General features: G+C 44.7%; 2 protein-coding genes across 2 annotated transcripts; both read right to left on the bottom strand.

The window, feature by feature from the left end:
* Window positions 1-17,522: 17,522 nt before the first annotated feature.
* On the bottom strand, window positions 17,523-25,257 carry LOC125457320 (lysozyme C, milk isozyme-like). The gene is made up of 4 exons (XM_048541407.1): window positions 25,051-25,257; window positions 23,975-24,151; window positions 21,275-21,356; window positions 17,523-17,745 (listed from the first exon to the last, which is right to left on the bottom strand). Exons 1-4 carry the CDS (start codon window positions 25,178-25,180, stop codon window positions 17,679-17,681), a joined length of 456 nt encoding a protein of 151 aa, XP_048397364.1. The 5' UTR covers window positions 25,181-25,257; the 3' UTR covers window positions 17,523-17,678.
* A 17,771-nt stretch (window positions 25,258-43,028) lies between these two features.
* Window positions 43,029-54,518, bottom strand: LOC125456793 (lysozyme C-1/C-2-like). The gene is made up of 4 exons (XM_048540201.2): window positions 54,358-54,518; window positions 46,899-47,072; window positions 45,584-45,659; window positions 43,029-43,252 (listed from the first exon to the last, which is right to left on the bottom strand). The coding sequence occupies exons 1-4, from the start codon at window positions 54,485-54,487 to the stop codon at window positions 43,189-43,191; spliced, it is 444 nt and encodes a 147-aa protein (XP_048396158.1). The 5' UTR covers window positions 54,488-54,518; the 3' UTR covers window positions 43,029-43,188.
* Between the last annotated feature and the right edge of the window lie 17,571 nt (window positions 54,519-72,089).

Genomic DNA, 72,089 nt, shown 5'->3' with positions numbered 1-72,089 from the left:
TTAGGATTAGGGTTAGGATTAGGATTAGGGTTAGCCTGAGGGTTCGGGTTCGGGTTCAGCTCAGGTTTAGGGTTAGGGTTAGGATTAGGGCTATAGTTAGGGTAACGGTTAGGGTTAGGGTTAGGATTAGGGTTCGAATTAGGGCTAGGGTTTGGCTTAGGGTTAGTCTTCGGGTTCGGGTTAGTTTTAGGGTTAGGCTTAGGGTTAGGGTTAGGATTAAAGTTTGGTTTAGGGTTAGGGTTAGGGTTAGGGTTGTGGTTGGTGTTCGGGTTAGGGTTAGGGTTAGGGTTAGGGTTAGGGTTAGGGTTAGGGTTGTGGTTGGGGTTCGGGTTAGTGTTAGGGTTTGGGTTAGGGTTAGGGTTAGGGTTAGGGTTAGGGTTAGTGTTAGGGTTAGGCTTAGGGTTAGGGTTAGGATTAAAGTTTGGTTTAGGGTTAGGGTTAGGGTTAGGGTTAGGGTTAGGGTTAGGGTTAGGGTTAGGGTTAGGATTAAAGTTTGGTTTAGGGTTAGGGTTAGGGTTAGGGTTAGGGTTAGGGTTAGGGTTTGGATTAGGGTTCGGGTTAGGGTTAGGGTTAGGGTTAGGGTTAGGGTTAGGGTTAGGGTTAGGGTTAGGGTTAAGGTTGTGGTTGGGGTTCGGGTTAGTGTTAGGGTTTGGGCGAGATTAGGGTTAGGGCTAGGGTGAGGTTTCGGGTTAGAATTAGAGTTAGTATTGGTGTTAGGGTTAGGTTTAATAAAAAGCCAGTCTAATATTGCCTGTGTGACATATTTGCAAAAGACCATCTCTTTCCCTAATGTCCTGCAGGGACAAATCTGCTGGCCTGCAGGTGACCCCATACCCACCGCAATGTGGCTGAATATTTACTGCCCTCTGGGAAATTAGAGGTGGACAATAAATTTTTGCATTGTCAGTCATGTCCATCCCCCACAATCATAAAGATTCAAGAGTTTCCATATGCACACAAAGGTAGGTACAGAGTGTGAGGTTTGTCTTTTTCCACAAAATATGTGTATGTAATGTTACATTGATAGCTTGGATGGTTTTAACATTTCGCATTTTTTTTCTGAATTCTGTGACAGGGAAATTTAGCAATGTTGATAAAAGATGCCTGTTTTGTCTCAGTCAGTCAGCAGCTGCGGAGTTGATAGTTTTAGACAGTGCCTGTGGTCTATTGCTGATCAGGCAATGGTAGGCTGAATGGAGAGAATGAAAGGCACAGAAAGGGAGATTGTGCATGTACAATCATTCTCCTTTTAGTTTCCACTGACCTGGAGAGATGCAGCCACTTGAAACACAAAAGCTCATCACATGCCCTCCTTGCACCAACTGACCAGTTACCCAAATATAGTGATAGCAAGTTGATTCCAGATCACTGGATTAGTCAGGTTAGATTGTCGAAAGTGATTTCGCACCCAGCTGGATACACAGGTGTAACAGCAAAAAGACTATCTGCCATCTCTCGTGCTGCAGGAAGCAGAATAGGAGCAGGAACTCTACCTGCCAGTGCTGTGCATTGCTAAGTGATGGAGACAACTACCTCCCAATTGGTGTGATGGTCTATTTCACCTGCCCTGACACACAGCCTCTTTTCTGCTCAAAGATCAGAAGAATTTGATCGACAATTAGAAAAGCAAATCTGCCAGTTGGGTCCTGAGTTGGCAGTGATTAATTTCCATGTCAAAGTTTAGCTGAAATTGCCTGGGTTTTGGGCACCAGACAATGATTGGCCAGGGCAGTTTGCCACAAGAGTTTAAAAAAGCAGGCACAGAGCAAGCTCCCTATTAACAGCCCAACAGGTAGAGAATACGGCAGCTGCCTCCTTTTCGGGTTTGCAGTTCTTCGTTTCTTTGCTCCATTCGCAGATACCCTGTGTTTCTAGGTGTCATTGGGAGCCAACTGTACATGAGACTGTGAATGCGGAGTCTCAAATTGTGCTTCTCATAAACAGCTGGTTACCAACACAGCCCAGAAAAACACAACAGCCATCAGCTGTGTAAAAACACTAAGAGTCACAAAATAGGCAAAGGAGGGAGGCATGACCTCTTGTACCTAAAAAATCTCAACAGTGTGATTCTACTGAAGCCTCAGAACGTTGCACAAAGTGTGCATTGTATACGTACAGAGTGTGACGATATAGCTTATGGAACACAGCGTGCCAACCATATTCTGAATTAGAGATGTTTGACACCAGTAATGGATGTTACCGGGCTCATATTCACATGTTCAGATGGTCATTTTGATGCCCACCTTTGTGTTGGAGCCCATTGTTCCAATAATAAAAGCAGAAACTCAGCAGGTCTGCCAGCTTCTGTGAAGACAGAAGCAGAATTAATGCATTGAACCTGATGTGACTCTTCAGTGTCCTTCGAGACTGATATTGTACTCAAAACATTAACTCTGTTTCTCACTTCACGTTGCTGCACGAGCTGATGAATTATTCTAACATTTCCTATTTTTGTCTCAGGCTTCCTGCATTTGTGGTATGTTGCTTTTGAAAACACATATATAAGCTAAAATAAGAAAAACAGATCAGTTTTGATGCTATGAAAGGTGCCAGGTAAATTGAAGCTATTTCTATTGTTTCTCCATTTCCTAAAACAGAAGATGGTGTTTAGTAACAGGGGTAATCTATTCATGCCCCCAATCCTGCTACACCCCATTCAACAAGAACAAATCCCCCCCATTACTAATTAAAAATCTGCCTATTTCCTCCTTATATGTACAAACTGTCCCAGCATCCACTATACTCTGGGATAGTGAATTCCACAGATTAATGATCCTTTGAGAGAAATAACCCCTGTTTTAAATCTCTTCCCCTTAGCCTAAATCTATCATCTCTCATCTTAGAATTGCCCCACATGAGGAAACATCCTCTCTACATGTACTTTGTCAAGCCCATTGAGCATCTTATACATGTCAATTCAATAAATACATTTGCATCGCAACATTTCTTTGAAAATATGTCAAGGGTTTTCAGCAGCAAGTTGATGCAAGGAGAAATGGCAGCAGGACAATCTCCAGCTTAGGTTGTCAATAGCTAGAACTTGACTCAAGGAGCTATACTCAAGAACCAGACAAGGACCAATGGAGTAAAGAAAGAGTCATTCAGGTCATCCTGAAAGCTACAAATACTGTGCATACTGGATGTGAGTTTGCAGCTGAGCTGGAAGGTTCGTTTTCAGACGTTTCATCACCATTCTAGGTAACATCATCAGTGAGCCTCCGACGAAGCGCTGGTGTTATGTCCCGCTTTCTGTTTATCTGGTTAGGTTTCCTTGGGTTGGTGATGTCATTTCCTGCATTGGTGATGTCATTTCCTGTTCTTTTTCTCAGGGGATGGTAGATTGGCTCCAAATCAATGTGTTTGTTGATGGAGTACCGGTTGGAATGCCATGCTTCTAGGAATTCTCGTGCATGTCTCTGTTTGGCTTGTCCTAGGATGGATGTGTTGTCCCAATCAAAGTGGTGTCCTTCCTCATCTGTATGTAAGGATACGAGTGATAGTGGGTCATGTCGTTTTGTGGCTAGTTGATGTTCATGTATCCTGGTGGCTAGCTTTCTGCCAGTTTGTTCAATGTAGTGTTTGTCACAGTTCTTGCAAGGTATTTTGTAGATGACATTTGTTTTGTTTGTTGTCTGTATAGGGCCTTTTAAGTTCATTAGCTGTGAACCCCAACACTCCAGCCCTCACCCACCTCACTTGCATAAATGCTGTCCCTCTCCACATTTCACTTCAGCTCTGATGAAGAGTCATCCAGACACAAAACGTTAGCTGGCTTCCTCTCCATGGATGCTGCCTGACATGCTGTGATCTCCAGTGGGTTTTGTTTTCAGTTCCGATTGCAGCATGTGTGGTAGTAGGCTCCTTTTGCACATTACTCCCTGTTTCAGAGAACTTTTCTCATGTTTTATGTTCACTGTGCTTGATTGGTTAAGCTGGAATGTAGTTGTAGAAAGAGCTGGAAGTCAGAGCTAGCAGCTTGGAGCAGACATTTAAAAGGCCTATGACAAAACCCTTTATATACATGGAGAAAGCAATAACCACAGATGCTGGAATCAGAGATAATATAATATGGAGCTGGAGGAACACAGCAGGCCAAGCAGCATCAGAGGAGTGGGAATGTTGATGTTTCGAGTCAAGACCCTTCCTCAGAAGAAGGCTCCTGACACAAAACGTCAACAACCCTGCTCCTCTGATGCTGTCTGGCCTGCTGAGTTCCTCCAGTTCCATACTGTATTCCCCCTTTACACACACAGACTTTTGCATTATCACTAAATAGATCTGACATCTATAAAGGCAATAAATCCATTATTTTTACCTGCTACCAAATAATGTAGAAATAAAGCATTTCTATAATTGAAGTTTCACTTGGTAGAAAAGCAATTATGTGGGCCAAGGGTGAAGCTGCTGATAAAATAATGAAGGAAATGATAGTGTGCCTGTTAACCCATAGAAAATATCTCATTAAGCAAAGAAAACTCATAATTCGGCCACCTGAATAGAATTTGACTTACAGGGTGTTGTATTTCACCTGCTAGATAATCAACTAATGCAGATATATGTACATTGTTAGACAAAGGAGGATTGAGAAATGTAAATAGTGGGAGTGGTGTGTAATGAGTATTTGGATTTGTAAACATCTTGGAATGTGTTACTAAATGGGAAAATGTTAAACTTTGGTAAACGTGTAGAACATGCAAACTATGGTAAACATCTAAGATTAACTCATAAGTGTAAGAATTCCGAAAATTTGAATTCGGAGCTAGCTAGCATGTGAATGGAAGCATTATGTTTTAAATAATATCAGTGTTAGTGATCTTCGTTGAAAGCCTCACTCAGATAGTTGCACATCAGAGTATGCTTTTGTATAGTTCTGAGGCTGATTTCTCGGGAAACCCTGTGATGGGTAGGGCCAGTGCTCAAAGAAATGCGTTAATTTTCATTACAACACAACAAACCACAGTAAATGCTGCCTAGCAAGTGATGCCCTCATCCCATGAATGAATAAAAAATGAGTTAAGTGGTGAGGATCCATGAGAGGTCTCAAAGACGATGTAACAGTATGGCAGTTAGATAGGAGATTTTACCTATAGGTTAGGGTGGAAAAGCTAGAGTGACCCTCTTGGTATGGAGATCATGGAATCATAGAATCCCTATGGTGTGGAAGCAGGCCATTCAGCCCATTGAACTCACACTGACCCTCCAAAGAGCATCCCACCCAGACCCACCCCTTACCCCATCCCTGTGTTTCCCACCTGGTAGAGGTATGCAAGATTGTGGCTTGAATAAAGCAGACAAGGAAAACTGTTCCCATTAGTTGACAGTGCAAGGGCTATAGGACAGTCATTTAAGATTTTAGGCAAGAATTATTGGAAGAAGTTTGACTGCTGTTTTGCAGCACGTGATGATGATCTGGAACTTGCTGCCCATCATTTCAAAAGGAAATTACATAAACACAGATAGCCCAATTGGAATGTACTATGAAGATTCAACATGAACAAATACTTTCCTTCTGTGTAGTGAATGACATAATATTGTTTTGTTGAATTTAGATAGTTGGATTTTTAGAAGGTATTGATTAAAAGTAATTCATCTTGTTCAGGTAATAGTCTCCTGACTGGGAACCTGAAACAATCTGGCTCTGAAGACTGATCAGCTGAAGACCCTTTTTCAATAGCTGCCAGAACTCAAATAGAAAATCTTTCCAAAAAATGAATGGATCACGTCTTTCAAGAAACTGTATCAAAGCAGAAGTAGCTAATGGTGAGTAACAGGAGAAGAAATCCTTATGGAGACAAGATAGAAGACAATGAGGAAGAATCACTTTGGGGTCTTTCTTCACCAGGAGATGATGATCCGTTTAATCTGAATAAAGCAGGTGCCCAATTTACAAACACCTAATTTACAAATACTTTGACTTATGAAAGTGATCACATCCAGGGGCGTATTAATATTAACGAACATTCTGTTGTATTTTGTATTGTCCTGTATTGTGTTCCAACCTGTATTGTGTTCCAACCTGTGCACAGATCAACTTGTGAGCGGAATCCAGAATGGAATCCATTTGTGTCCAGGGGACTGCCTATACCGAAATATTTGACACTTTGGAAAATGCTGGTTCTTATTGTTCACCGTTACTACAGCTGTGTGATTTGTAATATTTTTAATTTTTTTGGGAGAGCACAGCTTTAAATATTAAGATAAATGAAGAATTATGTAATCTGTTCAGAACCTGTCAGTAAACTAAGGTGGATTGAATGTTAGTAACAAAAAAAGGTTCCAATTGTTACATTCCTACTCCTGTTTCCTATGTTTCTATGCTTTGAAAGTCCTTCACACTCAGTTTTCTGGCCTCCTGGCAGCTGACAAAGATCAGAAAAGGGAAAAACAATTTCCTCCCTGCCTCACTGAACAATCTCACAATGATTTTACTCTAACCCCCCAATAGTTCCTGTTTGTGAAGTAGCACTCAAAAATAATCCACAACAAATTCTTTAGCGTTGAAGTGGACCAAAGTTAATGAATGAAAACCGGGAAAAAACCGCCTGCAGATGCTGTAAATCAGAAGCAGAAAGAGAAATTGCTGTAAAAGCTCAGCAGGTCTGGCAGCATCTGTGAAGAAAAATCAGAGTTCACATTTCAAGCCTGGTGACCCTTCCCTAGGACCCAAAGTATTAACTCTGATTTCTCTTTACAAATGCTGTCAGACCTGCTGAGCTTTTGTAACAATTTCTGATCTTTGTGTCAAGATTTCTTAATACATTGAAACCAAGGGGTGAGTGATGGACATAGTTATCATAACACATCCAAATACATCAGCATGCAAAGCAGAAAGATAAAGAAAAGGAAAGAAGTCCTGAAGAAGGATAATACTCAAAACCATGACTTCTCCTTTCCTCCAGATGCTGCCTGGCCTGCTGCGTTCTTCCAGCTTCCTGTTTATCTAGCTTGAGTTTATCTGACAAGTTTGAGATTCTTGTCGAGATTTTTGTTCCCTGTGTGGGTGAGCATGGGTGCTGTAACGAGGATGAGCAAATTGACCATAGCGCAGTGGTACAGGGAGCCAATCAGGTTGGGTGGGGGGGGGGAGTGGTGTTGGTGGTGGGTGGTTGGAGCTGAGGGTCAGGAAGGTTGGGAGGGGAAGTTGGAGTTAAAGAGAAACATCACTGTAATCGGAAATTGTACAATTGGAGGAATAGACATGTTCTCTGTGGCCAGGTCATACAGCATAAAACGGACCCTTCAGTTTAACCAGTCCATGCCGACCATAATCCCTAACTAAATTAGACTCACCTGCCTGCGCTTGGCCCATGTCTCTCCAAACATTTCCTATTCATGATCTGAACCAAATGTCTTTTAATTATAATTGTACCTGCATCCATCACTTTCTTTGGCTGTTCATTCTACACAATGAACAGCTCTCTGTATAAAAAAAAATGCCCGTCATGCCCTTTTTAAATCTTACTCTTCTCACCTTAAAAATATGCCCTCGAGCTTTGGACTCCCCCACCCTGGAGAAAAGGCCTTTGTCATACATGTTATCATCGGTGCTGCTTCCCTCTCTCGCCTGGAGTTGGAAAACTCCATCAATTTCACCACCAATTTCCACCCTGCCCTCACTTTCACCTGGTCTACCTCTGACTCCTCCCTCCCCTTCCTCAACATTTCTGTTTCCTTTCTGGGGATAGACTGGCCACTATAAACATACTGACTCCCACAGCTACCTGGACTATACATCATCACACCCCACTTCCTGTAAAGACTCCATCCCATTCTCTCAGTTCCTCCGTCTCCATTGCATATGTTCAGCTGAGGCCAACTTCAACAAGGGAGCCTCCGAAAAGTCCACCTTCTTCCTCAAATGAGGATTCACCAGCTCCATTGTCAACGGAACCCTCAACCAGGTCAGACCCATCTCCCACACTTCCACTTTCACCTCTTCTCTACCCTCCCACTACAACGACAGGGATCCCGTTATCCTCACCATCCCACCAGCATCCACAGGCAGAAGATCATCAGAAACCATTCCCACCACCTCAAGCAAGATGCCACTACCAGGCACACATTCCCCTCCCCTCCCTTGTCTGCTTTCTGCAGGGACTGTTCCCTCTTCGACACCCTGGTCCACACTTCCTTCACCCCAAACACCTCCCCACAGCCCTACGGCACCTTCCTCTGTAACCGGCGAAGTTGCAACACCCGCCCATTTACCTCCTCGCTCCCCACTATCCAAGGGCCCAAACATACCTTCCAGGTGAAGCGACACTCCATCTGCACTTCCCAGAATCTCATCTACTGCATTCGCTGCTCACAGTGTGGTGTCCTCTATACTGGGGAAACGAAGCGTAGTCTTGCTGACCGTTTCACAGAACATCTATGTTCTGCTCGCGAAAAAGACCCTGAACTACCTGTTGCCTGCCACTTCAACGCACCATCCTTCTCCCTGGCCAACATCTCTGTCTCTGACTTCCTGCAGTGTTCCAGTGAAGCCCAATGCAAGCTGGAGGAACAGCACCTCATTTTCTGCTTGGGGACTCTACAGCACTCCAGACTCAGTATTAAGTTCAATAATTTTAGAGCCTAAACTCTCCCATGTCCCTGCTCCCACGCCACACACCAGGCCTTGTTACCACTACACACCCCCTGTTGTTAGTCACTAACAGCCCCCATTAACAACTATTCACCCTCCCAGCCTGATTGTTGGCAATTCCCTTGTCTGTCCTACGGTCCTTCTCTCTCTTTGGGCTCTATCCTATTGTTTACTCCATAACCCACCCACCTCCCTATTTTCTGCATATAAACTGATGTTTTCCCAGCCAGCATCAGTTCTGAGGACTTGAAACAATAACTCTGTTTTTTTATTCCTTCACAGATGCTGCCAGATCTGCTGAGCTTTTGCAGCAACTTTGTTTTTGTTGGAGTTCCACCGGGGTCAGTGTGGGATCACAACTATTCATATTATACATTAACGAGCTCAATGAAGGGACTGAGGGCATTGTGGCTAAATTTGCAAGTGACACAAAGACAGGTGGAGGGACAGGCAATGTTCAGAAAGCAGAGAGGTTGCAGAAGGACTTGAACAGGCTGAGAGAGCAGCAACGAAGTAGGAGATAGAATACTGCCTGGGAAAATGTGAGAATAGGATGAATAGAGGTGTACACTTCTGAAATCTGAAGGACAAGGGGACTTGGGTGTCCTAGATCAGGATTTTCTTAAGGTTAATGTGCAGTTTCAGTTGGCAGTTATTTCAAGTAGACAAGAATACAAAAGCAGAGATATACTGCTGAGGCTGTAGTTTCTAGTAAGTGTGCGTTTGGAATATTTTGAACCATTTTGGGCCCCTTATCTAAGGAAGGGTGCATTGGCTATGGAGTGTGTCCAGAGGAGATTTACGAGAATGATTTCAAGAATGAAGGGCTCGTCATATGAGGAGCAGTTGAGGACTCTGGCTCAATATTCAATGGAGTTTAGAAGGATGAGGGGGTATCTAAACTTACTGAATACTGAGAGGCTTGCGTAGATGGGATGTGGAGAAGGTGTTTCCACTAGTAGGAGAGACTAGGACCCGAGAGCACAGCCTTCAGAGTGAACGGACAACCCTTTGGAACTGAGATGAGGGGGAATGCCTTCAGACGGAGGGTGATGATGCTGTGGAACTCATTGCCACAGTAGACTGTGGAGGCTAAATCATTGAGTGTCTTTCGGACAGAGATGGATCGGTTCTTGATTCATAAGGTGATCATAAATTGCAGGGAGTAGTCAGAAGAATGGAGCTGAGGGATATATCAGCCATGATTAAATCATATCAGCCAGGGCTGAATGCCCTAATTCTGCTCCTACATCTCATGGTCTTAAAGTTTAAGTTATGTTGGGGCTGTGTACCTTTAAGAGGTGAGTCACAGTGGTTAGTCCTCAGCTTGGTTGTAGGCTTGTTCAGGCATGGTTCAGGTTTTTACAGGCTACAGTAATGTCGCCCTGTTGATTGCAGCAATTATGAGTTTTATGATAACAAAGTGTGGAGCTGGATGAACACAGCAGGCCAAGCAGCATCTCAGGAGTACAAAAGCTGACGTTTCGGGCCTAGACCCTTCATCAGAGGGCTCCTGAGATGCTGCTTGGCCTGCTGTGTTCATCCAGCTCCACACTTTGTTATCTTGGATTCTACAGCATCTGCAGTTCCCATTATCAATGAGTTGTATGTTCTTTGGTTCTGACTGGAGCCGAGTTACTGCACAGAATAGAATAGTTACAATTGCCAAACACTTTCAAAACAAAGATATTAGTGTGAATTCATGAGATTTGGAATTCAGTAAGTCATTTGTCCAGTGAGTTCTTGCAATGGCGGGCCTGGCAGAATTCCTTTCCATTGAAGCTCAGATATAATATGTCACATTTGCCAGCTCGGCAATCCTTTTTGTAACTTCTATTCAATCACAGGCTGTGGACCTTGCTGGCTGGCCAATACTGTTACTTGTAGACTGGAAATTGGTTCATTTTTCAGCTGAAATGTAGGTCTCTACCTGAGTGCCAAATCTCAAGTGAGGCAGAGACGAGAAACTGACTTTTTGCTGAGACCCCAGGGTTGCTTGTGGCTTTCTGACCTCAAGTGAAGAGCAGTTTGAGGAAAGAATTTGAAACTGTGCCATTAAAGCCAGTCACAACCTGAAATTCCAGTCAATGGCCTGGAATTCCCGGATAAGACAGCTGATGGATGGGATTTGATATCTCCCATCAAAAACCATTGTGTATTGGAGCATATAATTGTCAGCCATCAGCTCTATCTCAGACATAATGAGTTTCAATTTCACAGAATTACAAAAGTGGTTCAGTGCAGAATGAGGCAATTTGAATGATTATGAATTACAACCGAGTCCCACCCTCCTGCCTTTTCCCCATAATTTGCAAGCTGTTTCTATTTAAGTACTCATTCCTCAATGCCCTTTTGAGGCTTCAGTAGAACTTTTCTCCACTAGACGTTCAGGAAACGCATTCCATACCCTAACTACTCACTGTGTGCAAAATAATATCCCTAAGTCTGCGATTACCATAAAGCAATAGTACGAACCCTGCACCAGTAGAGAGTGAAGGAGGGCATGCCAGGAGCAACATTAGGCAGACTTAGAAATGAGACCCCAAACTCGTGAAGCAATGACACGGGACTACTTGTGTGCCAGCATAAGTAGAAAGCTATTGACGGAGATAAGTGAAGCCACAACCAATGGATTGGATCTAAACTCGACAGCCCTGCCACGTCTGTGAATGGTGATGGACATTTAAGCAATGAATTGGAGGAGAAGGCTCCACAAGGGGGGTTATGCCTAACAAATTTAAGTAAATTTGAATTTTAAACAAATTCGAATGAGGTGATCAGGTGTGCAGATGAGGGTAGCACAGTTGATGCAGCTTATGTGGATTTCAGCACAGCCTTTGATAACTTCCCACATGGGAGGCTGTTAAAAAAAGTTAAAAGCCCATGGGACCCAGGGTAACTTGACAAGTTGGATCCAAATTTGGCTTCATGGTGGGAGATTAGAGTGTGGTTGCAAAAGGCTGTTTGCGTGACTGAAGGCGGTAAATGAGAACGTGAGAGGAATGATAAGTAAATTTATGGATTACTTGGAGATTAGCTGAGCGAGAAGGAATGTCTAAGGTTAAAGGAACAAAAACAGAAGCTGCTGGAAATGCTCAGCAGGTCTGGCAGCATCTGTGAGGGAAAATCATTAACATTTCGGGTCCAATGACCCTTCCTCGGAACTCATGGTGGTGAAGTAAAGGTCAGTTTAAATGCAGAAGATAGTGTGGGGGTGGGGGTAAGAAGTAAGCAATAGGTGAGGATAGAGCCCAAAGAGAGAGGAGAGCAGTTGGATAGACAAGGGAGTTGCTAACGATCAGGCTGGAAGGCCGAATAGCTGTTAATGGGACTGTTAGTGACTGAAAAAAGGTGGTGTGTAATGGCAGGCTATGTGGTAACAAGGCCTGATGGGTGGGGTGGAGGGGCTGGGACATGGGAGAAGTCAGTCCCTAAAACTATTGAACTCAATATTGAGTCCAGAGGGCTGTAAGGTCCTGAAGTGGAAAATGAGGTGTTGTTCTTCCAGCATGTGCTGAGCTTCGCTGGAACACTGCAGGAGCCTGAGGCAGAGATGTTGGCCACGGAACAGGGTGGTGTGTTAATGTGGCAAGAAACTGGAAGCTCAGGGTCTTTTATTGCCAAGCAGAATGTAGATGTTCTGTGAAGCGGTCACCCAGTCTACACTTTGTTTCTCCAATGTAGAAGAGGCCACATTGTGAGCAGCGAATGCAGTAGACTTCATTCTGGGAAGTGTAGGTAAGATGTGGCTTCACCTGGAAGGTATGTTTGGGCCCTTGGATGCTGGGGAGGGAGGAGGCAAATGGGCGGGTGTTGCACCTTTGCTGGTTACAGGGAAAGGACCGGTGGGGCTGTGGGTGGCGGGTGTGCTTTGAGAGTGAAGGAAGATTGGACCAGGGTGTTCCAGATGGAATGGTCTCTGTGGACGGCGGACAAGGGAGGGATGGGGAGTATGTGTCTGGTGGTGGCATCTCACTGGAGCTGGCAGAAATGGTGTCTGAAGATCTTCTGGATATAGATGCTGGTGGGATGGTAGGTAAGGTCAAGAGGAGCCCTATCGCTGTTGCGAGAGGGAAGAGAAGGGGTGAGGATGAAAGTGCAGGAGATGGGTTGGACCTGATTGAGGGCCCTGTCAACAATGTTGTCGGGTGAATCCTCGGTTGAGGAAGAAGGTGGACATTTTGGAGGCTGACTTTTTGAAGTTGCCACAGAGAGCGGAATGTTGGATGGGATTGTGAACATGTGACAGGAGGTGGTGTTGGGGGAGGGAATTGAGTCAAAGGGAAGGGGATGGGAGGAAGGTCCCAGAGGCCCATGGGTATCTTTGAGTTACTGCATCTTGTGGGCCTTGATATATACCAGGAAAAGAAAAAGTTTCAGGTTAACACATCGAATGAGCCAGAGGATGAAGTGGAACTGCAGAGTGGTGCAGCACTGAGCCAGCATGTTGTATCGATGTTGGAGGTAAATCTTAGGTTAAAGACTTGGAATTGTTTATGGCTCATAATATTTATGACACACAGGTGCCAGACAACCACCATCTCAAATTGGGGAGAAGGTAGACATCTTCCTTCAATATCCAACAGCATTACCATCGCTGAATTCCCAAAAATTAGCAATCTGAGCCTGAACTGGAACATCCAAATAGACAGTGTAGTTGCAAGTCAGGTTTGAGCTTGTCAGTCCCCAGTGACTGTCCACAAGGAACAAATGACGTGAATGTTCGAGCCCTCTCCATTTACCTTGATAAGGCACGGTGGCTCAGTGGTTAGCACTGCAGCCTCACAGCACCAGAGACCCGGGTTCGATTCCAGCCTCAGCGAATGTCTGTGTGGAGTTTGCACATTCTCCCCGTGTCTGTGTGGGTTTCCTCCGGGTGCTCCGGTTTCCTCCCACAGTCCAAAGATGTGCAGGTGGATCAGCCATGCTAAATTGCCTGCAGTGTTCAGGGGTGTGTGGGTTATAGGGGGATGGGTCTGGGTGGGATGCTTCAAGGGGCGATGTGGACTTGTTGGGCCGAAGGGCCTGTTTCCACACTGTAGGGAATCTAAAAAAGAAATAGCCAGCAATAATCAAGGGCTAGAGTCAAACAGGTGTAGGGCTGGATGAACACGGCAGGCCAAGCAGCATCAGAGGAGCAAGAAAACTGATGTTTCGGGCCTGGACCCTTCTTCAGAAAAGGGCATTGACAACAGCCAGGATGAAGCAACCTCCTTGATTGGCACTACATTCACCACTATTGGCACTCAGTCCCTTCACCACTGAAAGGTATTGCAGTATGGTACAACAAACAGGGATAGCACTAGGAGGTCTGGAGGGATATGGGCCAGGAGCAGGTAGGTGGGACTAGTTTAGTTTGGGATTTTGTTCGGTGTGGACTGGTTGGATTGAATGGTCTGTTTTTGTGCTGTATGACTCTGTGACTAGGTGGCAGCACTGTGCACCAACTCACCAAGACAGAGCCTCCCAAACCCATTTCTGATGAAGGGTCTAGGCCCGAAACGTCAACTTTCCAGCTCCTAAGATGCTGCTTGGCCTGCTGTGTTCATCCAGCCCCACACTTTGTTATCCCCTCTTCCATCTAGACAGACAAGGACAGCATGCACATGGGAGCACTGCCACCGAGAACAAAGAACAAAGAAAATTACAGCACAGGAGCAGGCTCTTCTGCTGTCCAAGCCTGTGCCAATTGAGATCCTCTATCTAAATCTGTCGCCAATTTTCCAAGGATCTGTATCCCTCTGCTCCCTGCCCATTCATGTATCTGTCCAGACATCTTGGAATTTGATGCCATTAAGCTAAATTATATTATATTAGTTAACAAGGTAAAACCTTCTGGTATCATTTGAAACAACAAAGTGTAGAGCTGCCTGAGCACAGCAGGCCAAGCAGCATCAGAGGAGGAGGAAAGCTGACATTTTGGGTGGAGACTCTTCTTCAGAAATAGGGGAGGGAAAGGGGGTTTGGAAATAAATAGGGAGAAAGGGGAGGCAGATAGAAGATGGATTGAGGAGGAGATAGGTGGAGAGGAGACATACAGGATGAAGAGGTGAGGGTGGAGCCAGTAAAGATGGGGAGTTAGGGAGGGGATAGGTCAGTCCAGGGAGGATGGACAGGTCAAGTGGGTGGGATGAGGTTGGGAGGTAGGAGATGGGGGTGGGGCTTGAGGTGGGATGTGGAGATACGTGGGAGGAAGGACAGGTTAGGGAGGTGAGGATAAGCTGGGCTGGTTTTGGGATGCGGTAGGGGGAGGGGAGATTTTGAAGCTTGTGAAGTCCACATTGAATTCATTGGGCTGCAGCGTTCCCAAGCAGAATATAAGTTGCTGTTCCTGCAACCTTCAGGTGGCATCATTGTTGCACTGCAGGAGGTCCATGATGGACATGCCATCTAAAGAATGGGAGGGGGAGTTGAAATGGTTCGCGACTGGGAGGTGCAGTTGTTTAGTGCAAACCGAGCGGAGGTGCTCCACAAAGCGGTCCCCAAACCTCTGCTTGGTTTCCCCAATGTAGAGGAAGCCACAGCGGGTACAATGGATACAGTATACCATATTGGCAGATGTGCAGGTGAACATCTGCTTAATATGGAAAGTCATCTTGGGGCCTGGGATGGGGGTGAGGGAGGAGGGGTGGGGGCAAGTGTAGCACTTCCTGTGGTTGCAGGGGAAAGTGCTGGGTGTGATGGGTCTGGAGGAGAGTGTGGAGCGGACAAGGGAGTCGCGTAGAGAGTGGTCTCTCCGGAAAGCAGATAAGGGTGGGGAACGATAAATGTCTTGGGTGGTGGGGTCAGATTGTAGATGGCAGAAGTGTCGGAGGATGATGCGTTGGATCCGGAGGTTGGTAAGATGGCACGTGAGGACGAGGGGAATTCTGTTTTGGTTATTATTGCCGGGAGGGGGTGTGAGGGATGTGTTGTGGGAAATGCGGGAGACACGATCAAGGGCGTTCTTGACCATTGACGGGGGAACGTTGCGGTCCTTGAAAAACTGGGACATCTGAGATGTACGGGAGTGGAATGCCTCATCCAGGGAGCAGATGTGGTGGAGGCAAAGGAATTGGGAATAGGGGATGGCATTTTTGCAGGATGGTGGGTGGGAGGAGGTTTATTTCAGGTGGCTGTGGGAGTTGGTAGGCTTTAAATGGATATTGGTTTCTAGGTGGTTAACAGAGATGGAAACAGAGAGGTCCAGGATGGGGAGAGAGATATCAGAGATGGTCCACGTGAATGTAAGTGTGGGATGGAAGGTGTTGGATGAACTGTTCAAGCTCCTTGTTGGAGAACAAGGTTGCGCTGATACAGTCATCAATGTAACGGAGGAAGAAGTAGGGCTTAGGGTTCGCTCGGTTCACACTAAACAACTGCACCTCCCAGTCGCGAGCCATTTCAACTCCCCCTCCCATTCCTTAGACAACATGTCCATCCTGGGCCTCCTGCAGTGCCACAGCGATACCACCCGAAGGTTGCAGGAACAGCAACTCATATTCCACTTGGAAACCCTGCAACCCAATGGTATCAATGTGGATCTCAGAAGCTTCAAAATCTCCCCTCCCCCCACTGCATCCCAAAACCAGCCCAGCTTGCCACCACCTCTCTAACGTGTCCTTACTCCCACCTATCCCCTCCTCCCACCTCAAGCCCCACCCCCATCTCCTACCTCCCAACCTCATCCCACCTGCTTGACCTGTCCATCCTCCCTGGACTGACCTATCCCCTCCCTAACTCACCACCTACGCTCACCTTTACTGGTTCCATCCCCGCCTCTTTGTCCTGTCTGTCTCCTCTCCAACTATCTTCTCCTCTATCCATCTTCTATCCGCCTCCCCCTCTCTCCCTATTTATTTCAGAATGCCCTTCCACTCCTCCATTTCTGAAGAAGTGTCTAGGCCCGAAAAGTCAGCTTTCCTGCTCCTCTGATGCTGCTTGGTCTGCTGTACTCATCCAGTTCTACACCTTGTTATCTCAGATTCTCCAGTATTGCAGTTCCTACTATCTCGGTATCGTTTGAAATTTGCTATAATCAATCATGAATTAATTTGTGACTGGGGTTTAACTGCATAAGTGGAGCTGTTTCTGTTTGGCAATGTGTACAGTTAGCGAAAAGTTGCAGATGGCTCCTAATAGAATCATGCCCTCTCAGCTATACATTAACTGTATTATCCTGTTTCCACTGCCCTTACTGAAATTCCTCCATATGACTGCTGTGTAGCCTTTTATTAATGTTACAATTATCTCCTTCATTTCCAATTTCCACATCCTTAATAATAAGCCTGAGCTTGGAACATTTAGGTTACCTTCAGGTCATACCTAGTTCTCTGCAATGCTACAGAATTTTGCAAGTATCCTTCTTAATCATTACACTGTTAGACTAGCTCCATATCACTTCCTTGTAGAAACAAATCAAGTCGCAGAAGAAGTCAGTCATTGGGCCCTGAGTGCCTGCTCTGCTGTTTGTCGTGATCATGGCTGATCATTCAATTCACTAGCTTGTTCCCACATTCTCCCCACATTCTTTAATCTCTTTAGCTTGAAGTGCTACACCCAGGTCCTTCCTGAAATCATACAATGTTTTGGCCTTGACTGCTTTCTGCAGCAGAGATTCCACAGGCTCACCACTGTCTGGGTGAAGGAATTTCTCCTCATCTCAGTCTTAAAATGCCTAACCCTGTATCCTTAGACAGTGATCCCTGGTCCCGAATGCTCCTGATCATCAATATCATTCCCTCATCTACCCTGTCTAGCCCTGTTAGAATTTGATATGTTTCAGTGAGATCTCCCCTCATTCTTCTAAACAGTAGTGAACATAATCTTCACTGATTCAACATCTCCCCATATGTCAGTCCCTCAATCTCGGGAACCAGGAATTCTAAATTCAGTAATTGTCTTTCCTCCACCTGAAGCTTGATCTCAATTATTTAATGGAGTGAAACACTGGTGGTTTGATAATAACACATCTTTATTTCAGCATGATGTAACAGACACTGTTCCTGTTTGGGGCTTCCACTGTTTTAACAATGCAGACTAGACAGTGAAAACGTCCCACGGTCTGATGTGTCAAAGCAAGAGGGTTTGGTCAACATGATCTCCTCCACCTTTACCAGAAGCAAAAGAATGTGTAATAATCAATCCATTTCCCCTTGCAGTTCTTAACCCAGGAGGACCTGCAAAACCAAACATCAGAAACATGAGTCAATCAGAAAGAATTACCTTCAGTCTTTAAATCGATTGGAGTTATTGGGATCATCTTTCTCTGCCCCCCAACATCATGACCCAACCCTCTTCTTCTGAAGGTGCTGACTCATCTGAGGGTAAAATAATCTACAAAGGGCTGACTCAGCAATCATTTCCCTTGAAAGCAGATAACAAAATACTGTGGTTGCTGGAGATCTGAAATGCAAACAGAAAATGCTGGAGAAACTCCACAGATCTGGCAACACCCTGTGGTGAGACAGAGGGCTAATATTTCAAGTCTGATATGCTTCCCCTTGACACCTGAAGAAGGAGTAAGACTCCAAAAGCTTGTGCCTTCAAATAAACCTGTAGGAAAAACATGGTGACATTTGATTTCTGTCTTTCAGAACAGTAAACCTGTTACTATTTCTAGGAATGCACTAGAAATTATTCACAATTAGACAATACTAGGCTCTCCCATGAGCTAAGTACCCAAGCATTAGGAATCTGCATGTATTTCTAAATATCGAGCTACACGCTGAAATGTGATAACGACGTTTGAAATAAGGAGAGAGTGCAGCTAAACACGTGGCTACAGGGCCGGTGTAGGAGGGAGGGCTTCCATTATGTGGATAATTGGAGCACATTTTGGGGAAGGTGGGACCTGTACAGTAAGGACGGGTTGCACCTGAACCGGAAGGGTACAAATATCCTGGGAGGGAGGTTTGCTCGAGCTGTAGGGGATGGTTTAAACTAGTTTGGCAGGGAGTGGGGAACCGAATTTATAATTCAGACGATGAGGCATTCGGCCTTCCAACAGACACAACACAGAGTGAGATGAAAATTGTTTCAGAGATAGTAGGAACCGCAGATGCTGGAGAATCTGAGATAACAAGGTGTAGAGCTGGATGAACACAATAGGCCAAGCAGCAGCAGAGGAGCAGGAAAGCTGATGTTTCGGGCCTAGACCGTTCTTCAGAAATGGGGGAGGGGAAGGGGTTTATGAAATAAATAGGGAGAGAAGGGGAGGTGGATAGAAGATAGATAGAGGAGAAGATAGGTGGAGAGGACACAGACAGGTCAAAGAGGCAGGGGTGGAGCCAGTAAAGTAGAGTGTAGGTGGGGAGTTAGGCAGGAGATAGGTCAGTCCAGGGAGGACGGACGGGATGAGGTTAGTAAGTCGGAGATAGGGGTGGGGCTTGAGGTGGGAGGAGGGGATAGGTGGGAAGAAGGACAGGTTAGGGAGGCGAGGACAAGCTGGGCTGGTTTTGGGATGCAGTGGGGGCAGGGGAGATTTTGAAGCTTGTGAAATCCACATTGATACCATTGGGCTGCAGGGTTCCCAAGCGGAATATGAGTTGCTGTTCCTGCAACCTTCGGGTGGCATCGTTATGGCACTGCAGGAGGCCCAGGATGGACATGTCGTCTGCGGAATGGGAGGGGGAGTTGAAATGGTTCATGACTGGGAGGTGCAGTTGTTTCATGCAAAGTGAACATAGGTGTTCTGCAAAGCAGTCCCCAAGCCTCTGCTTGGTCTCCTCGATGTAGAGGAGGCCACAACGGGAACAGTGGATGCACTATACCACATTGGCAGATGTGCAGGTGAACATCTGCTTGATATGGAAAGTCATCTTGAGGCCTGGGATGGGGATGAGGGAGGAGGTGTGGGGGCAAGTGTAGCACTTCCTGCGGTTGCAGGGGAAAAAGCCGGGTGTGGTGGGGTTGGAGGGCAGTGTGGAGCAAACAAGGGAGTCACGGAGAGAGTGGTCCCTCCAGAAGGCAGACAGGGGTGGGGTGGAAAAAAATGTCTTTGGTGGGTGGCCTGTTCCGCAGGCCTGACCAGCCCACTTCCACTAAAAGCCTCATCTGCTTAGCTGAATTCGTCCTCACCCTCAACAATTTCTCTTTCAATTCCTCCCACTTCCCACAGACAAATGGGATGGCCATGGGTACCTGCATGAGCCCAAGCTATGCCTGCCTCTTTACGTGGAACAATTCCTCTTCCACACCTACACTGGCCCCAAACCCCACTTCTTCCTCCGTTACATTGATGACTGTATCGGCGCAACCTCTTGCTCCCCAGAGGAGCTCAAACAGTTCACCCACTTCACCAGCACCTTCCACCCCAACCTTAAGTTCACCTGGACCAACTCTAATACCTCTCTCTCCTTCCTGGGCCTCTCTGTCTCTATCTCAGGCAACTACCTAGAAACTAATATCCATTTCAAGCCCACCGACTCCCACAGCTACATAGAATACACCTCCTCCCACACACCGTCCTGCAAAAATTCCATCGCCAGTTCTCAATTCCTTCGTCTCCACCACATCTGCTCCCAGGATGAGGCATTCCACTCCCGTACATCTCAGATGTACTTGTTTTTCAAGGAACGCAACATGCCCCTGTTAGTGGCCGAGAACGCCCTCGACCGTGTCTCCCGCATTTCCTGCAACTCATGCCTCACACCCCCTCCCCAAATAACAGCCAAAACAGAATCCCCCTCGTCCTCACGTACCACCTCAGCAACCTCCGGATCTGACACATTACCCCCTGACACTTCCTGCTATCTGCAATCCGACCCCACCACGAAAGACATTTTTCCCTCCCCATCCTTGTCTGCTTTCCAGAGGGACCACTCTCACCGTGGCTCAGTCTATAACACACACACTCTAACACACTCTAATACACACCCCTCACTGTAACACTCTGTAACACACCCCTCACTGTAACTCTCTATAACACACTCACACTGTAACACACTCTAATACACACCTCTCACTGTAACACTCTGTAACACACCCCTCACTGTAACTCTCTATTACATACCCTCACAGTAACACGGTCTATGACACACCCTTACTGTAACACACTCGAATACACACCCCTCATGGTAACACACTCTAGAACACACACTCTCACTGTAATCACTCTACAACACACCCTTACTGTAACACACTCTATCGCACACCCCTCACTGTAACACTCTATAACACCCCCTCACTGTAATACACTGTATAACACACACCTCACTGTAACACACTCTATAACACAGCCTTTACTGTAGCACACTGCAACACAACCCTCACTGTAACACACTCTCTAACACACCCTTATTGTAATACACTCCATAATACACTTTCACTGTAACTCTCTATTACACACTCTCACTGTAACACACTATAACACCCTCACTGTAATACTCTCTACAAACACCCTTCACTGTAACACATTTTGTAACACACTTTCACTGTGACACACTCTATAACATACCCCTTACTGTGATACACGTTGATTCACCCTCACCATAGCACTCTATAACACACCGTTCATTCAAAAGCCCTCTAAAACCCTCTCACAGCCGCTACCTGAAATGTTTGTGACGGGGGTTGATAGCTGTAGCCACAATGTCATTGCAATGTTTATAATTTGATCATTGGAACTAGCAGCATTCCATCAGTCCTTTACAAACAAGATAATTAAATACAAAGTGGAGAGATGACATGATTTTGACTGTAACATACCAGGCCTCCATTCCTTGTTCATTCACTATCACTGCTGCACAACTGATGTCACTTTGTATATCACCATTACTGCTCAGGAATACTATTGTGAGAAAAGAAATGTGATGTTAGAATTAAAGTTTAAACCCATTATGTTTTGATACAGATTGTGAAATTTCAATGTTGCTAATCTAGTTAATATTGATCTGTATGACTCACCACAGCTATTATTTGTGGTGGAGAGGTCAACATTCTCGCCTGTCCCCAGGTAAGGAGTTACTTCTAATTTGGTGTCCAATTACACAGTAGTTATCTTACTGGTCTTGCATTCCAGAGAATGCAGACCATGACACGATCAGATTGTCACAAGACACATCTACTTCAGGAATGTCCTTTATGGAAGAAAATCTCTCGCCCTTAGCCTCACGAACCTTGCTGTGTCTCAACCTATGGCAATCTGGTTCACTTTGAACGGCTCTTTAAAGATGTACGCTTCTAACTTCTCACAAGTTATTAATGCTGACCTGACTGGTGATTCCCATTCCCATATATGACTACGGATAAAATTGATTCCTTGGTTAGCATCTTCTATTGATGCAGTGTAACTGTACTCTCGCACACAAATTGAAACAATACCATGAGTATCTCTTTTTAATGTCTATCTTTTTAATATCTATCTGTGTGAAAATATAAAGTGATCCAAATTGTTCATCCTTTCCTGGCAGTAACAGCCTCAGAGCCTTTACCATCTTTGAAAAGTATTTTATTTGCACTCTCTCAAGACACAAATGTGGCAGTTATGATCAGTCAGTGTGCAGATGACACCAGAATTGATGGTTTGGCAAATAGTGAAGAGGAAAGACTGAGACATTTCAGGACGATACAGATGAGTTGAACAGTGACAAGTAGAATTTAATCATGAAAAGCATTACGTAATGAATTCTGAAAGAACTAATAAGACAAGAGGATACGCACTGAATGGTCAGACCCCAGCAAGCACAGATGATCAGAGGGATCTTGGTGTGTATGTCCACAGATCCTTGGGGGCAGTAGGACAGGCAGATCAGGTGGTTAAGAAGGCATAGATACCTTTGTTAATGAAGGCACCGACTAGAAGAGCAGCGAGATGTATATAACATTAGTTAGGCCACATCTGGAGTGCTATGTGCTATGGTCTAGTGGTATTATCGCTGGAGATAACATTCTAGGAACCCAGGTACAAATCCTGCCACAGCAGATGGAATTTGAATTCAATTTAAAACAAAAATCTGGAGTTAAGAATCTAGTGATGACCATGAATCCAATGTTGATTGCTAGGGGAAAACCCATCTGGTTCACTAATATCCTTCAGGGAAGGAAAATGCCATCCTCACCTGGTCTGGCCTACATGTGACTCCAGACCCAACAACAATGTGTATGTCTCTGAACTGCCCTCTGGTCAATTAGGGATGGGCAATAAATGCTGCCTATCCAGCGATGCTTGCATCTGGTTAATGAGTTAAGGAAAATAAAAGTTCTGGTCATCATACGATGTGAAGGATGTGATCGCATTAGAGGGAGTATGGAGAAGATTCACCAGGATGTTGCCTGGCCTGGAGAGATTCAGTATGCAGAGGTACTAGAGAGGCTGGAATAACATGGTGTAGAACTGGATGAACACAGCAGGCCAAGCAGCATCAGAGGAGCACGAAAGCTAGAGCTTGCTGTTGTATTAGAGAGACTGGGGTGGTTTTCCTTACAACAGGGAAGGCAAAGAGGATGAGCTGCCTGACATGTACAAAGATAGACTTAGTAAGGAGAAAGCTTTCCCGTAGTAGAGAGGTCAATAACAATGGAGCATAGTTTTAGGGTAAGGAGGAGGTAGATTAGGGGGGATTTAAGCCAAAAAAACACAAAGGATTGTTTTTATTTGAAATTCAGAATAGGTGGGAGACGAAGGAACCCTCAAGACATTTAAGAAATGTTTAGATGATCACTTGAAATGCCAGTGCAGTAATTCATAGAAAATGAGTTCCCTGATTGGGAGCCCTGGCTGACAGGTAAAAAGCAGAGTTTCAGAGACACTGACGTTCTGATGCCTGACTCTGAATGAGGCAGTATTATGGTCAAGGACTGTTCATGTGTAAATAAAGGCTGACTTGGCGATGGGGAACCAGCCGAGGATGAGGGGGGGGGGGTGCGATCTAATTGAAACTTTCAAAATATTGAATGGCCTGGAAAAAGTGGATGTTGGGAAGATGCTTCCATTGGTAGGAGAGACTCAGACCCCAGAGCACAGCCTTAGAGTAAAGGGAAGACCTTTTAGAACAGAAATAAGAAGAAACTTCTTCAGCCAGAGAGTAGTGAATCTATGGAATTCAGTGTCACAGAAGCCTGTGGAGGTCAGGTCATTGAGTATATTTAAGAGAGCGTTAGATAGGTTCTTAATTATCAAGGGGTTCAAGGGTTATGTGGAGAAAGCAGGAGAATGGGGCTGAGGGACATATCAGCCATGGGTGATTGGCGGAGAATGCTCGATGGGCCAAATGGCCTAATTTCTGCTCCTATGTCTTAAGGTCTTATAATATTTCAGCCTGTTTTTCGGAAGCGAAATCTCTAAAGCTCTCCACTATCACTTAATCTAATTTGTAATATAGCAGTTAGAGATATGCAGTGGCATATTCTTGGATGGAAGGGAATGAGAAATTCATTTTGAGTTTTGCATTGTGCTGGTTCACCTACTGTTGCAGTTCATGTGGCATTCATTTGCACCATTCGGAAACATGTCATCTGTGCACCACAATTTGCTGTTAATCTGAAAGATCCCATAGTCTCCTGACTGGATTTTTCCCTCACTGTCCTTGTCATATCGCAATGCCATTGTGTTGTACCCACTCTCGTGGTAGGCCATGCACACCCCTAGAATTAAAATGAACAGAGAACACAGTAGATTAGGACACAGAGCAAACCGTCATATGGTTCATACCACACCTGACAGTTTAGAGACAATCTACAGCAAACCGTTCCTTTGTTGTAACCTGGTGCATTGTAGTCGTGCCTTTCCACTGGCTTGGGAGAGATGCACATGACCAGTCAAACTAGATGAGTAGAAATTGTCCAGCTAGCCAATTAGGTGTGACCCACCTCAGGATACTGAGTTCAATATTATTTGGAGAAATATATTTGAAAGGATAATGGACGCTGTGACTTACCATAGTCATGTGACCTCTGCGGTAGGTGATTTCGGTTCAGAAGGAGAATCTATTAAAACCTCCACATTGAGTAACTGTCACCAATTGTCACTTCTTCCCCTGAGCCCCACCCCAAACACCATCCCCCATCACAGCCATGACCACCACAGGCTTCTCTGTGGACAAGTAGTCAGCCAGAGACAATGAGGGGAGCAGTACTCAGAAAGAACCTTCTGGGTCCCCTCAGCTGATCCAAACCAGTCGAGGAGATCACAGGGACCGTGTGTTATCTCCAATGAGAATGCCCTTCTGAAGAAGGTGATCTCTGCCCCAGTCAGGAACCAACCAGCTCCGTGTTGGAGATGGAAGAGTCAGCAGCCAATGTGCCAGCCAACAATGTAACCCAACGGCTCATTAATCTCTGCAAAAAGAACCGCCCAACATCCGGTCTATTGCTGCCCTTACAGAGTTTAAACTAAAGAGCAACTTACACAGTCCAGACCAGACTCAGTTAGTCCCTGACCCACCAACCACACACTGACTGACAGAACTACAGGAGGAAATAACTGTCCCAATCTGTAAGGGCATTCAGCACAGCTTTAATAGAACATGGAAGGTGTTACTCACAGTCGGCCACACTGTATTGGGTGAATAGAGCTAGTTCGGAATTCTTGACAGCACGAGCAACTTCACATCTTGAAAGGGCTCTGGCGCTGGAGATAGTGAGCAGGATACTGAGAACAATGAGTATCTTCATTCTGTCAGTGGGAGATGGGTCTGTGTCTGAGACGGGTAACGGTTGCTCCTTTATACAGAATCACACTGCGGTTATCTGCTCCACAGGGTTAGTTAACCTTGAAACTGGGCACAAAACAAGAAAGGTAATCCAAATATTTGTTTTTTTGTACCAGGTTGTTCATGTCATGCTGTGATTTAACAAACATAGCAATATAAGGGGAGTAAAGGCAAGCTTTTCAGTTTCAGCTTTTTTTATTCAATCGTGGAACGTGGATGTCGCTGGCTGGGCCAGCATTTTTTGCCCATCCCTAGATGCTCCTTGAGAATGTGGTAGTGAGCTGCCTTCTTGAATTATTACAGCCCATGCGCTGGAAGTAGGCCCACAATAACCTTAGGGAGGGAATTCAAGGATTTTGACCCAATGACAGCGAAGGAATGGGGATACATCTCCAAGTCAGGATGGGGACTGGTTTGGAGAGGAACTGTCGGTGGCGGTGTTCCCATTTATCTTCTGCCTTTTGTCCTTCTGGATGGAAGTGGTTGTGAGTTTGGAGATGAGTGGGTCTTGTAGATGGCACACGCTGCTGCTACTGAGCATCAATGGTGGGAGGGAATGAATGTGTGGATGTGGTGTCAATCATGCTTTTTCTTGGATGGTATGAAGCTTCTTGAGTGTTGTTGAAGCTACAGCCATCCAGGCAACTGGGGAGTATTCCATCACACTCCCGACTGGTGGGCAGGCTCTGGAGAGTCAGGAGGTGAGTTACTCAGTGTAGTATTCCTAGCCTCAGACTTGCTCTTATAGCTACAGTGTTTATGTGGCAAATTCAGGTGAGTTTCTGGTTGATGATAACCCTCAGGATGTTGATAGTAAGGAACGCAGTGATGTTAACATCATTGAATGTCAAGAGGTGGTAGTTAGACTGTCTCTTATTGGTGATGGTCACAGCCTGGCATTTATGTGATTACTTTAATGTCACTAGCAACTTGTCAGCCCAAGCCTGGATAATGTCTATATCTTGTTGCATTTGAACGCGGACTGTTTCAGTATCTAAGGAGTCTCAAATGGTGCTGAACAGTATGCAATCATTGGCAAATATCGCTATTTCTGAACTTATGACTGAGGGAAGGTCATTTATGAAGATGTTTGTGCCTAGGACACTGCCCTGAGGAATTCCTACAGAAATGCCCTGGAACTGAACTGACTAACCTCCAACAACAATGACTATCCTCCTATGTGATCAGAGATGTTGGGAACTGCAGATGCTGGAGAATCCAAGATAACAAAAGTGTGGAGCTGGATGAACACAGCAGGACAAGCAGCATCTTAGGAGCAGAAAAGCTGACATTTCGGGCCTTGACGGTTCATCAGAAAAGGGGGCTAGGCCCGAAACGCCAGCATTTATGCACCTGAGATGCTGCTGGGCCTGCTGTGTTCATCCAGCTCCACACGTTGTTATCTATCTTCTTGTGTGCCAGGTTTGACTCTAACCTGCGCCATTGATTCCAATGCCACACTCGGTCGATTGCAGCCTTGATGTCAAGGGCTGTCACTCTTACCTGACCTCTGGAATTCAGCTCTTTTGCCCATGTTTGAACCAAGTCTGTAATGAGGTCAGGAGCTGAGTGGCGGAACCCAAACTGAACATCACTGAACAGGTGCTGAGCAGGTGCTGCTGCATAGCGTTGTTGATGACACTTTCCATCACTTTACTCATGATCATGAGTATACTGATCTTGTAATCTCTTCGGCCTTGAAACTGCTCGACCATGTCCTGAAGCAAACCAGGTACCACAGCCACATCAACTTCCTCAGCACCTGCCTACGGAACCAGATCATCCCCAAGGGACTCTCCATCTTCGGTCCGCCTCCCCCTCTCTCCCTATTTATTCCAGTTCCCTCTCCCCATCCCCCTCTCTGATGAAGGGTCTAGGCCCGAAACGTCAGCTTTTGTGCTCCTGAGATGCTGCTTGGCCTGCTGTGTTCATCCAGCCTCACATTTTATTATCTTGGAATTCTCCAGCATCTGCAGTTCCCATTATCTCTGATACTATTTTAATCTCACTGCGAAGCCTCTTCCAGGGATGCCTAACCTGATGAAGTACCCTCCTCCCTCCGGACCAACCTCAGGGAATCTCTCTCCCATTGCAACTCTCTTGTAATCTCTTCGGCCTTGAAACTGCTCGACCATGTCCTGAAGCAAACCCGGTACCACAGCCACATCACCTTCCTCAGCACCTGCCTACGGAACCAGATCATCCCCAAGGGACTCTCCATCTTCGATCCGCCTCCCCCTCTCTCCCTATTTATTCCAGTTCCCTCTCCCCATCCCCCTCTCTGATGAAGGGTCTAGGCCCGAAACGTCAGCTTTTGTGCTCCTGAGATGCTGCTTGGCCTGCTGTGTTCATCCAGCCTCACATTTTATTATCTTGGAATTCTCCAGCATCTGCAGTTCCCATTATCTCTGGTAACTGGTCAGGTTATATTTGTCCTGCTTTTCATATGCAAGGCATCTTTGGGCAACTTCTACCTTTTCAGCTAAATGCAACTGTTGTAAATATGAGGAAAAAGTCTTATGAATGCTTGAGGTATCTACAACAGTTACAGTCATATTACATGGTTACTATTGCATGGAAAATTATAAAAGTTAAGGCTTGAATAGAATCAATAATGACACTTGCAACGGTACAAGATTCTAAATTTCTAGAAGTTACCTTGTCAAAGTTTTAGTAGGCTGGTCATAGAAAACTTGCACATTGCTGAAAACAAACAATAGTTTGTTGAATTTTCTGGCCTTGAATGCTTCAGAACAATTTGCAATACTAATTCAAGGCAAAAATCATTGTTTATACTGCATGAGAGGTGCATTGAATGGTTGGTCAGTGGACTCTGATTGGTTGAGGTGATGCCACAGAGAATGCACCCATTGAAACTGATTGACAGTTAACCGTCAGGCTTTGTTCACATTTTTAACCTGATAGGCTGACTCTGATTGGTCAGAGCATTGTCCTGAGAGAATGAACCAATCTGTCACCTGGAGTGTTGAAATAGAGCCTGCACAATCACAAGCTTTTCCTGTCTGTGTAATGCTATTAGCATCTTCCACTCTGAGCTCAACAGACAATCCCAAATTCATTGACAGTGTAGGGGCCAGAGATAATGGGAACTGCAGATGCTGGAGAACCTGAGGTAACAACGTGTGGAGCTGGATGAACACAGCAGGCCAAGCAGCATCTTAGGAGCACAAAAGCTGAGGTTTCGGGCCTAACCCTTTATCAGAAAAGCTTTTCTGTTATCTCTCTTCATCGACAGTATAATTCTTCACACACTCAAGATTATCCAGAAAATGCTGTCCAATTGCAGAATCACAGCTCCCATTGGGCATTGTGTGATCTGCAGGTGCAGGCTGGTTGGGAATGGTTGCTACTTTGCTTGTGGTAAAACAATTTTATACCTTCTGCCAGCCTTCGGGACTTATAGCCAACATAAATGGAATGACACCAGCACTGTAACTCATATAACACATTGCTCAGTTGTGTGATACAGAGAACATCTTTTTGGTTTGACAGTCGCAACCTCTTAGTGGCAAATCCCAATTATGTTATATCATGGGTGTGGCATTAAATAAGTTGCAATCATTAAATGATTGTGTTATTGTATTATCATGGCCTTGTAACCCAGAGATCCAGGTTGATGTTTATGGGACATGGACTTAAATCCCTCCTTGGCAGATGGTTAGATTCCAGTTTCATGAATCTGGAGTTTGAGAAATGCTGGTCTAATGGCTCACCAATAAAAACCTTGGCTTTTGGCTCAGAAGCAAAGTTAGGGAAAGCCTAGGCTAAAAGACTGGATTCGCAGGGAATGGGCTAGGATAAGGGCTAAGCAGTGGGATTAGTTCTAACTAACACTGATCTTGGTTCATATCCGATGGGGCAAATCCTGAGCTGGTCTTGGTTGAATTCACAACAAACAGGTCAGAATGTGGTTGCTTTCTCTCCTGGGATCTCCTCAGCTCACAGCTTGCTTTCAGGATAGATTTCCAGTGAGGGAGGATGGGGAGAAAGTTGGCTTTCTGTGTCTCACTCACTCACCCAGCCTCCCTCACTCATGCAGCCAGTATCCCTCTCTTACTCCCTCACTCCCTCATTAACTCTTTCCCTCCCTCACTAACTCCCTCCCTCACTCCCCTAACTAGCCATGTGACCCCTCTGTTGCAGCTCCTTGTCTCCTCCCTGACTGACACCCAGTGGCCGCACTGGGCCTGTCGTCACTCCCTGCGGTTCCCCCTTTCCTAAAATAAACAGCCTTCCTCCCTGCAATGCTGCTGTGTCCCAGGGGGAGCTTCTTTTATCATTGATGGCCTGCAGAACTAGCCCCTGACTGGAAAATAAAGCAACTCATTGGCTCCCCTTGTGGTGAGAGGCCTGATTGCAGCTGGTCCCAGTATTGGTATAATTCCTGCAGATGGGCCTGGCAAAATTCTCCCCATTGCTCACTGCCTGTGAGAGTAAACAAATAAATGTTCAAATAATGTGAAGGCACAAGCAAGTTTCTGTTTTCCTCTCCCCAGCCTCCAGGGCAGCTTTGATCTCATTGCCAACTACCCCAACCCCCACTCCCCCACAATAAGGGCTCACTTTTAATTTCTTCCCTCCCAAGCTCGTGTCTCCCTGAGCCAGGCCGACAGACTCACCAGCGTGACTCCAGACTTCAGACTGAGTGAAAATACCTGCATGTGTACTGCACCTCCAATCATGGACTGCACTTTAGGGGTGGCACGGTGGCTCAGTGGTTAGCACCCCTGCCTCACAGTGCCAGGGTCCAACATTTGATTCCAGCCTCGGGTGATTGTCTGTGAGGAGTTTGCCACTTCTCCCCATGTCTGCCCGGGTTTCCTTCGTGTGCTCTGGTTTCCTTCCACAGTCCACAGATGTTAGGTGGATTGGCCATGCTAAATTCCCATAGTGTTCCGGGATGTAGAGATTAGGTGGGTTATAGGGGTTTGGGTCTGGGTGTGATGGTCTGAGGGTTGGTGTGGGCTTGTGGGGCTGGAGGGTCGGTTTCTACAGCGTAGGGATTCTATGATTCTCCGACATTTGCTGCTGATAGTCTTACTTGCAAATCTATCAGGAGAGATTTTACAAATTGTGCCTGTTTTCTCTAGAATTTCGAAGGTTAAGGGGTGATCTAATTGAAGCCTTCAAGATAGTGACAGGATAGATAAAGATAAACTATTTCCACTCGTCTAGAACTGGGGGTATGGTCTGAGATTTGAGGACAGACCATTCAGGAGACATGTTAGGAAACATGCTACTGCTGCAAAAGTATATTTGGAACTCTCTTCCACAAATGGAAGAGGACACTGGATCAGTTATGAATTTAAATCTGAGACAGATAAACTTTGTTAAGCAAAAGTATTGAGGGAACATGGGCCGAAGGCAGATACATGGAGTTAGGCCTCAGATCAGCCATGATTTCGTTGAATGGAGGAACAGGTGTAGAGGGGTCTAATGGCCTCCTTCTGATCCTCTGCCCTGGGAAACAATCACTGATTAGAGGAGGAGCTCATTTCAAAGCCTTCAAGTTATATATGCACAGGCTTTAAACAAATACGTTTTATGCCACGCAGACCCCAGGATATGGCCTACCACACTCTGTGGACAGCTGACCGAACAGATCCACAGAAAGGAAGTAGTTTCCTTAAGTATTTTTTCTTGCACTCATGTGAACAATTCACAAAAAATGCCAACTAAAAGTGAAAACAAACTATTTATGATGGATAAAAATAATATTGATGGTTTGGCATGTGGACTTTGATTAGTAGGGGTATTACCATATAGAATGCATTAACTATATAGTGACTGACATTAAACTGCCAAATGTTGTATAAATTTAAACCAAGCATGCTGACTCTAATTAGTTAAGTCGATATAAATCAGGTAGAATGGCTGTGAGCAAAGTTGCTGAGTTGAAGCAGGTCCAACATGTGCACATGTTTTTGCTGTCTTCGAAGTACAGAGCCCTGTGTTGTGATGAACACAGCAGGTCAGGCAGCATCAGAGGAGCAGGAAAGTTGACGTTCTGAGTTTACGCCTTTCATCAACCTATAGCCAAACGTCGACATTCCTGCTCCTCTGATGCTGCCTGACCTGCTGTATCCCTCCAGCTCCATACAGTATTGAAGATAACAGAGTGTGGAGCTGGATGAACACAGCAGGCCAAGCAGCATCTCAGGAGCACAAAAGCTGACGTTTCGGGCCTAGACCCTTCATCAGAGAGACACTGTATTGAACCTGAGTCCAGCATCTGCAGTTCTCGCGTTGTGTTGTTCTGCCTGCAGCTTCCAACAGGTGTAAATGCGCCACACCGCCGGCTGGACCGATGATCTGAAATTGCTTGTCAGCATAATTCATAGCACACTCAGGATTATTCAGCAATCTTTGGTCAATAACAGAATGCTGCGCAATGTTGTGCACTATATTGTGAGTTTTGGAAACATGGGTTTGTTGGATACAGTCAGCACCGTGCTTGCTGAGAACTTCTGAAGGAATGTTTTGTCTGTTATGATAGACCAGTCTTTAGCACATACAACTTACGTACCTGGTAATCCACAAATATTAGCACATTACTCGTTTATGTGATAGGTAGAATGCCCTTTAGGCTTGATAGCAGCATCCTGTTAATGGCGAACAACACACATGTTGCTTCTCCATAGTAACAGTGTGAGACAGCTTCAGCCGTTTCTCAAAGTTTGATCTTAAGGTTTATTGGGCACTTTGCAGGATCAAAACTAATGATGCCCATGATCCTTCATGAGTTTGTGTGATATGTAATGAGAAATGAGAAATGTCATAGTGAATTATTCTGGGGAGGGTGTCCTTGCAGTCGGTGTCACTGTGCAGCATTCTGGGGAGGGTGTCCTCATGGAGACGTCACTGGCAGCAGCATTGGGTCAAGAGGAAACCATACCATCAAGACCAGAGCCAATCTGGAAGCGGGATCATAGCCGGGAAGCTAAATAAGTGCACATGTGGACTTTAACTATTTAAAGAAGGGATCGGCGAAGTTCCAGAAAAAATAATATAGCAGAGAGTATGGAAAGGGTCACGAATCTAACTTCATGCACAGCAGATACGGGGACAACTATGAGAAGGGAGTCAGTCAACACAGGACTGAGGGCGTTGTACTTAATGCATACAGTGTACAAAACAGGGTAAAGGAGCTTGTAGCACAGATTTTAATTGGTGGGTGGACATGGATATCAGAACATTAGGATCAGGGCTGGGAATTAAACATCAAAGGATACACATCTTATCAAAAGGACAGGCAGATGGGCAGAGACAGTGTGGTTTCCTTATTAGTAAGAAATTACAGTAGTTTGATAGCAAGAAGTGATTTGGAGTTCAAAGGTGTCTAATCTGTGTGGGTAGAGTTGAGGAACCTAAAAGGGACAGAGACCTCGATGGAAGATATGTACAGACCTTCCAGCAGCAATGAGGATGTGGCAAAGAAAATAAATCAGGAGATAGAAAAGGTATGTCAGAAAGGTACTATTAGAATAAACGGGGGGACATTAACATGCAGGTGAACTGGGAAAATCAGGTCGGCAGCAGATAGCAAGAAAAGGAATTTATGGAATGTCTACAAGATTTTTTTTTCAGAGCAGCTTTTAGTAGCGCCCACTAGGAAGCAGGCAACTCTGCATTTGGTGATGTGTAATGAAGCAGACTTGATTAAGGAGCTTAAGGTAAAGGAACCCCTAGGGGACAGTGACCATCATATGATAGAATTCACCCTGCAGATGAGAGCGAGAAGCTAGTCATATAAAAGAAGATTGCAAGAGTTGTTTAGACACATAAAAAGTAAGAGAAAGGCAAGAATGGACATTGGACTGCTGGATAATGAGGTTTGAGTATTATTGAGAGAAGAAAGGAAATGACAAAGAAACTGAATAGATAGTTTGCATCAGCTTTGACGGTGGGAGACAACAGAAGTGCAGCAGAACTTGAAGAGAGTCAAGGTTCAGAGATGTCTCTCATGGCGATCATTAAGGAGAAAGTGCTGGGAAACTGGAAGATCTGATGGTGGATAAATCACCTGGACCCGATGGATAACACCCCAGAGTTCAGAAGGAGATAGCTGAGGAGATTGCAGAGGCATTGATGGCGATCTATCAGGAATCACTGGAGGAAGTTAGTGTTTCAAAGGACTGGAACACCCCTGTTCCAGAAGGGGGTAGCAGGAGAAAAGAAATTTTAGTCCAGTGAACCTGGCCTCAGTTATTGGTGATGTTTCTGAGTTCATTATTAAGGATGAGGTTGCAGAGTACTGGGAAGTATATGGTAAAATAGAGTTATGTCAGCACGGCTTCATCAAGGGGAGGTCATGCCTGACAAATCTGTTAGAATATTTGCAGAGCTAACAAAAAAATTAGACAAAGGAGAGCTAGTGGACTTGATTTATTTGGATTCTTAGAAGGCCTTTGACAAAGTGCTGCACATGAGGCTGCTAAATAAGATAAAAGTCCTTGATGTTAGGGACAAGGTACTGGCATGGATAGAGGATTGGCTGATTGGCAGAAGGCAATGGGTGGGACAAAAGGGTCTTTTTCATGATGGCAGCCGGTGTCCAATGGAGTTCCACAGGGGCCAGTGTTGAGATCACAACTATTCACGTTATCCACTAACAATCTGGACAAAGGAACTGAGGGCATTCTTGCTAAGTTTTCAGATGGCACAAACATAACTAAACAAACAGGTAGTGTTGAGGAAGTGGAGAGGCTGCAGAAGAGCTTGGACAGGCTGGGAGAGTGGGCAAAGAAGTCGCAGATGGAGTACAGTGTGGGTAAGTATGAGGTTGTGCACTTTGGCTGAAAAAATAGAAGCTTAGACTATTTTCTAAATGGCTAAAGGCTTTGGAAATCTGAAGCACAAAGGGACTTAGGAATCCTAGTTCAGGATCTCTTAAGGTTAACATACAGATTCAGCTGGCAGTTAGGAAGGCAAATACAATGTTAACATTCATTTTGAGAGGGCCAGAGTACAAGGGCTGAGTCGGTATAAGGCTTTGGTCAGACCTTAATTGGAATATTGTGAGTAATTTTGGGCCTTGTATTTTAAGCAAGATGTGCTGGCATCAGATAGGGTCCAGAGGAAGTTTACAAGAATGATCCTAGGTATGAAGGCCTGGTCATATGAGAAGCATTGGGACTCTGGGTCTGGACTCAGATTTTAGAAGGATGAGGGGCTAATCTCATTGGAGCTTATGCAATATTCAGGTGCTGGACAAAGTGGACGTGGGGAAGATGTCTCCACGTTCAAGAAAGACTAGAGCCTGAGGGCACAGCCTCAGAATGAAAGGATAGCCCTGTAGAATTGAGATGAGGGGGGATTTCTTCAGCAAGAGGGGGAGAATCGGTGGAATTCAGTGCCGCAGATACACAGAGAGATGTACCTGCAATAGGGAGTTCGGTGAAGATGGGTTTGCGTAGGTCTGTTTTTGATCCCCTCATCGCTTGGTACAGGCGATATGTAGCAGCTACACCCTTTAGGATTCAAACCAGCTCAGTCAGTAGTGTGCTCCTGAGTCAGACTTGGTGTTGGGCATTGAAGTGCTGGCATAGTGTATATTCTGTGCCCTTGTCGCCTTCCGTGCTTCTGCTCATTTGCATATTTGTGTACCGACAAGGGTGTGTAGGTGTCAGTTATCAGTCCAACAATGTTATTCAATGAAGAATTGGCAAAAACTTAGAGGTCAATGTATTTGCCAGGTAGATTAGTACTGGGTTCTCCAATGTCATGCTGCAATTTAGCAAACATTGTGGCATCAGGCAAATGGCCAGAAGCTTTTAGGCCTTCACTAATTTTAGCTTTGTTCTTGATGATGAGCACATTTAAGATTTGAATGCTTTAACATCAATAGTTATGTTACAGGGAGTGCATTCTGCAAGTTACAGGTACGATAAAAACAGCTAATCTGTCAGGGAACATTGAGAGAGTGAGGATTGGGGATGTAAAAAGAATGTTAGGCTTATTTTAGTGAAGCCTGAAGATTTGGCTGCAGGAGGCTTGGGAAGGGAGCACTCAGAGGCTATTTCTCCTGGCTGGGGATTGTGGTACTTTGGGTCATCATCTCCAGAAAGCAGGACAATGAAGAAATTGATTCGGACTGAAATGTAAAGGCAACATGATCTTGCCAAAGCACAGGCCTGCGCTCCCATTAAAGAAAGAGAGAGATTGTTGGTGGTGTTTTAACTGGAGAGTCACAGACAAGGGCAACCTCAGGCAAGGGGGGAGGTTGAGATGGAGAATCTGTCATTGTGCCCTCAGCCAGTTTGGGACTATGAGCCCATGCTAAAGGGGTCACGCTGCATCATAAATCAGCCATACGTCCTGCTGAGCTCAACCCTTTTGGGTTAGTAGTGTTTTACTGGCATTTAGGAGAATGATGGGGAGAATGAATATTTTCAAGAAGAGGCTAGAGAAAGGTCTTAAGGCAGAAGTGATTAAGGGTATGGGAAGATGCTGGCAACACGGTACTGAGTTAGATGATCAGTCATGATCATATTGAAGCCTCAGTGGGTCAAATGACCTTTTCTTGCTCTTATTCCCTATGTTTCCATTAATGATTAACCATTTCTAGAATCATGAATTGGCTACAATACAGTAAGAGGCCATTCAATCTCTCACGTCATTACAGCTCTTTGAAAGAGCAATTCAGATGGTCCCATACCCAGGGTTGATGGGGAGGAGCTGCTGACTGACAAAGATGAGCTTCAGTCCATTGAAGTTATTTCATGTACCTAGTTCCTAATTTATATTTAATTTCCCTTCCTGTTTGTGATGACCTGGTGATAGTGGAATAAGAAAAACATCAGCACCATGAATGTTGTGCCGTGCGTGTTCAAATCTTGTGCCACATTTCATTTTCAAAGTATTTATTTACAAATCTTCCTTTATAACTGCTGTCTCAATCTGCTCCACCATCCTTGACAATCCGTGCCCATAGAGCTCAGGGGTCCCTTTACTTCTGTACCTCTTTGAGAAATTCAATCCTTCATGTTTCCCTTCATTCTTCTTGCCATGAGGTAGCACCTCATCCTTCCGAGTTTTGAGAAGATTTGTAGCTCAGGTTGAGGTTCTGGATGTGACATTGCTCGCTGAGCTGAAAGGTTAGTTTTCAGATGTTCCGTCACCATTCTAGGTAACATCATCAGTGAGCCTCCGACAAAGTGCTGGTGTTATGTCCCACTTTCTATTTATCTGGTTAGGTTTCCTTGATGACACCACCAACCCAAGGAAATCTAAACAGATAAATAGAAGGCGGGACATAACACCAGCGCTTCGTTGGAGGCTCACTGATGATGTTACCTAGAATGGTGACGAAACGTCTGAAAACTAACCTTCCAGCTCAGCGAGCAATCTCACATCCAGAACCTCATCCTTCCATGCATCCAATTCTTCCGACCACGGGTCATCCCATGTGGAGTCATGAGTTGAGGTTATGAGATTGCAATCTCTGAGCTCTCCTCCTGTTTGAAATAATCCACATGCTCTCACTTCCTGCTCTGCTCCAAACCCTAGTCTTTTACTTCTCTCCGAGAGAATGCAAAAATTTTTAAGCTTTGAGCTATGGTCACAGTGGGAGAATATTTGGGAAGTTTTGCTCTAACCATTATAGAATAGTGAGATATGCTCAGAATGTAGAAGGGTCGTGATGTGTAATGATATGATATGATAATGACGTCAGTGAAATTTCTTTACTCTGGAGTTAGGAACCATTGAATTTCTCCATCACAGAGAGCTATAGATGTTCAGCTAGTAAGGTTATTTAGCACTAACATTGCTAGAGCTTCAGGAATGAGAGAATGGGGATGAGGAGAAACAGTGACATTGAGGTAAAGATCAACCTTAGAAACATTAGCTAGGGATAGTACAGCACTTTTTGTCTGACAGGCTGAAAAATACCAGCTTTCTAATTTAATATCACGAATAGTACCAGTCCTTAACCTTACAGGTTACAGTACTTCAGGGCCAGACCCAGATTCTTTTTAAATGAGTTGAGAGTTTCCAACTCATTCACCAAACTGGGCAGAGAGCTCCAGGCACATATCACTTCCCCAGCTCTGGACGAAAACATTTTCCACATGTCTCCTCTAATCCTTCTACCAATTGTATTCAATCTGTGCCCCATGGTAATGAACCTATCCATTGGAAGGGTAGTAATTCTCTCCTGTCCACCCTATCCAAGCCCCTCATTATTTTGTACAGATCAAATAATCACCCCTCATCCTCCTCTGTCCTAAAGAAAACATGACTCACCTACCCAATCTCTCCTTCAAGCAGGGGTCATCAAACCCTGGCAACATTCTTATAAATCTCCTCTGCGCTCTCTCTCATACAATTATATCCTTTATGCAAAGTACTGGCTAGTTAGTTCAATTGGTTGGACAGCTGGCTTATGATGTAAAGCGATGCTGGTAGCGTGGGTTCAACTCCGACACGGCCTGAGGCTATAATTAAGGGCCTATTTTATCAAGTTGAGGTGGAATGGCCTTTAGGCTGAACTCCCCACTAGCTGTTTCTCTCTCTCTCATGACAGGACGATAGTGACTTTATCGTTTAAAGCTGTGACCAAACTGCAATGTCTTACATAGTTTCACCACTACAACCCTGCTCTTGCATTCAAAAAAACACACACACAGTGAAGAGAAGCATCCTATGTGCCTTCTTAACCATTTACCAATCGGTGCTGCTGACTTTAGGAACCTGCGGACATGCACTTCACATTTCCTCTACATGTCTCAATAACCTCATGTGTTTGCCTGCTTTGTTTGCCCTGCCCTATACCTAACCTTGCACTTCCCTAGACTTAATTCCATTTGCTATTTTTCCATCTATTCCAGCAGGCGCTGATAGCACCCTACAGCCAACAGCCAGCTCCTCATAATCTGTGACAGGACAAACTGCTGCGTCACCCAACAAATTTCCCTCTCTTGCCTCCCACAGTTAAATCTGAATCATAAGTAGATGATTCACAAACAGCAAGAAACCCATCAGCGTGCCCTCTGGAAGACTACTGCAAAAAAAAAAACACCCCAAAAGCTACAGGTTCTACTGAAATCCTGTGATAATGGGAACTGCAGATGCTGGAGAATCCAAGATAATAAAATGTGAGGCTGGATGAACACAGCAGGCCCAGCAGCATCTCAGGAGCACAAAAGCTGACGTTTCGGGCCTAAGAACCTTCATCAGAGAGGGGGATGGGGTGAGGGTTCTGGAATAAATAGGGAGAGAGGGGGAGGCGGACCGAAGATGGAGAGAAAAGAAGATAGGTGGAGAGGAGAGTACAGGTGGGGAGGGGATAGGTCAGTCCAGGGAAGACGGACAGGTCAAGGAGGTGGGATGAGGTTAGTAGGCAGGAGATGGAGGTGAGGCCTGGGGTGGGAGGAAGGGATGGGTGAGAGGAAGAACAGTTAGGGAGGCAGAGACAGGCTGGACTGGTTTTGGGATGCAGTGGGTGGAGAGGAAGAGCTGGGCTGGTTGTGTGGTGCAGTGGTGGGAGGGGACGAACTGGGCTGGTTTTGGGATGCGGTGGGGGAAGGGGAGGTTTTGAAACTGGTGAAGTCCACATTGATACCATTGGGCTGCAGGGTTCCCAAGCGGAATATGAGTTGCTGTTTCTGCAACCTTCAGGTGGCATCATTGTGGCACTGCAGGAGGCCCATTATGGACATGTCGTCTGAGGAATGGGAGGGGGAGTTAAAATGGTTTGCAACTGGGAGGCGCAGTTGTTTATTGCGAACCGAGGGGAGGTGTTCTGCAAAGAAGTCCCCAAGCCTCTGCTTGGTTTGCCCAATGTAGAGGAAGCCACACCGAGTACAATGGATGCTGTATACCACATTGGCAGATGTGCCGGTGAACCTCTGCTTAATATGGAAAGTCATCTTGGGGCCTGGGATAGGGGTGAGGGAGGAGGGGTGGGGGCAAGTGTAGCATTTCCTGCGGTTGCAGGGGAAGGTGCCGGGTGTGGTGGGGTTGGAGGGCAGTGTGGAACGAACAAGGGAGTCACGGAGAGAGTGGTCTCTCCGGAAAGCAGACAGGGGTGGGTATGGAAAAATGTCTTGGGTGGTGGGGTCGGATTGTAAATGGCGGAAGTGTCGGAGGATGATGTGTTGTATCCAGAGGTTGGTGGGGTGGTGTGTGAGAACGAGGGGGCTCCTCTTTGGGCGGTTGTGGCGAGAGCGGGGTGTGAGGGATGTGTTGCAGGAAATGCGGGAGACGCGGTCAAGGGCGTTCTCGACCACTGTGAGGGGAATGTTGCGGTCCTTGAAGAACTTGGACATCTGGGATGTGCGGGAGTGGAATGCCTCATCGTGGGAGCAGATGCGGTGGAGGCGGAGGAATTGGGAATAGGGGATGGAATTTTTGCAGGAGGGTGGGTGGGAGGAGGTGTATTCTAGGTAGCTGTGGGAGTCGGTGGGCTTGAAATGGACATCAGTTACAAGCTGGTTGCCTGAGATGGAGACTGAGATGTCCAGGAAGGTGAGGGATGTGCTGGAGATGGCCCAGGTGAACTGAAGGTTGGGGTGGAAGGTGTTGGTGAAGTGGATGAACTGTTCGAGCTCCTCTGGGGAGCAAGAGGCGGCGCCGATACAGTCATCAATGTAACGGAGGAAGAGGTGGGGTTTGGGGCCTGTGTAGGTGCGGAAGAGGGACTGTTCCACGTAGGCCACAAAGAGGCAGGCATAGCTGGGACCCATGCGGGTGCCCATGGCCACTCCCTTTGTCTGTAGGAAGTGGGAGGAATCGAAAGAGAAGTTGTTGAGGGTGAGGACGAGTTCGGCTAGGCGGATGAGGGTGTTGGTGGAGGGGGACTAGTCGGGCCTGCGGGACAGGAAGAAGCGGAGGGCCTTGAGGCCATCTGCATGCGGAATACAGGTGTATAGGGACTGGACGTCCATGGTGAAAATGAGGTGTTGGGGGCCAGGGAATTGGAAGTTTTGGAGGAGGTGGAGGGCGTGGGTGATGTCACGGACGTAGGTAGGGAGTTCCTGGACCAAAGGGAAGAAAATGGAGTCCAGATAGGTGGAGATGAGTTCGGTGGGGCAGGAACAGGCTGAGACAACGGGTCGACCAGGGCAGGCAGGTTTGTGGATTTTGGGAAGGACATAGAAACGGGCCACGTGGGGGTTGGGGAACAATGAGGTTGGAGGCTGTGGGTGGGAGGTCCCCTGAGGTGATGAGGTCGTGAATGGTGTTGGAGATGATGGTTTGGTGCTTGGGGGTGTGGTCATGATCGAGGGGGCGGTAGGAGGTGGTGTCGGAGAGTTGGCGTTTGGCCTCAGCGATGTAGAGGTCAGTACGCCATACTACCACTATGCCACCCTTGTCTGCGGGTTTGATGGTGAGGTTGGGGTTGGAGCGGAGGGCTGCCCGTTCTGCGGGGGAGAGGTTGGAGTGGGTGAGAGGGGTGGAGCGGTTGAGGCGGTTCATGTCTCGACGGCAGTTGGAGATGAAGAGTTCGAGGGAAGGTAGGAGGCCTGGGGGTGGTGTCCAGGAGGAGGACTTGTGTTGTACTGAAATCCTGTTTCTTAAAACTAGTCTCTGGGACTTGATTGAGTTTCCACACAGCAGTGTTGCTCTCTGCTGTAAAACCTGAAATGGCAGACTGCGATCAATTCTTAACGACTCCAATCCCCGTTTACTGGAATCAGAACCGGACATTTATCAGCAACTTAAAGCTGTCTGCACTTTTGTCAATAGGAAATGCAGCAAACATGAGAAGTTATCTCATGTTATCATTTGCTCCAGGATTTGGCCCACATTTGGGAAGTGTTCTTTAACTCTGTTTGTTTTATTTTGGAAACAGATCATCACTACAGAGACTTGCTTTTGTTCTGAGAAAGAGCTACCCAGCGAGTCTTACACCTCTCCTGTTTCTCCTGTAGCCCTGAAAATGCTTTATCTTTCAATAGCTTTGGAGAGGGTTCAGAGGAGGTTTACCAGGATGCTGCCTGGACTGGAGGGCTTATCTTATGAAGAGAGGTTGACTGAGCTCGGTCTCTTTTCATTGGAGAAAGGGAGGAGGAGAGGGGACCTAATTGAGGAATACAAGATAATGAGAGGCATAGATAGAGTTGATAGCCAGAGACTATTTCCCAGGGCAGAAATGGCTAGCACGAGGGGTCATAGTTTTAAGCTGGTTGGAGGAAAGTATAGAGGGGATGTCAGAGGCGGGTTCTTTACACAGAGAGTTGTGAGAGCATGGAATGCGTTGCCAGCAGCAGTTGTGGAAGCAAGGTCATTGGGGTCATTTAAGAGACTGCTGGACATGCATATGGTCACAGAAATTTGAGGGTGCATACATGAGGATCAATGGTCGGCACAACATTGTGGGCTGAAGGGCCTGTTCTGTGCTGTACTGTTCTATGTTCTATGTTCTATGATCTGATATCTGCCAATGGAAACAGCTACTGTCTACCCACTCCTTTTAAGCATCTCTTGACTTTGATTATCGCAATCAAAGCCCCCTCTCAAATGCCTCTAAAGAGAATAACTCCAGCTTTCACCTTCATCACTGAAGCCATTCTCAGAAATCTCTTTTACAGTTTCAAGTGTCTTCACGTCCTTCCTAAAGAAAGGGGAACTCAGCATTGTACAGAATGCTCCAGTCAGTTTTGAAGCAATTGTAGCATCAATACAGTGTGGAAGTAGGCCATTCTGTCTACAATGAAGAACATCCCACCCAGTCCCACATCCCCTATCCTACCCTACCCCTGTAATCTTGTATCATCCATGGATAATCCATTTAACCTGTCCATCTTTGAACTATGGGAGGAAACCCATGCAGACACAGGGGGAATGTGCAAACTCCAGACAGATAGTCACTGCAGGGTGGGATTGAATCCAGGTCCCTGGCACTGAGAGGTAGGAGTGCTGACTACTGAGCTACCATGCTGCCCCAGTGTTTAGACCGTGACCATAGCATCATTGCCCCTTGTAAAGGAGTTCTTACTACAGCAGGAGGTGAGAGTGGTGGAAGACGCTGAGTTGAATACTTACTCAAGGATCACTATCTGCAGTTGGCACATTCTGAATGGTGAAGAATGCTCTAAAGGCCAAATAGCCTCCTCTTATTTTCTACATTTGTGTGGCCGGTAGCTGTTTAATTACAGAAATTACTAAATTTAAATTCATAGTTACTACTTGCTTTGAGAATATGTTTAATTCACAATAATAAAAATAGTAGTTTTCAGTTCATTAAAGAATTCATGCGTGGCCGTTATTTGTTTCATTTTTGATGGGAGTACGAAAAAGAAATTGGCTGTTTTGATGACTGAATGAGCACTACGCTCATTGTGCAGTGGTAACCACAATGGGAGCTGGTTATTAACCCACTCCACCCTTCACAGTCATCACAGCATATCACCCTTTCAGTGACTGCCCTTGTGCCACTTCTCTGTAGGTCTGGTCCTCTCACCTCTGGAACAGAAGCTCCAGGTTCTAATTCCACTTGGTGGCCACTGGAGGTGCCGCAATGTGGTCAAACATGTTAACTATCTGCCTGGAAATCCTCCCAACCTGCCTGTCAAGGCAATAAGAAGGGGACAGCCTCCTGGCCCACACTGTTTGACTTGGAGTGACTCACTCTAATCTACAGGCTCTGGTTTCGGACCAGTGATGTGTTTTAGGAAGATTAGTCATGGAAACAGACAGAAGCAGATGCTTTGTCTCATGCAACGCCAGGCCTAAGAAAGCATCAAAGCCTTAGCACAGCATCCCAAATTCATCAAGATTTCATTGCATCTTAAACCCTTCAGCTCCAGAATTATCTCTATTAATTAATGGAGAAAAACACATAGTTTTAATTTTTGCTTGTGTTTACTTCAATAAACTGCAACAAAAACCTTTATTGACTTGGTACTCAGCTGTCCTAACAATGCAAAGTTAGGTACTGGAAGTATTCCATGTTCTGATATTTAAAAGTGGAAGGGTTTGATCTACACAATTTTCTCATCCTGATCAGAAGCAAAGGAATGTGTAATAATCGATCCATTTATCTTTGCAGTTTATGACCCAGCTGCTCCTGCAAAAAAAAGCATCAGAAACATGAGGTCAGTCAGCAAGAAGTGAACTCTTTAGTAATCTTTTAGTGACTGAAGGTGTTGGGATAATCTTTTCCTCTCTTCAAAGTTCACTCCTCTCCTCTCCTGAAAGTCTTGACTCTTTCTGAGAGTGAAATAACTCATATAGAGCTCACACAGCAATCATTGCCCATGCATGTGCCTTTTTCTAATTACTCACAAGTTGTGGGCATCTCAGGCTAGGTCAGCATTTATTGCTCTCCCTAATTGAGGCAATTAAGAATCAACCATATTGCTGCAGAACTGTAGTCACATGTAGGCCAGGCCAGGTAAGGATGGCAGATTTCCTTTCCTGAGGACCATGAATGAACCAGATGCGTTTTTCCTAACATTCATCAGTAGTTTCATGGTCATCATTGTTTGATCTTTAATTCTAGGAATTATATAACCTATAATCACTATAAATTCTAGATCTTAAATTCAAATTCCATCATCTGTCCCCAGGACATGAGCTTCATGATTAACATTGAAATGACAATACAATTAAGCCATCACCTTTCTCAATGTCTAGGAATGCTCTCAAAATTCTACCATATTGAACTATATCAGGCTTTCCACTAAACTTTGACTCCAAAAATCACAGTCAGTCTGTACTTCTAAGTATAAACAACTATACATTTCTGTGATACCAATGAACAAATAGAATTAGAGAGTTTCCAACAGCAAAGAAAGAGGCTATTTAGCATCTTATGTGCTTGTCGGTTCTCAATAAGAGCAAAGCAAGTTGTTTCACTCGCCTTCCTTTATCCTGTACCTCTGACGCTAAAAAGCTTTCTGATTAAACCCATTCTCCTCCTTTTTCACCAGACCCCACGACAATGCTCGTTTTCCCTTGTGAAGATTAATGGACTGGAAAATATCTCTGTCACAAAACTTTCTCTATAAATTCAATGATGAACACATTTATTGCAACGACAATTTTCAATGCATACTCTCTAACAATCAGTATAACTCTTTCTCAAATAGTGACACCCAGTGGGATCTCAACACTTGATCAACATGTGGAGATGTGGTCACCATTGACCTCACTTGCTGCATAGGATGGGGATAATCTTGAATCCCCAAGAGATGAACTGGGATTAAGGAACAGGATGAAAGATGAGAAATGGTGTATTGTACTGTCACCGCGATTCTCTTGAAGAATAGTTGTAACAACAGAATCAATCACCATACAGTATCCAGTCATGGTGGGGGAATAAAAATATTTCAACATGTTTTCACCTCCTTCAATAGCAGCCTCTTTCCTACTGACCCGAATGCAGCGAGAAGACAATTCTGCAACATTCAGAACTGCTTTTCCTCCAGGCATTTCTCTTCACTTTGGACACAGCCTCAAACTGTGCCAGACCCTCAGTAGAATGGGCTGCCACATTGTCCTAATGCTCTCACATCGCTCACCTAATAATGAGCTGCAATTGGCCACTTACCTGTGACTGAGTGGTCACAAGTTGGCGACTGGAGAGGGTGTTAGACAAGAATGTTCTATAAGGACACACATTCTCCACTGTGAAACAACTCATAAGATACAACCCCTTGCTTTAGCCCTCCCTACCATGCTCTTCCCTCACTGTAACGTAATTTATAAAGTGTACCCTTCCTGTAACATTGTAGAACATTTGGGGTGGCACGGTGCCTCAGTGGTTAGCACTGCAGCCTCACAGCGCCAGGGCCCTGGGTTCGATTCAAGCCTCGGGCAATCGTCTGTGTGGAGTTTGCACATTCTCCCCATGTGGGTTTCCTCCGGGTGCTCCGGTTTCCTCCCACAGTCCAAAGATGTGCAGGCTGGGTGGATTGGCCATGCTAAATTACCTGTAGTGTTCAGGGGTGTGTGGGTCACAGGGGGATGGGTTTGGGTGGGATGTTCCAAAGGGTGGTGTGGACTTGTTGGGCCAAAGGGCCTGTTTCCACACTGTCGGGAATCTAATCTAATCTAAAACGCACACACACCCTCACTATAAAACTCTTCAACACACCCTTCACTGTGACACTCTACAAAACACCTTCATTGTAACATTGTCACTGGAACATTCTAATAACACACCCTCAGTGTAACCCTCTATAACACACATCACTAGAACAGTCTATATCACATTCTCTCATTATAACACTCTCTCACTGATAGGCGAAATGCCTGTTTATAATTGACTGTTAGTGTGTGCCCATTGTACCACCAAAGTATCTGAATTGGATGCAGCAGCATTCCATCACACAGTTATAACCTCAATACTTAAACGCAAAGTGACAGAAAGATAAACATCAAGACTTGAACATACCAGGCCTCCATTCCATATTTGGCCACTATTTTTGCAGCACATTCAATGCTAGGTTTCAAGTTATTACTCAGCAGCTCTGTATTAAGAGAAGAAACATGGTTTTATATGAATCGATCATGAGAAAGAGCTCAAATGCAAGATCTTAAGAGTCCCAAATATTTGAATGCAAGTTAAAATAGTGTGGATGCTGGAAATCTGAAATAATCACAGACATTGCCAGAGAAACTCAGCAGGTCTGGCAGCATCTGTAGAGGAAAAAACAGAGTTAACGCTTTCTGTCTGGTATGGCTTTTCTTTAGAACTGTAATGTGAAGAAGAGTCAGCTTCAAAATATTAAGTTTTTGTCTCTACAGGCACTGCCAGACTTTCTGAGTTTCTCCAGTGTTCTTCTTGTTACTTTTGACTTTAGGGACTGAGGGTAAACATTTCAGAGTGGGTAGCGACTGGAAGGAAGTGGGTTTATGTGATAAATGGGGAAACAGCAGCGAATGAGGGGGGTATAATTTCAATGTTCAGAAGTGGTAGTGCCTCACAATATCATTTAAGATTCCCTAAAGAATTCACACGCCGTGAATCCACTTTGATCACATGTTGCAGTGTAATTTGAGCTTTGTGGAGCAAAGCAAAGCAAAGCTGGAAACCAGTAATGGCCAATGTAACCAGCTGACCTGTTATATTGAGCTTCTTTCCAACACACGGCTAGAAAGACTGAGACGTTTAGCAATTTCTACATTGTGAAATGGGTGGTTTTTGTTGACAAGGTACAGCTGCACTTTTGTGTGTGGGCGTGTGCACATGTTGTGGAGATCCAGATTTAAATTCTCTGTCTGGACAAAGGGTGGAAGAGTCATGGCTTTCAGTAGAAAATACCAGCAATTGAGTAACTCAGATGGGAGGACAGAAAATAGTTCTGTTCCTTTTAAAATTACTTTATCATGTTGCTGGATAAGACCAAATCTCTTTTCACATGCAAGCACCTTCTCTGCAATACTGCTAGTGTAGTTGCGTCGGGCAATATGTCAGGATTTTGGGATTTCATATCAGGTAATGATGATCTGAACAACCTGTTAATGGGTCTATGCTTCAATGGCTGAGTGGAGAACGTTGGCCAGGATATCAAGGCAGGTTGATGGTCACTTCAACCAACATCTGATATTACCTCATGTTTGATTTCTTGACCTGTTTAAGCCAGCGTGGGAGAAACTTTGTGCAGTGTAAACTAGGTTAACTACTCACTAGCACATCATAGTCATTTGTTTTAAATTGCATTTACTAATAAGTATTTCTGAGACTGACACTGTCCCAGCTCATATACCATTACATGCGATCCCACAGCCGTTTTCAGAGTTTGGAGTTCTTCCATCATCACACCACCACTTGCTACTGATCTGAAAGATCCCATATTCTGACGCCCAGGCCTTCCCATTTCTTGTCTCATGGCCAATTTCCGTTGTGTTGTATTGACTCTCATGGTGGGCCAGGCACACCCCTAGAATGAAGATGAATGCAAGACGCTTTCATTTGGAACAACTGACAAACACAAAAGTGGTTCTCGGTTTACCTCACATTCTGGAGGCAGGTTACAGCAGATTTTGTCTTTGCAGCAATCCTGGGGTGAATTTCCTGAACTTCAACCGCTCACATGTGACTTAAAGGCAAAATGCAGGAGAGGGAGGAAACAGAGAAGAAGCTTTGCACTTATATAGCAACCAGACATCAGAAAAACAAAACTTGCTAATTTGAGATAATGGGAACTGCAGATGCTGGAGATTCCAAGATAATAAAATGTGAGGCTGGATGAACACAGCAGGCCAAGCAGCATCTCAGGAGCACAAAGGAGCTCTCTGATGAAGGGTCTAGGCCCGAAACGTCAGCTTTTGTGCTCCTGAGATGCTGCTTGGCCTGCTGTGTTCATCCAGCCTCACATTTTATTAACTTGCTAATTTGAGCTCAGCAGAATACCCCACAAACAGTAATATGAGGACAATCAGGTCATTGTTTTTGTTGTGTTGTTGACTGAGGGGTAGATACTGGCCAAGGCATCGGGGACAGCATGCCAGTTTTCCTCAAAAATGTTTTTTTTCTATTTGCTTGTGGAGTATGGGCGTTGCTGGCTGGCCAGCATTTCTTGTTGCAGTATTTCGAGCTTCTGATCTGCTCTTGTAGCCACTCAATAATGTCATGGGATTGTTTGCTCCCCTTGGGGATGTAGGTGGGACCTTGGTTCAATGTCTCATCCGAAACACAGTGCCTCTGACAGTAGGGCACTCCTTCTCCTGGATTTGGTATTTGAGACTTGGTTTCAAACCAAAATCTTGTAAATTAGGTGCAAGCATGCAATAGAGAAACAGTTGATACACATGAGAGAAAATAATGAAAGAGGGAACTAGGAGCTCAGTGTAAGATATTGGCGTTCCCATCCATAGTCAGTTGAAGATAACTATTGAGGGAACTGGAGCAGTATACAAGATGGAACTTTATTTTGCAAATGAAAGTAGAAAGTGCTGGAGAAACACAGGAAGTCAACAGCATTCGTGGACAGAGAGGCAAAGTTAATGTTTCATGTCGAATGCTACTCTTCTCCAGAGCATTTTGTTAATTGTTTCTTGTTCCCTTGAGGATGGGGATTGCTGCAGAGATTTAGTTCATGGACGTTTGTAACTATTACCTTGATGGAGTTCCGAATAGGAAATTCATCAATTTTTATACAAACATCACAGCTAAAACAATCCTGCCTTTATCTCAGGCGGAGCATTGCAGAGAAGTCAGAGATGCAAACAGAGAAGACTGGAAATCCTCAGCAGATCCTACACTGACTAGCTGAACCTCCCAACATTTTCTGGTGATATTCCAGACTTGTTAAACATAGTTAAACTTGCATCTGTTTCAGAAATGAAGTAGTTCTCTGTGTTTTGTTGCATCATTGTTCCTTTAAATTACACATATTCCACAAAGGTTTTAAGTTTTATTTTCACAATGTTTGCCTATGTTGGTGGTCATTTCATCTGCTTGATTTTAAATTTTACAGGCAGAAAGCTTGAGATAAGTCTGACTTACTTTTAAACTTGTGAATTGCTCTGTAATTTGTGGAATGAGACATGCAGAGGTAAAAGTAAGTTAGTCAGACCAATCCTTTGTAAATTACTCTTTTGTCCCCAGATAAAGTGTTGTGTCAGTTTCTGGTTGCTACACTTTGGGAAGGATGACAATTGAGGATGCAGAAGATATTTTCAGCAACAACTCATCATTTATATATCACATTTGATGCATTAAAACCTGCCATCTTTTAATAGTACAGGACTTGAACACTGCTGAGAAAGTGGCGGGCTCAGTTGACAGTCAGGAAGCCAAATGCAATGTTAGCATTCATTTCAAATGGGTTAGAATACAAGTGCAGAGATGTACTGCTGAGGCTAGATAAGGTTCTGATTAGACCACATTTGGAATATGGTGAGCAGCTCTGGGCTCCATATCTAAGGCAAGATGTGTTCAGCTTTCCTGCTCCTCTGATGCTGCCTGGCCTGATGTGTTCATCCAACTCCACACTGTGTTATCTAAGAAAAGACTTGTTTTGTTGAATCTTTTTGTCTTGCATTCACCAGAATAATTTGCAAAAACTAACAATGTAAAGGGAGAATAATGTTTATACTGTATGAGTTTGATCAGTTAGATATATCTGACAGTTAACTGCCAAGATTTCACAACTTCACATGAAGAAGGAAAAGTGTGCTTGTGTCAAATCGTGAATACAATTGAGAAATGAGGAGAATAGAGCAGGTTCAGAGGGGCAACATACAATTCCTACCGTGCAGAAAGAGGACATTCAGCCCATCAACTTGCACCTGCACACTACAGGGCAATTTAACATTGTCAATCCACCTAACCTACACAGCTTTGGACTTTTGGAGGAAACTAAATCCACAGAGATACAGGGAGAACGTGCAAACTCCTCACAGATGGTCACTCAAGGCTAGAATCAAACCCAGGGTCTGGTGCTCTGCAGCAGCGGTGCTAACCGCTGAGGCATCACGCTGCCCAAATCCTATACCACAGAAGGCTATAGATGCTCAGTCTCTGCATATATTTAAGTATTTCTATATATTTAATCTGCAGCATGTGTTCTGTCATGGATCAAGAAGGCAGCTCGTGGTGAGAAGCTGTAGAAGCAAAGGGCATCTAAGAGAAAAGACTGGCAGCCAACATAAAGCGGAATTTCAAAATGTTCTATAGGGACATCGATAGTAAAAGAGCAGCTAAAATAGGAGTAGGGGTGATGAGAGGTCAAAAAGGGGATTTGCACATGGACAGATGGAAAATGGCTAATGTATCAGTCTTCCGTAAGGAGGTAGTTGCTACCCAGGCCATGGGGGCAGAGGTAGGAACTCTGTCCCTAGAAGAGTTCAACATTGATAAAGAAGAAGTCTTGGGTAGACTGTGGCGAGTTAAAGTTCATGGGCCACTGGGATTGAGCAGATGCATCCAAGGATTTTGATGGAAATGAGTGTGGGAATTACAGGGACAATGACCATAATGTTTCAATATTGCCTAGACTCAGGGAGGCACCAAAAGTGGGGAGATCTGCAAATGTGTTGATTTTGTTCAAAAGAAATTGTGACATTAAATCCAGTGGTTGTAAACCAGTCAGTTTCACTTCTGTGGTGGGAAGCATCTAGAAATAATTATTCAGGATAGAGTTTCTCATCCCGTGGGAAGAGGTGGGCTAATTCAGAGATGTCAGCAAGGATTTCCAGATAGGAAAATCGTAATGAACTAATTTGCTGGAGGTATTGAAAGAGGTAACAGAAAGGGTCGGTGAGGGTCATGTTGATGATGGGGTGTATTTGGGCTTCCAGACAGGTTTTGAAGCAGTGCCTCACACAGACTTATGCGAAACATTATAGCTCATGGAAATAAAAGAGCCAGTCACAATGGAGATACACAACTGGCTGAAAGACAGGATACAGAGAGTCCTGGTTAAATTTCACGCCTGGAAGAATGTGTAATGGAGTGCTCTGGGTATTATTATTGGAACCCTTGCTTTCAATGATTCATATTAATGATCTAGATCTGGGTGAGCATTAGAAAATTTTAAAGTTTGCAGAACAATCAAATCTTGGAAGAATTGCAAATGCTAAGGAGGGTAGTGAAGAATTTCAAAAGGAAGTTGACAAGTTTGTGGTGTGGGCAGATCAGTGGCTGATGTTATTCTGCGCAGAGAAGTGTAAGGTGAAGAACATTGAATGACAATATAAAATAGGGATTACTATTCTAAAGGGGCTGTGTGAACAGAGGAGCCTGCGTGTATATATATTGAAGGTGACAGCTGAGGTGTGGGACAGTTTAATAAAGTGTTCTGTTTCCTGGACTTTATTAATGAGGTCATAGACTAGAAGAGCAAGGAGGTGATGTTGAACTTGTGCAAGACATTTGTTAGACCTCAGCTGGAATGCTATATCCAGCTTTGGTGACACATTATAGGAAATAAATGAGTGCATTAGACAGAGTAGAGAGAAGAATTAACAGAATTGTTCCCAGGGTCGAGAAACATCAGTTTGGAGAGTAGTTTGGAGAGGGTGGGACTATTATGCTTGGAGAGATGAAGACCTGATAAAGGTTTTAAAAATCATGGGCTGGAGGGAGGAAGTGTTCTTGTTCATAAAAAAATGAAGAATGAGGCCGTACAGATTTGACATGACTTTCAAAAGAAGCAAATGTGATTTGACAAAAACCATTTTAACACAACAGATGGTTCAAGTCTGGAATGCTCATTCTGGAAGTGTGGTAGAGGCAGCTCCAGCTGAGGCACTCGAGGGTCATGATGCTCATTTGGAGAACTGGCGCAGACACGATGTGCAGAAAGATCTCCTTCTGCACCGTAACATTTCTGAGAGGCTGTGGGATAAGCTGTTTCACACGTTCAGCACTACTTGAGTGATAAAACTTCCCAGGCATTTTTACAGCAGCATTATCAAATAAAGTATTAAGGGAGATCATCAAGAGCTCCAACAAAGAGGTAGGTTTTTAAGGAAAAAGTGAGGGGGAGAATTTGAGAAGTGTAGAGAGTGGAGGGGGTGAATTCCAAGCCTGGGTAAATTAAGGGCTCAGGCACAGTGCGAGGGGCAGCGGGAACATTTCGGAGGGTTATAGGTTTGGAGGAATTCACAGAGATAGGCACCAGGCTGCATAAGGATTTAAAAACAGGGATGAAAATCAAGGCCAATGCCTGTGAAGAGAAATCAAAATTAATGTTTCGGGTCTGGTGATCTTTCTTCAGACCATATGGTAGTTAAGAAAAAGTCAGTTTATATGCAGAAATTAGGGTGAGGAGAGGGGTTAAGAGTTAAATGATAGGTGGGGAAAGAGCCCAAAGAGAGAGGAGAGCAGTTGGATAGACAAAGGAGTGGATAATGATAAGGCTCTGGGGACAATAACTGTTAATGGGGACTGTATGTCCCTAGAACTGTTGTTGACAGGATCCTCAACCAGATCTGACCCATCTCCTTTACTTCCACACTCACCGTACTCTTCCCTCTTGCAGCAGCGACAGGGTTCCCCTTATCCTCACCTACCATCCCACCAGCATCCACATCCAAAAGATCATCAGATGCCACTTCTGCCACCTCCAGCAAAATGCTACTCCCAGACACATATTCCCCTCCCCTGCCTTCTCCACCTTCCACAGGGACTGTTCCCTCCCGGACACCCTGGTCCACTCTTCCTTCACTCCCAACATGTCCCCCACTGCCCTATAACACTTTTCCCTGTAACCGGCGAAGGTGCAACACCTGCCTACTTACCTCCTCCCTCCCCAGTATCCAAGGGCCCAAACACACCTTCCAGGTGAAGCAACACCTCACCTGCACTTCCCAGAATCTAGTCTACTGCATTCGCTGCTCTCAATGTGGTCTCCTCTACATTGCAGAAATGAAGCATAGACTGGGTGGCTGCTTTGCAGGACATCTATGTTCTCCTCTCACAAAAAGACCCTGAGCTTCCAGTTGCCTGCCACTTTAACACGAGGGTGATAGACAAATGGCATATGGTATATGTTTGAACATGGACTGTGAACGTGGAGACATTAGCTGGCATCAAGTTTAAAGTGAGGTTAGAACATGGTAGACCTAATGCATGAGAAAAATGAAGCCTGGAGGTTAACAGGGCAAAAGTGAAGATTTCATTCACAGTTGAGCTGAGGAACTGGCATTAGTGGGCGATGCGGAGGTAGAAGTAAACAGACATAGTGATTGCATGGATAACTAACTGGAGGTTGATGTAGGGGCCAAACATTCTATACTTCGCTAAAACTTCTCACAATTCCAGCATCAGGCGATGCCTAATGGCATTACCACTTGACTGTTAAACCAAAGGCCCAGATAATGTTCTGGGGACCCGGGTTTGTATCTTGCCATGGCAGATGGTGGAAATTGAATTCAATAAGTGTCTGGAACTAGAAGTTTAACAATGATCATGAATCGATTGCCAATTGTAGGGGGAAACCAAACTGGTTTGCTAACATCCTTTAGGGAAGGAAACTGCCATCCTTACCTGGCCTGGCCTACATGTGACTCCAAGCCCACAGCAATGTGGTTGACTTTAAACTGCCCTCTGGGCAATTAGGGATGGGGAGTAAATTTTACTCAGAGAGTCGTAAAGGCGTGGAACGCCCTGCCTGCCAATGTAGTTAACTCAGCCACATTAGGGGCATTTAAACAGTCCTTGGATAAGCATATGGATAATGATGGGATAGTGTAGGGGGAGGCGCTTAGATTAGTTCACAGGTTGGCGCAACATCGAGGGCCGAAGGGCCTGATCTGTGCTGTATTGTTCTATGTTCTAAATGCTGCCTGGCCAGTGATGTCCTCCTCCTGTAATTGAATAAAGAAAATAAAAAATCTTTCCCAACTTGTGAACAGTTTCAGCACAGCAGGGCATGATTGTGTTTGATATGATCCAATAAAAACAGGAACTGCTACACAAACAGCTATGGTAGCCTTTGTGGAGGCAAAATGGGGTTAACATTTCAGATCCGGTGACTCTCCTCCAGAACACAGTTATGTGTTGTATCATTTGTGGTCTGCAGCCCTTAGGCTAAGGAAATGACCAAAAGGTTTAGCGTGTGAGAGATTAATAGTTTTAATGTGAACTAGAATGTTCGAAAATAGTGCCGGAGATACAAAAACTAAGCAACTAGAAACATTTAGTTTCCTTTGTCCAAAGATGTTTCAGGCAAGAGGTGTTTTTAAAATTTATGAATAATTTGATTAAATGAATAAGGAGTAACTCCTTCCAATAGGAGAAAGACCAAACTCCAAATGTGACAGACTTAAGAGAAATTCGTGATATAATTTCCTTTCCTATTCAGTGATGTCTCACGGTCTGGAGCAGATCAATAATACCATTCAAAAAGGAGCTGGATGGAAAATTGGAGGAGAAGGTAGAGTATGGGACATGAGAATAATAACATAAATAATTCAGAGATCCAACAGCTGCACAATAGGTTGACTGGCCCCCTTCTGTGCTGCATCTTTCTGCGAGCATATGTCGTTAGGGCTTGGTGGGAAGCGATCAAAAGGAAAGATCTCTCCCTGACTTCATCAGTCCTGAAGTTTGGCTAAGATCAATGTACTCAGTCTGGGCTAGGTTAATCTATCCCCCGGCTCCACTAATGTAACATGCAATTACTCAGTGTCAAAAAGAATTACAGGGAAAAGTCACAGCCAACATCTGCAAGAGCATTTGGCCCTGTCTAAATAGAACAGACAATAATTACTTACAGTCTGCCACACTGTAGTGGGTGAATTTAGTCAGAATAGAATCCTTTATAGCTTCAACAACTTGACATCGTGAAAGGATTTCGGCACTGGAGATCATCAGCAGGGCACTGAGAACAATAACGATCTTCATTGTCCTGGTAGGAGATGTGTCTAGGTCTGGTTAAGGTTGCACTTTTATACAAGCTTGTGTCTGTGGTTATCGGTTGCACCAACTTAATTAAACAGGAACTTGGAAAAACATCAAGTGTAAACTGTGTTTCTTAGATTAATGCCTAACTCCTGAATGGTAAGCAGTTGTTTAACAAACAATGTAAGACAAGTCAGGGGATGAAGCAAGTACCTTTCAGCCTGGCTTCATTTACTTTAGCCCCAGAGCAGAGGCATTGAGAAAGTGGAGACATTGAGAAAGTCATGAATGATTCAGGCAGCTAATAGCACCCATATTCTGTTACACAGAAGATATTCTACAGATGGGAATAGAGCATGTTCACCAGAAAATCTCATTGCGAGGGTACAAATGAAGTGAGAGAATAAAAATTGGAAATGAGGCAATGGTTTAAATTGTTTTAATCATTGGGAACAATGAAATCAAGTTGTGTAACATCATTCAGAATAACAAGGGCCTGACTCAGGCATATGTTATCCTCTCTTCCCTTGTCAGCCTTCCACAGGGACTGTTCACTTCGGGACATCCTAGTCATTCTCTCCCAAAGTTCCCCACAGCCTCACCTGCCCATTTACCTCCTCCCTCCTCAGTATCCAAGGGCCCAAACACACGTTCCAGGTGAAGAAACCCTTCACCTGCACTTCTCAGAATCTACTCTACTGCATTCACTCCTCACAGTGTGGTTCCCTGCACACTGGAGAAATGAAGAGTAGACTAAGTGACTGCTGTGCAGAACATTTACATTCTGCTCAGCAAAAAATACCCAGAGCTTCCAGTTTCCTGCCACTTTAACACACCACCCTGTTCCCTGGCCAACATCTCTGTCTCAGGCCTGCTGTAGTGTTCCAGCGAAGTTCAGCACAAGCTGGAAGAACAACACCTGACTTTCAGCTTGGGGACCCTGCAGCTTTCAGAACTCAATATCAAGTTCGATAATTTTGGGGTGGCACGGTGGCTCAGTGATTCACACTACTGCCTCAAAGCTCCAGGGACCAAAGTTTGGTCCCAGCTTTGACCGACTGTCCGTGTAGAGTTTGCATGTTCTCCCTGTGTTTGCGTGGGTTTCCTCCGGGTGCTCTGGTTTCCTTCCACAGCCCAAAGATGTGCAGGCTAGGTGGATTGGCCATGCTAAATTGCCTGCAGTGTCTCCGGTGGGAAATGCAGGGATGTGGTAGGGGGTGGGTTGGCCTATGGAGGGTCAGGATGGGCTGAGTGACCTGCTTCCATAATGTTGGAGTTCTATGATCCGCAAAACTTTAGGGCCTGAACTCTACCATGTCCTTACTCCAATGCCCATGACCTACCCCAACCCCCAAAACCAGGCCTTGTTATCACATAGGCTGCTGTTATGTATCACTCATCTCTAGCCAGTAACAGTCCCCATTAACAGCTTTTCACCCCCCCACCCCCCGCCCTAGACAAATTGTTATCCACACCTTTGTCTACTCAACTGCTCTTCTCTCACTTTAGGGTCCATTTCTACCTGTCGTTTACTCCTAACCGCCTTCCCCCACACTATCTGCTGCATATAAACTGACATTTTCTTAGCTACCATCAGTTTTGAGGAAGGGTCACTCAACCCAAAATGTTAGCTCTGATTTCTCTCACAGACGCTGCCAGACCTGCTGATCCTTTCCAGCAATTTCTCGGTTTTTTTTTCTGATTTCTAACATCCACAGCTCTTTCAGTTTTTATTTAACTTGGCAATGTATAGTCATAGAGTCATAAAGCACGAAAACAGGCCCTTTGGTCCCACCAGTCCACGCTGAACATAATCCCAAACTAAGGTAGCCCCAACTGCTTTCTCCTGGTGCATATCCTTCCAAACTGTCCCTATTCATGTACCTAGCCAAATGTCTTTTAAACGTGATAATTGTACCCACATCCACCATTTCCTCAGAAAGTTCATTTCACACATGAACCATCCTCTGTATAAAAAGCTTCCCCCTCAAGAGTTTAAGTTTCTCTCCTCTCACCTTAAAAATGTGTCCCCTAATTTTGAAATGCCCCATTGCCCTATCCTAAGGAAAAGACAAGCACCATTAACCCTATCTGCACCCCTCATTATTTTATAAACTTCCATCAGGTTGCCTCTCAATTTCTTACACTCCAGTGATAAAAGTCCCAGCCTATCCAGACTTTCTTTATAATGCAAACCTTCCATACTGGGAGGTGATAGCCTAGTGGTGTTATCACTGGACTGTTAATCCAGAGACTCAGATAATGTTCTGGGGACTGGGGTTTGAATCTCCGCCATGGCAGATGGTAGAATTTGATTTCAATTAATATCTGGAATTAAGAGTCGAATGATGACCTTGAATCCATTGTCGACTGTTGGGCAAACCCATCTGCGTACTCATGTCCTTTAGGGAAGGAAACTGCCATACTCACCTGGGCTGGTCTACATGTGACTCCAACCCACAGCAATGTGGTTGGCTCATAACTGCCCTCTGGCAGGAATGAATAATAAAAGCTGCCTAGCCAGTGACGTACTCATCCCATTAATGAATGAAGACAAAAAAAGTCCTCATAAATCTCTCCAGCTTAATAATATCCTTTCTATAACTAGTTTACCAGAACTGGACACAATATTCCAGAAGAGGCCTCACCAATGTCCTACACAACCTCAATATAGACTTCCCAAATCCTAACCTCAAAGTGCTCAGTGTTGGGCTGCTCACTAAAGCAGGAAATGGGGCAATGTTTTGAACAAACCATTGCTCCAGTCCATCTTGAGAAGGTTACAAGTGAGAATTAGATGATGTGTACAGTGTATCAACATTTTAGACTCATACTGGATGGATCCAATATTCTCATCCATCATAATTAGAAGCTGCGAAAAGGCAATGTACACAAAATTGCATTACTGTCACCTGAATACTGAAACTGCCCGACCAAAATAGACTAAGGACCATTTAGTAATAATATTAGATGAGCTGGGAACAGATGAATTAGAAGTAGGAATAGATCATTTGGCCCCTTAAGTCTGCTGTACCATTTGATAAGATATAGCTGATCTGACTGTAAATGAAATCTACATTCACATGCACACCAATAACTTTCACCTCCCCAATTACCAAGAATCCAAGACTGCTTCAAAAATATACAAACACTCTGCTCCCAACACTTTTTATAGAACTGAGTTCCAAAGGCTCATGACAATCTATGAAAACAGACCACCTCATCTCTGGTTCAAGTGGGTAACCCCTTCTATTCAAACACTGACCCATAGATCTAGATTGAAGAAATATTCTCTTCACATCTAAGCTTCGAGGTACTTCAGTATATTCATTATTTCAATCAAGTCTTTGCTTACTCTTGTAAACTCTGGCCTGTCCAATCTTTCTTTATAAAACAACCAATTCATTTCCAATTATTAGGCTGGTAAATTTTCCAACATGTTTACAGTCTTCTTCAAATAATGAGACCAATACCATACACTGTAGACCAGATGTGGCCTCAATCAAGCCCTGCATAGCTCATACATAGAGTCCCCATTTTTATGTTCACTTCCTGTTACAGTAAATGACAAAATTCAATGAACTTTCCTGATTACTTGCTGTACCTGCAAACCAATCTTTAAATGCATGAGAATGCCCAGATCCCTCTGTACATCTGAACTCAACGATCTCTCATAATTTAAATAATATAAGACCATAAGACTATAAGACAAAGGAGTGGAAGTAAGGCCATTCGGCCTATCAAGTCTATTCTGCCATTTAAATCATGGCTGATGGGCATTTCAACTCCACTTCCCTACACTGTCCCCGTAGCCCTTGATTCCTTGTGTGATCAAGAATTTGTCCATCTCTGCCTTGAAGGCATCTAACGTCCTGGCCTCCACTGCACTCCGTAGAAATGAATTCCACAGGCCCACCACTCTCTGGCTTCCTTTTTAATCTTCTTGCCAACATTAAGAAAATCACATTGTACTGTATTTGCATATCTTTTCCTAACCACTTAGCCTGTTTATATATTTTGTAGCTTCCTTTTATCCTTGTCAGAGATACAGAAATAAGCACTTCAGAAACGTTTATTAGCCCAGAGAAGGGACAGAACAAGTTGGGGATGCAATGCCCTAATGTTATTATAATTAGGCTCTTAATCCAGGGACCCAAGTAATGTTCGAGGCATCCAGGTTCAAGTATCTTCAAGGCAGATGGTGGAATTTGAATTCAATAAAAACAATCTGAAATTAAGACTTTAATGATGAATGTGAATCCATTGTTGACTAAAACAAATCTGGTTCACGAATGTCGTTTAGGGAAGGAAATCTGGCATCTTGGCCTGTTCTGGCCTACATGTAACTCCAGACCCACAGCAATGTGGTTGACTCTTAACTGTCCTCTGGGCACCTAATACTGGCCTACCCAATGATACCCTCATCCTACAAATGAATCTTTTAAAAAAAACTGCTATATTAAGGTGTAGAGCTGGAAGAACACGCAGGCCAAGCAGCATCTTAGGAGCAGGAAAGCTGACATTTCAGGCCTAGATCCTTCAAAGGAAATGGGGGAGGGGAAGGGGGTTCTGAAATAAATAGGGAGAAAGGGGGAGGTGGATTGAAGATGGATAGAGGAGAAGATAGGTGGAGAGGAGAGAGACAAGTCAAACAGGCGGGGATGGAACTAGTAAAGGTGAGTGTAGGTGGGGAGGCAGGGAGGGGATAGGTCAGTCCAGGGAGGACAGACAGGTCAAGGAGGTGGGATGAAGTTAGTAGGTAGGGAATCGGGGTGCAGTTTGAGGTGGGAGGAAGGGATGGGTGAGAGCAAGAACAGGTTAGGGAGGCAGAGACAGGCTGGGCTGGTTTTAGGATGCAGCGTGGGGAGGGGAGATTTGGAAGCTGGTGAAATCCACATTGATACCAGTGGGCTGCAGAACAGTTCTGAGGAAGAGTGACCGGACCCGAAACGTTAACTCTGTTTTTTCCTTCATAGATGCTGCCAGACCTGCTGAGCTTTTCCAGCGACTTTGTTTTTGTTCCTGTCAAATATTGTCGATTGATCCTGCCTTCACCATATTTGCAGGTAATACGATCCAGACTCAAGTAATTCACTTTCAGATAATGTCTAATCAATCTCTTCAGAAATCATCTCACAATCTCCTGAAACAGGTGACATTTGAACGCAGACTTCTTAGCTCAGGGTAGGCACACTACTATCAAATCACAACAGCCCACTGCTCACAGTAATCAATTAATTGATTGATTAATTTAAAAAATTACTATTGCAGGGTCCTCTCGATTAAAATAAGTACCATGAGTTTGTTGTTTTGAAACAGATTGGGTGTAGCAGTTAACTTCTGTCGCAGTGAGGTAGGGGGGTGTATAAATGTGCAATTGCTATGCATACATTGTCATTTCCCAGGAAAGGCCTATTTGGTTATCGCCACCCAAAGCAGAGTGAGTGCTGGCACTTAAGGACGAATATGCAGGCCCTATCAGTACATGTAACGTTAATAAGTTTAAAATGCTGTAGCATTAGCCAAATATGTGCGGTGTTGCCATGCGTTACTTGACTTTCTGATGGTAAGAGTTTTAGATATTAAATGCGACTTTGCATGTCACTGATCCCTGTGGTTTCTAACCCAGCAGTGATGAAGGGACAACAAAAGCATTGAAACCAGGGTGATGCATAAGTCAGAGTGGAGCTGATAAGGATTGTTTCTGCAAGGTGGGGTGGTTTGCCAACAGGGAGTTACCTTTTTAATATCCATTCACAGAATGAGGGTGTTGCTGGCTACACCAGCATTTATTGCCCATCCCAGAGGTCAGTGAAGAGCCAGTCACATTGCTGTGAGCCTGGAGTCACATGTAGGCCAGGCCAGGTAAGAAAGGCAGTTTCATTCCCTAAAGGGCATTAGTGAACCAGATGGATTTTTTTCCAACAACTGACAATGGTTATCATTAGACTTTTAATTTCATATTTTTATTGAATTCAAATTCCACTATTTGCCGTGGCAGGATTTGATCCCAAATGCCTGGAATGTTGGGCAGATCTCTTAACAGCCCAGCAATAATGCCACTAGGCCATCAGATTCTAATGTGGTGTAAGAATAGAAAACCATACAAGTGGTTCAGGTCTGAAAGTGTGGTGGAAGTACAGTCTACTGAGGCATTCAAGAGGACAATTGGCTGATTGTTTGATTAGAAACTACGTGGGAGAGTGGGGGGAAAAGCCAGGGGAGTGGCGCGAGATGTGATACCCATTTGAGAGCTATTGCAGCTGCAATAGCATAATTGTCTCCTTCTGGCCAATAACACTTTTGTGATTCAGTAAGGACTGACTATCAATCCAGATTTAATTTACTTGTGTCACTTACGATGACAGAATTGGGGCAGATATGACTTTCTCCAAAACCACTAGTTCAACAATTCAGCGTCAATCATTAGAACAATTCCTAACATCAAAATGTGCTATTCTGAAAGATAGGATATCTTGAAGCTAACAGCACCACACAATTCTAGATAAAATCTATCCAATCAGTCACTAAATACATAACATCATGATCTTTAGATGCGGGTATTGTGATATTTGTAACTACACCCTGCTGTTGTTTCATTCCCTCCCTGTGCTCCTGATACCAAGCTAAGTTTGTTTTAGTCAAATCTAGGATTCAGAGTGTAGAAGGAATAGTGATTGATGTTTGACATTTAACTTAGCAATACAGAACCGCTGCGATGAATTTATTTGATGTTGTTTTTCTGTTGGCTGTTAATAGATCATACATTTGAAGTGTCCATGACAGAAAGCTGTAATTTAGTAAAGTTTGTGCTGAGATGCAATCTCTTATCGAACCCTAGAGAGAAATTTAAGAACATTTTTCTCTGACTCTGAGTTTCTGAGGCCAATCTTTAAACCTGCTGAGACACAAAACTTGGATAATAATACTGTTGGTCCAAGCTGAACTCCAGTGGTGACATCATGGTCACATTTGACTGAATGTGGCATTAAGAAGCCCGAGAAAACCTGGAGTGAATGGGAATCGGTGGAACATCTCCAATGTTTGGAGTCACACCTGGCACAAAGCAAGATATTTGTGCAAGATGTCAGTCATCTTGGCTGCAGGACATCTCTGCAGGAGTTCATCAGGGGAGGGTCTTCGGCTCAGCCATCTCCCCCTGCTTCATCAACGACCTTCCCATATCATAAGGTCACAAGTGGAAATGTCCACTGATGACTGCACAATGTTCAGCACTATTTATAACTCCTCAGACGCTGAAGCTGTCTGTGTCTACTTGAAGCAAAATCTTTACATATTCAGGGTTAGGCATTTAAATGGCAAGTTGTATTATATAGGTGCTATCAATGACTCTCTCAGATAAGAGAGAATTAAGCCATTTTCGCCTGACATTCTGCAACAGTACAATCATTGACTCTCCTGGAAGTGAATATTGACCAGATACTGACTGGTGTAATATATAAATAACATGGCTCCAAGAGCAGGTCAGGGGCTGGGAAATCCACGGCAAATAACTCACCTCCTGACTCCCCAAAACCAGCCCAACATGTACAAGGCACAAATGAGGAGTTGATAAAATACTCTCCATTCTTGAATGAGTGTTGATTCAACATAATACTCAAACTATCTGCAGCTCACTTGACCAACAATCCACCCACTGGCAGCAACATTTGCTCCCTCCCTGAATGTGGAGACCTCTGTGATCACGGCCATCCAGAGGACAGATCAGCAGATACAAGGGAAACCCACCGTCTGCAAGTTTCCCTCTGAGCCACTCACCATTCTGACTTAGAAATATATCAATGTACCTTCACTGTCACTGGATCAGTGACTAGGAACTCGCTCCCGACACCACATAGAGTAATTTCAAAACAGCAGTTCACCTTCATCATCTCAAGGACAATTAGGGGTGAGAAATAATCTCTGCATATGAAAATGAAGCAAGCACTTACACTGTTGAAAGCAAAAAACACAATCAATTTATTCCCTAAAACTTGTTTTCTATTGGTCATGAACCCATCTGGGTTGCTAATGCCCTTCAGGGAAGGAAATCCACCATCATCACTTGGTCGGTTGGCCAGTGATTCCAGACCCACAGCAATGTTGTTGACTCTCAATTGCCCTCTGAACTATTCGAGCAAGCCACTTAGTTGTACCAATCGCTACAAAGTCTAAAGAAATGAAACCGGACGGATCACCTGGCATTGACTTGGATGTCGGAAAAGACAACAGTAGAAACATCCCTGAGACAACAAGGTGTAGAGCTGGATGAACACAGCAGACCAAGCAGCATCAGGAGAGCAAGGAAGCTGACGTTTTGTGCCTAGACCTTTCATCAGCAGAAACATCCCTGTTGACCCTGAAAAGTGCTCCTCACCAACATCTGTGTGCTAGTGCCAAAATTGGGAGAGCTGTCTCACAGACTAGTCAAGCAACAGCCTGACGCAGCCATACTCACAGAATCATACCTTACAGACAATGTCCCAGACGCCACCATCACTGCCCCTGGATATGTCCTGCCCCACTGGCAGGACAGACCCAGCAGAGGGGGCAGCACAGTAGTATACAGTTGGGAGGGCGTTGCCCTGGGAGTCCTCAGCATTGACTCCGGATCCCATGAAGTCTCATGGTTTCAGGGTAAACATGGGCAAGGAAACCCCCTGCTGATTACCACATACTGTCCTCCCTCAGCTGATGAGTCAGTACTTCTCAATGTCGAGCAACACATAGAGGAAGCACTGAGGATGGCAAGGGCACAAAACGTACCCTGGGAGGGGGTTTTGAACATCCACCACCAAGAGTGCCTTGGCAGGAAAATGACTGATCCAACTGTTTGGGTCCAAAAGGACATAACTGCTAGACTGAGTCTGCAGCAGGTGGTGAGGAAACCAACAAGAGAGAAAAACATACTTGACTTCATCCTTACTCATCTGCCTGTTTCAGGTACATCTGTCCATGATGCTATCAGTAAGAGTGATCATTTCACAGTCCCACCTTCACATTGAGATCTAGCAACTTAAGACTGGGCATCCATGAGGTGCTGTGGGGCATCAACAGCAGCAGAACTGTACTCCAGCATAGTCTGTAACCTCATTGACTGGCATATCCCCCATTCAACCATTTACCATCAAGCCAGGGGATTAACCCTGGCTCAATGGAGAATGCAGGAGAGCATGCCAGGAGCAGCACCAGGTAGACCTGAAGGTGAGGTAACAAACTGATGAAGTCATTCCACAACCAACAGCTCAGATCTAAGCTCTGCAATCCTGCCATATCCAGTATTGAATGGTGGTGGACAATTAAACAACTCACTGTAGGTGGAGGCTCCACAAATATCCCCATCCTCAATGATGGAAGAGCCCAGCACATCAGTGCAAAAGATAAGGCTGACACTTTCACAGAAATCTTCATCCAGAAGTGCCAAGTGGATGATCCATCTCAGCCTCCTCAGTGGTCCCCAGCATCACAGATACCAGTCTTCAGCCAATTTGATTCATTCCATGTGATATCAAGAACCAGTTGGAGACATTGGATACTGCAAAAGCCACGGGCCCTGACAACATTCTGGCAATAGTACTCATGACTTGTGTTTCAGAACTTGCTGCTCCCCTAGCCAAGCTGTTCCAGCACAGTTACAACCCTGGTATCTACCTGACAATGTGGAAAACTGTTAAAGTACGCCCTGTACACAAAAAGCAGGATGAATCCAACCCAACCAATTACTGCCCCATCAGTCTCCTCTCGATCGTCGATCATTTGACCAAGTGTGGCATCAAAGACCCCTGGCAAAACCAGAATCAATGGGTATCAGGGTGCAAAGTCTCCAGTGTTTGGAGTCATACCTGACACGTAGGAGGATGGTCGTGGTTGTTGGAGATCAGTCATCTTAGCTCCAGGACATCTCTGCAGGAGATCCTCAGGATAGTGTCCTCGGCCCAATCATCTTCAGCTGCTTCATCAATGACCTTCCCTCCATCATAAGCTGAGAAGTGGGGATGTTCACTCATGATTGCACAATGTTCAGCACCATTCGTGACTCCTCAGATACTGAAGCAATCCATGTTCAAATGCAACAAGATCTGGACAATATCCAGGCTTGGGCTGACAAGTGACAAATGGCTTTTGTGCCACATAAATGCCAAGCCATGACCATCACCAATAAGAGACAATGTCACCCCACCCCTTGCCATTCAAAGATGTTACCATCACTGAATCCCCACTATCAGCATCCTGGGTGTTACCACTGACCAGAAACTCAACTGGGCTCACCACATAAACACAGTGGCTACAAGAGCAAGCCAGAAGCTGGGAAAACTGCGGCAACTAACTTACCTCCTGGCACCTCAAATTAATTTTTAAAAATGTACAATGTTACCAGAGATGTTGGACAACCTCGAAATAAATTTGCTACCAGGTAGCCTATGACAGACCCAAACCTGAGGTGTGGAAAACTGCAGTGATGTTATTGCAGAAATTGCACTCCAGACATGCTTATATCTTTGAGACAGTTCCATAACATCGTACATTACATTCCAGCATAAAGTGCCTTACCTTCCCTCACTCACTCTCTGCAATGAACTCAGAGTTGTATACTCAATGTATGTAAGTAATGGCCAGGAACATCAGGAAGCACAAGGTTTCAGGTTGTGTAGAAGCCTATGATATTACTGAAATGTAAATGTTTGGCGTTGTTCATAAACTTCAAGATATCTGTCTCAATGAGAATTCAATTCTCTGTGATATATGTTGTGTGAGCTAACAGAGAAACACTGAGAACTTATTATACTTGCTTTGATGTTTAACTGAAGAAGCCATACATTTGTGGGACTGACATGTGAGGAGAAGTTGAATAGTTGGGCCTGTACTCATTGGAATTTGGGAGAATGAGAGGCAATCTCATTGAAATACACCACATTTTCTAGAGAAATTTCTGGAAAATGTCAGCAGGTCTGGCAGCATCGGTGGTGAGAAATTGTTCTGAGGAACTGTCATGGGACCCGAAATGTTAACTCTGATTTCTCTCCATAGTTGTAGCTAGCATCTGCTGAGCTTTTTCAGCAATTTCTGATTTTGATTCTAATTTCCAGCATCTGTAGTTCTTTAGGTTTTTATTTAAAATTCTTAAGAGACTTGACAGGGTAGATGTGTAAGTTATTTCCTCTTGGAGATGCTGGGAGACTAGCACCAGAGGGAAAAATCTTAGAATAGTGTGGCACACGTTTAAGACAGAGATGAGGAGGAATTTCTTCTCTCTGTGGGTAATGAATCTGAGGAATTCTTTACCACAAAGGACTATTGAGGCTGCTGTCTGTACCATGCACAAAACAAAATTTTTCATTGTAACGAGGTCCATGTGATACTAACAATTCTAGGCAAATAAGTAAAAAAAAAGCACCTTCAAGGACGAGATAGTTGGATTTCTAATCAATAAGGGAATCAAGGGTTATGGGAAAAGTCAGGAAATTGAGTTGAGGATGATTGGATTGGCCATGACCTCATTAAATGGTAGAGTAGACCAGATGGGCTGAATGGCCTACTTCTGCTCCTGCGTGTTATGGTCACAGGCCTGAAAATATTCTGGCTAGATGCCATTTTTCAACCTGCAAAACATTGAGCCCAACCAAAGTTCCAGTACAACAAAACGTGACTCATCTGAAATATTAACTCAGTTTTTCCTTCTATAGCTCCCATGAGATACGCCGCACTTTTTGTTCTGATATTTGCTACTCACTTCCTCTTTCTCACTAAGTCACGGTCACCCTCAATGTGTCTTTGACGATTGGAATAGTACTTCCCATTTTAAATTCTTGTGTTTGTGCTTAAACCCTTCATGTTCCTTAACACGAAAACTCTTATCAGTTCGGAGCAATACGAGAATTTCGCTGTTCCCTGAGTCTGTACACTGTTAATTCTCCTCTCCTTGTGGGAAAAGAAGTGAAATTGCCATCGTCTCACCATACCATGGGCTGCTGTCTCATTAGAGAAAGAGAGAGAGTTGATCAGTGATGGCTTAACCTGAAGATAACCACACCTCAGGTAAAGGGAGGGAGGTTGAGAAAGAGAGCCCTGTGTGCTAATCTCAGCTGGTGCAGGAATTGACTACAGTATGTTGGCATCATGCTGCTTTGCAGGCTAGCCATCCAGCCAACTGAGCTAACGAACAACTAACTCTCTTGGCACCACCATTGGTCATGTGCATGTAGCAATCCAATCATTCAGGCTTGAATGGCCACCCAAAAACTCTCTCTCATTTGGTTGAATCCAAATGTCCTTTGTGGAGAGGTTATTCTCTCATGGACAACATTGCAAACAAATCCATCCCACTCTATTGTGAAACATCTGTGTGCAGGCATCTGGACCAAGCATGAAAACTCACACTACTAGGTTTAGGCACTTAAAAGTAGATAAATCCACAGGCAACCAGAAGAGATGTGAATGTTTTGGAGACGGTACAGAAAAGATCTACCAGAATGTTGCCTGGTATGGAGGGTTTTAGCTCTGAAGAAAGGTTGGAAAGACTGGGTTTGTTTTCACTGGAATGCGGGAGGTTGATAGAAGTTTATAAGATTGTGAATGGCATGGATAGAGTGGAAAATATGAGGCTTTTTCCCAGGGTGAAGGGGTCAAATACTAGGGGACAGAGTTTTAGGGTGCAGGGAGAAGTTTAGAAGAGATGTGCAAGGCAAGTGTTTCACACAAAGGATGATGAGCACTTGGAACCAGCTCCCATGGGAGATAGTGGAAGCTGACACAATAGCAACGTTCAAGAAGCACCTGGATGAGTGCATGAAAAGGAAGGGAATAGAGGGATAGGGAAGGGAGGACAGTTTTAATATGGGAGGGTAAACTGTGTCGGCACAGGCTTGGAGGGCCTATTCCTGTGCTGTACTGTATTTTTTGTTCTTTGCTGGGATGAGATGTATCCTTGAGTGCTGAAGAGGCAACGGAGGGGATATTAGGGGCCTTGGCAGGAAGTTAGAGATCCTCTCCAGCCTCAGAATGCTGCCTGGACTGGTGGCTCTGAATGATGAGGGAGGATTGGATATAGTTGTGGTTTTCCTTGGTGTAGCAACTGTTGAGAGGGGACCTGTTGGTATGTTTAGGATTATGACAGTCATAGGTAGAAGGGATGGGAAAGCACTTTTATCATTAGGAGAGGGGTCAACCACCAGGAGCATAGATTGAACGTAAGAGGTAGAAGGCTAACAGGAGATTTGAGGGGAAATGTTTTCACTCAGAGGGGTTGGGAGTCTGGAGTTCATGACCTGAAAGGATGGCTGAGTCAGAAATTCTTGTAATATTTAAGCAACATTGAGATATTCAGTTGGTTGACCATAGCTTTCAGCAGCATGGGTAAAGAGATGGATGAGTGTGATCAGGGACAGTGAGATGTTTGTTGATAAGTGCGACTGTCAATGAGTGTCACTTTCCATCTTCATGGGGTGGGGATGCGGGATGAAATGCCCTGAAATCACATCAGGGTTTACATTGTCCAAACCTGCCGACACATCACTTGAGTTCACTCTTGTGCAAGATTCGGCTATCGGTTACCTTGGTTTTAGTAACTGCACCCTTTAGTTTCTCCACTCACACCCCTATACCCTGTTAGGAAATCAAATATTTGTCAAAGATAGGATTCATGTGTTTGATATGAAAATTGTTTTAGCTGGCTGGAGGCTGTTTATTGAACAGAAGACATCTGTGCTGGCAATTTGCAATTAGCCCAGGTGAAAACTGTGCTTAATAAAAACTGAAAGAACTTGGATGCTGTAAGTCAGGAACAAAAGCAGAAGTTGCTGGTAAAGCTCAGCAAGTCTGGCAATATCTGTGAACAAAAAAACCAGAGTTAATGTTTTGGGCCTGGCGACCCTTCCTCAGAACCCTGGTCTGGTCTACATGTGACTCCAGACCCACAACAATGCGAATGACTCCCAATTGTCCTCTCGCCAATTAGGGATGAGCAATAAATGCTGGACCAGCCAACGATGCCCACATCCTGTGAATGAATAAAGAAAAAAAGATGCGTGATGAGGAGCTGGCGCAGGGGAGAAGGATTCACATTTTCGGACCATTAATATCTCTTCTGGGGTAACCTGTATAACAAGGATGGTTTGCATCTGAATTGGAAGGGGACTAATATACTATTGGGGAGATTTGTGAGAGCTACTCTAAGCCTTTAAACTAGTAAAGCTGGTGATAAGTGGGGCAAGGTGAGGGAAGGAATCCAAAGAGATAGGATTGGAGTGTTCGAGCTAAAGGAAGAGGCTGAATAGGCTGGGGTTATCTTCGCTGGAGCATCAGAGGCTGAGGGGTGACCTTACAAAGGTTTATAAAATTGTGAGGGTCATAGATAGGATGAATAGAGGGTTGGGGGAGTCTAAAACTAGAGTGCACAGGTTTAACACGAGAGGAGAAAGATTTAAAAGGGAACTAAAGGGCAACTTTTTCACACAGAAAGTGGTGCATATTTGGATTGAGCTGCCAGCGGCAGTGATGGAGGCTGGTACAATTATAACATTTAAAAGGCATCTGGATGGCTACACGAATAGAAAGGGCGTAGAGGGATATGGGCCAAATGCTGTCAAAAGAGACTAGATTAATTTAAGAGTGATAATAGGAACTGCAGATGCTGGAGAATCCAAGATAACAGAGTGTGAGGCTGGATGAATACAGCAGGCCAAGCAGCATCTCAGGGGCACAAAAGCTGACGTTTCGGGCCTAGACCCTTCATCAGATAGAATATCTGTTCGGCATGAACGTGTCGGACCGAAGAGTCTGTTTCTGCGCTGTACATCTCTATGTCTCTATTAGAAGGCAAGGGAAATTACAGATCAAAAATGTTACACAACAAAGGACAAACAGAGTAGAAATGGCTACAGAGAAGTGACAAGGTGTAGATCTGATGTGGGCATCAGTAGCAGATTATAGGTTAACCCAGCTGAAAGGAAAACCATGCGAAAAAGAAACTGGAGCTGGACGGAATTGGAAATACAGATATGCAGGACAGCATTCAAGGTCGGTATATCTTCTGTACAAAAGCTTAAATGTTTCAATTTGATTACCTAAACTCCAGGAAGTGCAAGCTTGATGAAATCAATTTCTTTATATGCTCTAATCTTGTTATTGTGGCAACTAATCAAATAAACAATAATATTAGCCCTTGAGGGTATATATGTCTTCCTTTAAGTAAGGAGACCAAGAATTTACATGACACTTCTAGTGACGCCTTACCCAATGAGCTGTGATATTGTAGTTAACTTGCAATCCCTTTCTCACAGTACTGTATCATGGACAAGGACACCGAGCTTCCTGTGAACGTAAACATTTGTGACTTTGGTTGGCATGGTGGCTCTGTGGTTGGCACTGTTACCTTCTCACACCAGAGACCTGGGTTTGATTCCACCCTCAGGTAACTGTCAGTGTGGGGTTTGTTCATTGTCTGCGTGGATTTCCTCTTGGGTGCTCCAGTTTCCTCCCACTGCTCAAAGATGCGCAGGTTAGATGAATTATTGCTACTAAATTGCCCATAGTATCCTGGGATGTGTAGATTGCGGGATATAGGGAGGTGGGTCTGGGTGGGATGCTCTGAGGGTTGGTGTGGACTTTTTGGGCCAAAGGGCCTGTTTCCACACTGTACGATTCTATGATGATCTATGATGGCGATGATGAAACTGGGAGAATGGGATGAAGTCCTCACAGGATGCAGGGTATGAGAGTGTGTAGCCCAGGTAACAGTGGGAATCAATGGATTTGTAGTGGATTTGGTGGCCAGCCTATCCCCAGAAAAGGAAACAGAGATACTGAGGAAGGGAAAGGAGGAGTAAAAGTTGGATCAGCTAAAGGGTAGAACAGGGTGGAAATTGGAAGCAAATTTGATAAATATTTCTAATTCCAAACAAGAGAGAGAAGCAACACCGATGATTGTGTTGGAAGGTTTTGCCTCAGCTTTGACCACATTTGACAGATAATTCCTTTATCTTGTTTGTTGGGATGGCACTCCACATGACCCAGATCTCAAAGCAAGCAATCCGATTCAGTACGCAATGACATTGCTGATAGTTTTTGAAGCTTGACATACAGACACCTGAGGCTCAAAAATTTCCAATTCTCCAGTTCAGGCCTTTGTTACATACTGTTAGAACCTTGAGGCACGACATGTTTCAGCATGCTTTCACCCTCTCCTCACCCAGCCCCCTTGCACCAAGCACCCACCCTTAGACTAGTTCAGATACAGTTTATGAAGGCTAATGCGTTGTGGTGGCCAATTGCATGTGACAGAAGCCTTTCTTTATTGGGCTCCCAAATATCTTAGACCAGAGCTATATACTGAAATTGTTCCATTCTGCAAGGTGTCAAAGGCGGTGGGTTTGGTCAATGTGATCTGCTCCATCTTTAAAGCAGGCAAGAGGCCATGAAATGACAGAGTCGCTTCCCTTTGTAGAGCTTGATCCAATAGTTCCTGTAAAAATAAAGAAACAGAAACGTAGATTAGTCGGCAAGAAACGATATTTCTTGGGCAGAAGTGTGAGAAATGGGTCTGACAAGTTTCTGAAGAAGCATCTCGACCCGAAACGTCAACTTTCCTGCTCCAATGATGCTGCCTGGCCTACTGTGTTCCTCCACCTCCAAACTGCGTTGCCTCTGACTCCAGCATCTGCAGTTCTCGCTCTCTCCGAATGATATTTTTGTTGATTTTTATTATTAGAAGGAATTGGGATTAGCATTCCTCTCTCCACAACATTTTCTCTCAACGGCACCATCGCCGTTTCCTGTGGTGATCCCTCTTCAGAAGGTAAAGCAACACAACAGAGCCCCTCAGTGAGCAATTCCCCCGTGTTTTGTCTCTTACCAATTTGTGAACTGCACCAGAAATTCATCACTTTTGGACTACAGCAGTCTCTCACACGAACTCCATTCCTTAGATTCAGACGACTATCTTGCACTATATTGCTGGGACATGGGATGAACAAATGGAATCATCGAATGTTGACCGCAGAGGCAGAATCCTTTGGCCCCTTCCTTCAATGGCAGCTCTCTGCAAGCTAAGGATGACTGCTTTAGATATCTAATCAATACTTGGCCATGTGTACCATTGAAGTGCCTGAGCAAAGCTGGACTCGACAGGGAAAATGTTTCGTTGGTTTGAGTCATACCTATCTCAACATGAGATGGTTGTTAATGCTGGAGGTCAACCTTCTCATTCTTGGGGCATTACTGCAGGAGTTCCTCAAGGCAGTGTTCTGCGTCCACCATCTCAAATTGCTTCATTAGTGCCATATCCTACAGTATGAAGTCAGAGTCAGGGACGTTTGGTGAGAATTACACAACACTCAAGAAGCTTGACACCATCCAGGCCAAAGTAGCCCGCTTGATTGGCACCACATCTACAAGCATCCACTCCCTCCAACACTGACACTCAGTGGCAGCCTTGTGTTCTATCTACAAGATGCACTGCAGAAAATAGCCAAAGATCCTCCAACACCATCTTCTAAACTCATTGCCATCTAGAAAGATAAGGGCAGCAGATATGTGGTCACACCACCACCTTCAAATTCCCCTCCAAGCCACTCACCATCCCAACTCAGAAATATATCACCGTTCCTTC

The sequence above is a fragment of the Stegostoma tigrinum genome, chromosome 12 (genome assembly GCF_030684315.1).
Source record: "Stegostoma tigrinum isolate sSteTig4 chromosome 12, sSteTig4.hap1, whole genome shotgun sequence".
NCBI lineage: Eukaryota > Metazoa > Chordata > Chondrichthyes > Orectolobiformes > Stegostomatidae > Stegostoma > Stegostoma tigrinum.
Note: the sequence above shows the minus strand (reverse complement) of the source record. Positions and strands in the feature narration are given on the sequence as shown.

What these genes read in the sequence shown, in the direction of transcription:
- LOC125457320 (XM_048541407.1), bottom strand. Translation starts at nt 25,180, where the DNA reads ATGAAGATACTCATTGTTCTCAGTATCCTGCTCACTATCTCCAGCGCC. An exon ending in CCAATACAGTGTGGCCGACT is followed by an intron (nt 24,152 to 25,050) that starts GTGAGTAACACC and finishes TTTTAATTCTAG; the next exon opens with GGGTGTGCATGGCCTACCAC. An exon ending in ATGCCACATGAACTGCAACA is followed by an intron (nt 21,357 to 23,974) that starts GTAGGTGAACCA and finishes TTCTCACAATAG; the next exon opens with TATTCCTGAGCAGTAATGGT.
- LOC125456793 (XM_048540201.2), bottom strand. Translation starts at nt 54,487, where the DNA reads ATGAAGATCGTTATTGTTCTCAGTGCCCTGCTGATGATCTCCAGTGCC. An exon ending in CCACTACAGTGTGGCAGACT is followed by an intron (nt 47,073 to 54,357) that starts GTAAGTAATTAT and finishes TCTTCATTCTAG; the next exon opens with GGGTGTGCCTGGCCCACCAT. An exon ending in AAATATGGAATGGAGGCCTG is followed by an intron (nt 43,253 to 45,583) that starts GTATGTTCAAGT and finishes TTTTTTTTGCAG; the next exon opens with GAGCAGCTGGGTCATAAACT.